At 34.9% G+C, this 72089-nt stretch overlaps 1 protein-coding gene and 1 non-coding gene across 5 annotated transcripts; one reads left to right on the forward strand and one right to left on the reverse strand.

Moving 5' to 3' along the window:
* The first annotated feature begins 17582 nt into the window (after positions 1–17582).
* LOC108456866 (nuclear pore complex protein GP210) lies at positions 17583–34547 on the forward strand. Of its 4 annotated transcripts, none has more exons than XR_008270790.1 (36): positions 17583–18267; positions 18353–18618; positions 19026–19192; positions 19279–19495; positions 19654–20000; positions 20254–20433; positions 20574–20712; positions 20796–20944; positions 21179–21290; positions 21373–21965; positions 22105–22228; positions 22335–22615; positions 23470–23583; positions 23810–23872; positions 24993–25184; positions 26020–26079; positions 26175–26243; positions 26626–26772; positions 26889–27008; positions 27161–27280; positions 27906–28065; positions 28142–28200; positions 28314–28414; positions 29201–29612; positions 29844–29946; positions 30025–30134; positions 30617–30688; positions 30980–31055; positions 31140–31247; positions 31374–31515; positions 32107–32187; positions 32279–32495; positions 32711–32777; positions 32880–33041; positions 33404–33495; positions 33792–33825. XR_008270790.1 is itself a non-coding variant. In XM_017755589.2 (36 exons), the coding sequence occupies exons 1-36, from the start codon at positions 18086–18088 to the stop codon at positions 34287–34289; spliced, it is 5862 nt and encodes a 1953-aa protein (XP_017611078.1). In that variant the 5' UTR covers positions 17592–18085; the 3' UTR covers positions 34290–34547. The 4 variants fall into 4 exon arrangements, 3 of the variants coding, with proteins under 3 accessions (XP_052874871.1, XP_017611078.1, XP_052874870.1); XM_017755589.2 differs by lacking the exon at positions 32880–33041 and adding an exon at positions 33931–34547 and having other exon boundaries at positions 17592–18267; positions 27906–28061; positions 28138–28200; positions 33792–33852; XM_053018910.1 differs by lacking the exon at positions 32880–33041 and adding an exon at positions 33931–34547 and having other exon boundaries at positions 17593–18267; positions 33792–33852.
* Positions 34548–46355: 11808 nt separating this feature from the next.
* On the reverse strand, positions 46356–46462 carry LOC128281265 (small nucleolar RNA R71). The gene has a single exon (XR_008271478.1). It is a non-coding gene; the product is annotated as a small nucleolar RNA R71 (small nucleolar RNA).
* Positions 46463–72089: the final 25627 nt, after the last annotated feature.

A 72089-nucleotide genomic window follows, 5' to 3' on the forward strand; every position in this document is an offset into this window, starting at 1 on the left:
AATAAATTTTACATGGAAGGTTCCAATCAAAGGGTTGAGGAACTTATTACCTTTGTCCAAGGGTATTATGCTGAGTTGTGTGTTATAATGTCGCAAATGAAGCATCCAAATCCACAGGCTAAGGTCCTCTAGTCTCCACCGATATCATCGTATGTCAAAGTTAATGTAGATGCAAGCTTTCCCTTGGTAACAAACATTCATGCTCAAAAGTGATTTATCTGAAATAATAAGGGCCAAATTTTAGGCTTTTGCTAGAGAAACAACTATTATATTTGTTCTACCTTTGCGGCAGAAGCGTTAGCGGTGGTGCATGGGATATAATTTGCTATTGATTTAGGCTTCCGACATGTGATAATAGAAAGTGACTCATTATTAGATATTTCAAAGCTAAACTCACAAGAACTAACTTATCAAAGATAAAATCGTTTACCTAATATGCGAAAAGACTTTTGGAAAGCTTCATTTCTTGTCGATTTGCATTCATTGCCAGAAATGGTAACCAAACTGCACATGCAATAGCATCCAAGGGGATGCTCACGCAAGAGGAGGCTTTTTGGGTAGAAAATACACTGTCATCAGCCTAGAATCGTACTGTGACTGGTCGTCGATGTATGGACCCACATTGATAATCATCTGTGCATGTGAAGGTTGTAGGGAGTCTTCTTTAATCTATTTTCCCTATTTCTTCTCTGGATTTCTTCAACGTTTTATAATGCTGGCCAAGGAGATTGGTTCCGATTGAACTCATGTTTTGTTGAAGAGAGGCGATGGTCGATTCATTTCTCAATAATTTTTCTTTTGTTCTTGAATTCTATTTTACTTTTTCAGTCTTTTAAGGTTTTGTTTCTAAAGACTTTAATAAATTCAATCAACTACTATTATTCAAAAAATATTTTATATTTATCACATCAATTAATAAGATTTTAGTTAATAATAATTAATATTAAAATAGTTCATTAAATGCAATATTATATTATGTAAAAAAGTAAAATGAAAATTATTTTTAATGTCAACTTAGTATTATAATATATAAAAAGGTGTTTTCATAAGTTCAATAGTTTTTCTAAACTTGTGCTTTTATCTATAATTTATAATATATATATATATATAAGCACGAGTTTGGAAAAACTTTTGAATTGATGAGAATACCCTCTATTGTTAATTATATTATTAAAATGACATTAAAATAATAATTTATTAGTATTATGTGATAGTAATGAAAGTAATAATACCTAAATATTAATTAATAAGATAGTAGATTAATTTGAAATTAATTAATTTAGTCATCTTAAAAATAATATAATATATTATTAATTAATAAAATTATACATCTACAAAATCATTAAATATAATAGGATAAATTCAAAATAATAAAAATCTATTTTTAATTAAATAAGTATAAATTTTATATATAAATGTACTTTTATATATAAATATGCTTTTATTTTAAATATGATAATAATTAATAACGTTAAAATTGTTATTAATATCTTATTAAGTGGATATCTATCGGTTTTGATGTACTTTAAATTCTAATGGTGATTAGAAGTAGATCTTTACTTCATTTATATTTCTTATGCCTATAAATAAAGCCTCATCCATAATACAAAAATTCAGCCTCCAACCACTAAAATTAATCTTATTTTTTTTTGTTTTGTTGGCTCTTTTGCTTCTTCAAATGGCTATTTATTACTTCTGGCTACTATTCAAATTGAGTGCTTTCTTCCCTGATTCTCCATTACTTGTTGCCTTTTACCTGCTGTTGTTTGCAACTCTTTGCAGGAAGTTTTTATCTATTTAGTGTTTTATATTTAGATTAATTTTCAATTAAGTTAAATTAATTTGAGATTATTTTAATTAACTTGTTTTACTTCTTATTAAAGTTGGTAAAAGAATATGACTCTGAATGGAAAATTTGAGTATACACTAAGAGGCTCAACATCAAGATGGACACTACAGTTCGTTGCTTTGTATGTTGAAAAAAAATTTTGATCTCAGCATGGATTTTGGATTTATAGAGCACAATTTAAATTGGTAAGGAGCTTCAAAATTTTTTTGAGGTATGATTATTATTTGTTCATTTTAAGTCCGATCAAATTATTAAGTTATATTATTGAATACCAATGGGTTCATAAGGTTTACTAATAAAACTTTATAATATGTTGTTTTTAAATGATTGTTTAAATATATATTAATTGTCGATGTAAAATATAAGTTTTATGATATTGGTCCCTTTAAAGAGGATTTTTTTTTGTTATTGATAAATGATTGGATTATACCTTTTAGATTGAATTATAAAGTACAAATAATTTATTAGAGCATTATAAAATTCTATAAGTTATATGTAGTATGTGCTTATGAAAGCATAGTTATTTTAGTCCTTGTAATAGTGCTCGTGATAATAGCCAAGGTGATGACAATGGTGTTAAAGATCTTGGTATATTTTCTTATGATTTATTTATTATATCATGTTTCTTATAATTGGAGACTAATTACAATAAACATGAATATATAGATTCTGATTTGAAATCCACCGTATGTTTGCGATAGTAATTATGAAATAAAGAATCAATAGAGGTATTTAGAAGTCTGTCCTACTAGATTTGTTACATTGCCTGAAGTGATTACAAACATAAAGAAAATAAAATATATAATCATGAACCACAAAAAGTGGGAACATAGTAATAAATAAGAGAACAATGAAAAATCTTAAGATAACTCTTCAAAGGATAAAGATAACTTATGTTATCAATGTGATATAAAGATTATTGGCCACATAGGTGGCGTGTGCCCAAATATTTTGTTTCTATTAATATTCTTTGAGGAAGGATATGAGAATGTAGTAATGAATTCTATCATTATAGATAGAAAATATTTATCTTATTTGGTACTGAAATAAACAAATATTATTTTAATATTTGATAGTACAAAATTAGTTCAAAGCTCTAGAAGAGCTAATATATTAATATCTTGTGATGGTTAATCTATTGGTTTTAAAAGATATTTATAATGGATCTCATATTGAGATTATGAATGAAGAAAAGATTATATTTCATATGAATTAAAAATATTGAGTTATTGATTTATATTTATTACTCTTGTTATAAATTGAATGGATCATGACTATATTTGTGATTTATATTTCAACATGAGATTATGTTGATTTACATGTTGTATGCATAAAGTCAATGAGTTATAAATACTTCCAATTACAATTGATTTTTGGTCAAGAGTTAAATATTTTCATCTTTGAATTTTTGTATGTGTGTATATGTTCCAATTGCTCCACCACAACAAAGATGAGTTAATACTCAAAGAAAGTTGGGAATATATATTAATTACGAGTCTCATTGTATTATTATATGCTTTAAATGTATTGAAGATTCAATTATGACATGATTTATGATTACTATTTTGATTTGAGAATTTTCCTAACATTAGGGGGAGAGAAATAAGAACTTGTAATGAGTTAGGGGGGAGAGTAATTTGAACTAGAAGTTCAACAAGGATAACTCATTACTAGTTCCAAATCTGAAAATTCTTATAAAAGAAAATAATAAATGTAGATGGTCATATAACGAAGATAGGTACTTCAAAAGAGACCCAAGACATAACTAAAAAGTAAAACTCAGAAAGAGATTCAGGTACCTGAAATTGAAGATTAAAATATTGAAATTAAGAGATCTCGATAACTTATGCCAATTTGAGAAAATGTCGAATCGATAATAAAAAATGGTCGACAATGGTTTTGCATGCAATATTATTGTTGAAATAATGAAATAAAAGGAGGATATTAAATAAATCTATTGAGAAATATAGATATGAAATAAATTGGTCAAAATAGAAAGACGCAATCAAGTACAATTAAATTTGTGGACTTTTGGAACCAGTAGTCCAAATATCTAAAGGTATAAAGCCAGTGAGGGTACAAATAAGGTAGTTTTGCAAAACAGAATAAAATATGAAGTTTTTGCTAAGTCTTGGTATTGATTATGAAAAGATATAATATTCTTTTATGGTGGATGCAATAATCTTTAGATATATTATTAAATTAACAGTTTATAAAAGATTTAACTTACGTCTAATGGTTGTTGTTACAACCTTTTATGAATCACTATATAGTAAAGTTTATATTAAAATCCTTGAAGGATTTAGAATGCCAAAAGCATATTGAAATTATCGGAAATTGTTAATTTATATGAATTGAAATAATTAAATATATGTGGTAAATTTGACTTAGTCAATAGTAGTTGAAAAGGATTATGAAATGATCCAACATACTTATTTGTATTTTTATAGAGGATCATGATTAAAATTTATTATGATTATTGTTGAAATTCTTAAAGAGATCAAAATATATTTTCCCCAAAACTTTCCCTCACTCATGACTTTCAAAATAATGTTGATATAAATGCTTAGCAAATACGTACAAATGGTAATTTGAAAAGTTAGTATTCAAGATTGGATACAAAGAATATGAGATATTATGTGATGTTTTCAAGAGGGGTGTAAATACGCGCTGTACACTTTTCTCTTTAACCGAGGTTTTATTCTATTGTGGTAAGATTTTTAATAAGTAGCATATTATGTGTATTATAGATATGTGTCCTATTTTTCTTTCACTAGGATTTTTTTCCACAGGGTTTTTATTTTAGTAGAAAGTGCTATGAATATCTTATTAAGTGGATTTCCATCAAGATCAAGATAAGTTTTGATGTACTTCAAATTCTAATAGTGATAAGAAGTAGATCTCTACTTCATTTATACTTCTTATGCCTATAAATAGAGACATTGAAAAGTTTTGTAAATATCCCGATTGATAAATAAAAATACTGTAACACCCTGACTAATTTAATTTTGTTTTTGTGAATTCTAGCATAAATGGGTATCTGTTTCAGTGGTTAAATGATCTGAGGGTGTGTTTGAAGTCTTGGGTTCAAGTCCCACATTTGGAAATTTTTGCTATTTTGATTCTAGCCTATCCCTTGGCAGTTCGGCTTATATTATATTGTTAGTCAGATCATATCAAAATGAGCCTACTGGTTTAGTGGTAAGGTGTTAGCTTACTGTAGAACCCTGTGTTTGAATCCCTGATTGAGCAGTTAGCAATATTTTTGTTTCAGTGTGTGTCAGTTGTGAAGTAGAGGTTTGATGGAATTGAAATTCTGTGAGAGTTGGAAGAGGACTTTAAGGGATTAGGTGGTTAGTAAGGTTAGTGGATGTTGTGAGCATTATCCAGAAGAATAAATTATTTTTTCTAAAATTTTCCCCAAAAAATTACCCGCTATTCTTCACGTTTCATGTTTTTCTCTTTCTTCTTCTTTCTGGTTTTTTTAGCCTTTTGTTCTACTTCAAACGAAATTCAAGCTGTATTTGGGAATCTCGATCATCGAATTCGGTTGCTTTCGTTTGATAAGTGTATGGTTTGGCGTAAGTTTCTTTATGGAATTGATGACTGATTGGGGGTTTTTGATGGTGTTGAAGGGTTACTCTTTTTAACTATTGCCTTTGGTTTGTGTTTACTGAATATCTAAGAGAGAATCGTGTGTCAGTTGGTGCTCTTCTAGTAGAGTGATTGCGTGGATCGTTGTTTCGAGGGTAAGTGGTTCTATTGATTTAGCGTAGTTATGGTTATTGGGTTTTCGACATGTTAAGAATATTAAAGTCATTTGTTGAATTTTGTTGTTATAGGTGCTATGAATTTCATTGTTTACGTTGCTTCGAAAAACGAACCAAGTGTGTAATGAAAACACGAGAAAATAAAGTTCAGCAAAAGCCAAAAAGTGGCCTGTCGATGCCACACGGGCGTGTGTTAGACCGTGTGATGGGAGTATGTGTGGCCGCCCGTGTGGCCCACATGAGCATGTGAGCCCAAAATTCTAGAATTTTTCTAGGGTCACATACGTCGTTTCGATCGACTGTGGGCCTTCCGTATGGTCGTTAAGGGCAAAACAAACCCTAATGTATGATATCTGCTATTCTGATAGACTGATTTGAGCATTTAGAAATTGATATGTATGATTTGACTGGTTCGTAATAACATGTATGTTATCTATATATGAGTATGCGGGACATGTTAAATATGTTATCTGTTATTTGCGTCTGTGTATGGGGTGAGATTTGTATATGTAGAGGAAGTGTTCTGTGAGGCGACATTTCGCCGATATACTGACAGCTTGACTGCAAACTATTCTGATAAGTGTCGTAAAGACATTATGTTGTGTGTAGGGATGGGTGGATGTTTTATACCCCACATGGTGTGTTGAGATGGTCGGAGATGGTATGTAGAGGATGGGGTAGGACTTTGCATATCTGTATGTTGTGATAATTCGATTATGATATTATCTGATTCTGTTAAGGACCCATGTCCGTATTTGATCTACTACATGATAAATCTGAGTTTATATGCATGCATGTATCTGTTAAGTTACACATTGAGTTTTTGAAAACTCACTTCTTTGTTCTGTTTTGTTCAAATAATCCTTAGGTATAAGCAGGTCGGTGCGACAGAGGCTCAGCAGTGACCACTAGTCTGGAAACTATTTTTAACTGGTAAATTATTTAATTTTTGGGATTTTTTTAAAGAGTTTTGTAATTTTAGGACTCTCTGGACTGTTTGTTTATAATTTTGGTTTTGGATGTGTTTTGACTTTTAAACTGCAATGTTTGGCAAACAACAGTTTTACACAAACAAATGTTTTTAAACATAAGCTCAATTTTCAACTATAACGACATACAAACTCCTGCTACAAATTTACATTTTACTTAAAAGGGCAATAATGACGATTTCATTAAAGAGTATAACAATAAGTTTTCTGAAAATGTGGACTCTTTTAGTAACAATTAATACGATAAATTTTAGCATAATAAGATTGATTTCAAAACCCTTATTCGTAAAATTCTCAGATTCGGTCATAATGTCTAGGCTATGTTTAGGGTGTTACAAATACACTCTCTCTTTGCTCTCCCATCCTATTTGTTCTTTATCCTTTGTCTTTTATTTTATAACAAAAATCAATTTCTTATAATTAATAAAAATTAAATGTGTGAGATTAACATTATATATATAATAACATTAATATATTGGTAATCTAATCATTAATGTATAAATTATTAATAACAAATTATAATTATAATTTTATTATATAATTATTTTAAAATTATTATTATTTTATTAATAATATATTTTTTTGGTGAAAAAAGAGAAATACATCAACTACATAAACCACCCATTGTCTTTTTCTTCTTGTAGCAAAACACTTAATTCCTCTCGAGCCTCATTGAGGATTTGAAGGCTTGTTTTCCAGCTCAAACTGAGTTTGGCTAGTCGATCTGCAACCAAGTTTTGTGTTTTTGAAATGTGTTTAATCTTCCAAGTTCCTTCCGCTTTCATGATGCATTGAGTTCTTCGGAGAACCGCAATCCCAGAATCTTCTAAACTCAAATCCCTCAATGTTTGGGCAACTTCAAGATTGTCGGTTTGGATAAGAGCTCGTCTGTAACCTTTATTAAGTAGAATAAGGATACTATCAAGAATACTCCAAAATTCAGTCTCAAATGGAGAACAGACACCTAAGAAACGGGTATATCCCACTATCCAATTTCCTTTTTGATCTTTGACCACTCATTCGGTAGCAGCGTACCCCGAATTTCTGTCCACGGCTCCATCAGTGGATAAAAGGATCCATGTATCATCCGAGTTGTTAACTGAAGTCGAAATAGGATCAATCCTTTTACTGCCATGAAAATTTGATTCATATTGGCGAGCCCAGCAGCTAGAGACCTTGATCACTTCAGTAGCTGTCCAGGAGATATTCTGAAAAATAAAAAGATTTTTATTCTTCCATATGCGCCAAGCAATTAGTCCAAATAAAGAAAACCAAATGAGACCACTATCCTGCAATCTTTCATGAAAACAAAGGTTAAATGAAAGCCAATTTCAGAAAGAGGTAGAGAAGAACCTTTGTTTAAGATGTTGTGGGAGTGCAAGTAACCAAACATCCTTTACAGAAGGACAATCACGGAGAACATGAGTCAAGTCTTCAAATTCGTGTCCACACAAGGAACAAGAATTATTATGTCCCATTCCCCTTCTTACTCGCTCAGCATTGGTAAGGAGTTTATTCTTGAAAGCCAACCAGAGAAAAACCCTTACTCTCTGTGGTCTTGAATGCTTCCAAATAAGCTTCCAATGTTCATCTTTAGGATTTCAGGTGTCTTCTTTTAAGGTCCAATAAGCACTACGAACAGAAAAAGTTCTTGAGGAAGACCGAGTCCATATTACCCTATCCTGACCAGAATCAGGGTGTGGGGGAGGTATACTAGTAATACTAATAATCACGTCTTCAATTAGCCATACACGGAATAAATCCAAATTCCAGCTTCCATTTAAATTGACAAACTTCCTAACACAACAATCCAAGTTAAGATTATAACAGGATGGAATTTTAGAGATTAGAGAACCCATACCTGGAATCCATAGATCTTTCCAACAGCGAGCAGAAGCACCATCTCCAATAGACCAAATAAGATTCTCCCAGAGTGTAGGCCATATTTTAGAGAGAGGCCTCCATAAGTGAGAGCATTGAGTAATGCATATAGAATCTGGGAGATGGTCTTGCTATCCATACTTAGAGCGAAGAACACGAACCCAGAGCGCATTACTTTTAGAGACAAGATTAAACCCAATCTTCATAAGAAAAGAAGTGTTCTAGTCACTCAAATGACGAAAGCCTAGGCCACCCCGGCCCCGTGGCTGACAGATAGAATTCCATACAACTAAGGACATTTTAGTGTGGCTCTCTGTGCTCCCCCAAATAAAATGTCTCACCAACTTCTCAATATCAGAGCAGACACTTTTCGGGATCATCAAGGACTGCATAAAATAATTAGGGATAGATAAGAGAACTGACTGAGCCAGGGTAATCCTCCCTGTGATAGAAAGTTTCCTTGCATCCCAATTCTGCAATTTACGTTTTACATTCTCCACAATAAAGCTCATCGTACTCATAGTAATTCTTTCATGAAGGAGAGGGACACCTAAATAAGTGCCAAGATTTTGAACTTCCTGAAAACCAAACATTTGAGAAATTTGATTACGGACACCACCTTCAGTAGCCTTGGAAAAATAGATATTGCTCTTCCCAACACTTATTCTATGGCCCGATTTTGCACAAAATTGCTTAAGGATAGAATCCAACAGACAAGCTTGCTCCAGTTGCGCTTTGCAGAAGATCACCAAGTCGTCAGCAAAAAAATAAATGTTAATCTCAAGGCCCGACCAGGATAGATGAATTGAATTCCATTTTCCAACATCTTTATTAGCCCGAATGCTGTGGCCCAAACCCTCCATGCAAAGGACAAAGAGATAAGGAGATAAGGGACATCCTTAATGAATTCCTCTAGCCGGTTTAAACATCCAAATAAGCACTCCATTCCAAAGAATTTGCATAGAAGTTGAAGTTATAGCGGACACAATAACTCTTCTTAAAAAGATAGGTATACCCACTGCAGTCAAAGCATCATGAATATAATCCCAACTTACCCTGCCATAAGCTTTCTCCAAATCCAGCTTAATAGCCATCCACTTCCTCCCCATTCGTTTGCAACGCATAGAATGAATGACTTCTTGCGCAAGAATAATATTGTCTGAAATGTTGCGACCTGCTATAAAGCCAGCTTGTTCTTGAGAAATTAGATTCGGAAAAATGACCTTAAAGCGGTTAGCGATAACTTTCATCACTAACTTATAAAGAACAGAGCACAGACTGATGGGCCGAAACTGGCTGAAATCTTCTGGGCTTCCTTTTTTGGGAATTAGAACAATCAAAGTGTTATTTAACTCTTGTTCGATCGGACGCCCAGCAAAGACACCCTTAACCCACTGACATACATCCTCCTCAAGGATATTCCACTGTCTTTGAAAGAAATGTGCGTGAAAACCATCACTACCAGGCGCTTTCAAAGGTGCCATGTCGAATAAAGCTTTTTTGATTTCCTCATTTGTGACTGCCTCCTCCAAAAATTCAGCTCCATAGAAGTAAGGCTAGGAAAATCAAAATTAGAACTGTTTCTCAATATAGGAGGGGCCTCACCATAAAGCCGTTCAAAAAATTCTACCGCCTTCGATTGTAAAGTATCTTGATCACAACACCACTCCCCATTGTCGAGACGTAAGGCAATAATACGATTGAATTTCCTTCTTCTGATTGTACGACTATGATAAAACTTTGTGTTACGATCTCCCAATTGAAGCCAATCGAAGCGAGCTTTTTGCCTCCAAAGCAAATCCTCATGTTCCAGTACATTTTCTAACTCATCTCGAACATCCATATCTTTTTTTGCCATATAACTAGAGGGGAAATGATCAAAGGCCTTCTAAATGTTGTACAAATCCATCTTGAGATGCCACTTACGGGTCCCCAAAAATCTGTACACATTCCTATTCCAAACTTTAACAGAAGAGGTAAAATTACACAAAGAATCAGCCATATTACCTGAGAAATTCCACTTCTCTTTAACAAAGGTGGGAAAAGTGCTATGCAGCGTCCACCCTAGAAGAAATCTGAAGGGTCTTCCAATAGCCGAATCCGTATCAGGTTTAGTAGACAATAAGATGGGTCAATGGTCAAACTTAATGCGGGTGAGATGATAGACTAAGCATTGAGGAAACGACGCCATCCATTCATCATTAGCTAAGGCCCAATCTAATCTAACAAAAGTATCCCCTCGTTGCCAGGTGAAAGAGGGACCACAAAACCATAAATCCTGCAATTCACAAGAGTCAATAAAATTTCCAAAATAATCACATCTCTTACCTCTAGTATATGGACTTCTTTTATCTTCAGATGACGAGATAGCGTTGAAATCGCCCATAATTAGCTAAGGAAAAGATTGATCAGGGGAATTAGCTTTAAGCCCTTCCCAAAGTGATTTTCGTTTCAATCTGTTTGGACTACCATACGCAAAGTATATGAAGAAAGATTTATTAGGAATAAAATTATCAACACTTATAGAAATAAATTCTAGAAGATTTCTAACAACTTGAATCTTAATCGAATCCTTCCAGTCAATCCAGATACCACCTGAAAAATCAATAGATTCCACTCGATAAGAAAAATTAAAACCCAACTGTTCAATAATAAGATTAGCTTTTTTACCACTCACTCTAGGTTCAACCAAACATACTATATCTGGGTTATGCTCGGCTTGATATTCCCGAAAAGCTCGAATGAAATTCCTGCTCACACACCCTTAACAATTCCATGAGAAAATTTTAAGATTTAAATCCATAAAAATTAAAAATATATGAAAATTTAAAAACAAAAGATAAATCAAAAAAAAAAACCACACAAAAAACAACTTAAATAAAACCCAAGAAACCCTTTACTGTTCGAGATTGCTTACACCCCCCAAATTATTATCAGTTCTGGTTAAACCTCCAGAGTCTAAATTTTTATGCGAAAGTGCAGCAATGTTAACCGCGAGCTGCTCCATGGACTTTTTCAACGACACCCTTTGAGAACCGGAGTTCTTGAAACGAGTGTTGCTACCGTGAGAAAACTTATTCTGTTTGGTGAAGATTTTAGTTCCCTTCGTTTTGCCTTTTTTACCCAAGCCGATAAACCCCTCTTGAGCCAAGACTAAGGAATTATTTGTGGGAGGAGCACTGCTCCGGTTGATTTCACTTTCATTCCCTAAAAAAGTCACTGCCGAATATCTTCCTCAATCAAGGTGAGCCACTGGTACTGCCACTGCTTTAGGTTCACCTCCATTCAAAATGGCAGTAGGAAGATGAAGAGGGGAGGATTCACCTGCATCTTTAGAAGGATTCTCGACGGAGAAGGCGCTGGTTGTTGCTCCCGCTGTAAAAATTTGCCTGCAGTTTCCAGTAGCAGCGAGGCTTGACTTGACCACTCCTGCCGGGCCGTTTTGTTCCAGGTGATCACGGGCCGCTACATCAACAATGTCCAAGCCCGTATCTATTCCTTTAGAAAGCAGTAAGTGATCCTTAGATTTGTCTTGGACCAGACTAGGTCTTATTTCAGGCCCATTATTATTTTTATTGAGCAACCCAGATCCAATAATAGAACCCACCTCTACGAATTTGTCTGTATTAACCTTAGTTCCCGTTAGTTTGGGCTGACCATTAAAATTTGCCCCAATTTTATGATTATGTTGATTTCGAACAGCAATAGAAATCCCATTAATGATTTCTTTCCCTTTTGAACTATGTTATCTCCATCTATGATTTCTTTGTCGAAATTCCTATTACTTAACCCATTAGAACGGGAAACTTCCTTACCCTTCCCATGGAATCCAGCATCCTTCTGACCGTTATTCCTAACTTTCCTCCTTGATTTCCTTTCCACAATCATCCATGGCTCGTAATTCTCGTCTTTCTTCTCCGGTTCTTCCCTAACCAAATTTGAATTCTCCAATATCATTTCTGGTGACATATTGTCCTCTTCAGCCACTGATTCAGCAATTTTAAAGGAACAATTGTTTTCCACATGACCATATCTCCCACAATGAAACCAAATAGTAGATAAGGACTCATACTCCACCTTCTGCAATCGTCCATTGATTAGAATATGAGAAATCAATGGATTGTCAAGGTTGACATAAACCGCCAATCTGGCAAAACGACCCGTGCCCTATTGTCAGTATTCATATCAAGTTTAACCACCTTCCCGACCAACTTCTCAATTTCTGTAATGACCATGCGATTGTATAAATAGCTAGGAAGAGCAGGGAATCTGATCCACTCCATGACAACGCTTGGGTAGGCCTGGGCAGGGTCGAAAGCCAACGTCCAAGGCTAAACGGTCAAGTACTGACCAAAAATAATCCACAGCCCTTCAGAAAGAACCTTTTCATAGTCTAGTTTATTCTGAAATTTAATTAGGAAATATTCGTTTTCTATGTCCATTGTCGAAATCATTTTTTAAATGGATGTTTGAAAAATAGGGATCGACTTTTGAAAAACGAAAACGGGAGTCGCCACCAACCTTTTTAGGTGTAATTGGATCACCTTATAAAACGTTTTGGTCTACGAAATTATGAGAAAATAGGTTCGGGAGTCGGTTACGCAAGAGGAAGGATTAGCACCCTCGTAACGCCCAAAATTGGTACCAAATTAAATAATTTTGTCTTAATGCCAGAAATTTGAAAGAATTTAGAAATGAGATTTCCTTAAAACTGCAAAAAAATCGAGATTCATTCTTTTTAAAAGAGTACAAACATCACATCCAGCATGATTGGACACGATATTTTTAAGCTTTCGTAACTAAAATTATCTCATAATTTGTAAAACTCGTTTAAAAGGATGTTTTAGATATTTAGACAAACGGGAAATCGCAACCCAGGATGTTAGGGCACTATTTCTCGAATTCTTAAATATAAAAGACATTATCTTGTTTTTTAAGATTTCTTTAGGTTAAATGGAATTTAAAAATAATAAAAAAAACAATGATGCATTTAACCTATTACAAAAGGTCAATATTGGATTAATTAAGTTACGTATTTTAGTATTTCATACAAATGTAATGTAATAAATGATAATTACGACATACGTCACATAATACTTTGATATTTCATGAATATGTAATCACAAATAATATTAATAAATACATTATTATTTCATACAAGCCAAAATGGCAAAGATAATAATATCTTATGTAAGAATACGACATGATGAACAATGAGGATAAAATGTATAATCATACTTCATGACAATATACCTTACATAAATAAATAATTTTCATGTAAACTTATAAAATCAATGATAACAAGTGACTCGTGCAATGAATTTATATCAAAACAGTTAACACAAATATATTAGTATCATACGAACATATATAAAGAAAATAAAACTTAAAAAGAATCACATATTTAGTACAATAAACAAATACGGGGAATTTTAAAGTGTTTAATAAATACTAAAACGTAGTATAATAATAATAAAACTTTATGATAATATACATACTACATGCTTAGTACATATAAATATAATACTTAATAATAATTTATAAACTTCATAATAGTATAATATATATTAATAAAATAACATATAAAACATAAAAATAATAAATAATGTAATGATAAATGAATTTAAAATATTTAATAATATATATAAAAATAATGTTTAATAGTAGTTTATAAAATTTTAAAACCATACATGATGATATGTATTAAGATATAAATAAAATATAAAATAATATAATATATATATAATGTATATAAAATTATAGGAAGCATATAATAATATAATAACATAAATAAAAATAATTTATCATTTTATATAATTATTATTTTTTAAAATATAATACATATATTAAAAATACTTAATTAATAAAATATAAATAATACATATATCATATAAAATAATATAATAATATATAATATAATAAAATAAATGGATTTCCAGTATTTTTAATAATAATATAAAATATAAAATAATAATATACATCAAATAAATAATAAAATTTAAAATAAATACATTTATAAGTGTAATGGGGCTCAAATTAAAAGCAATTAAAAATTTCGGGCTAATTTTTAAAAAAATAAAAATCATTCAAACTTATTTGGAAAACGCATTAAAACCGAGGGACTCATTAGGCAATTTGCCCTAATCCCAAAACGACACCGTTTCTCGAATACGGTATTAAAGCCACTGTGTGGACCAAATTGAATCACAATTAAAATACTAGGGCTAAATTAAAAATAAGTAAAATGAAATTATAAAGATTAAAGAATGTGGGAGGACCAATTGAGCAATTAACCCAATCTTAAAAAACACGCGGATCCTCCCCAGGTAATCAGGTCAACATGTGGATCCTGGTCTAAAAACGATGCTGTTTTGAAGGTTACCGTTCAGGCCAAAACGACACCGTTTACATATGGCTATATAAGCCAATTTTTAAGCCTTTGAATCATTTTGCACCGCTCCTTTAAAAAAAAAAAGAAAGAAAATCCTCTGAAGAGGACTTAGGGTCGGCCTCAGAGCTCTGTCGAGCTACCGTCCTCAAGCATCCATGCGCCACCGCGAACGCCGCCACGCACGGTGGTCGGAGGGTTAAAAACCCTCGTCCTTCCACAGATAATTCCTTTTCTTTTAAATGTTACTAGTTTTTTTTAAAAAACGATTCGTATATTCGCTCAAGCAGAAAAAAAAAAACAAAATATAAGATTTAAATCACCTTCTAAAATGAACCCTGCTTCTTATTTCTTCTGTGAGTAATATATATGTATATTTTTTTGTATATCTGTAAAAATCGGGTCCTTTACATCGTATTTGATTCAGGCTTTTATAGCCACTGTTTACAATATATTTTGGGAAGAAATCTTTTATTTCTTTCCATATTTGTGTTGTTTGTTTGCTGTTGTTTCTTTCTCTTTTTTTTTTTTTTTGCAGGTGTTCGCGAGGACGGTAGACCATCGGCGTTGATTTGGCCGTAGACCACGGCCTGATTCGAAGCCTGCAATCTCGGTTCTGATGGTGGGTGGCTGGAACGATGGGACACGAATAGACGCGTTTGATTGCGGGGTGATTCGGGGCCAGAATCCCAGGGTGAGACGAAGAGGCGTTTCTGCTTGCGGCGCAAACCCTGGCTAGGGTTTCCTAAAGCTGAAAATAGGTTGGGCCAATTGGGCCAATTAAGTCATGGGTTATTGGGCTAGCTTAGTATGTAATGGGTCTGCTGGGTTTAGGCTAAAACCGGGTGTAGGACTTTTAGTATTTGGGTCAATTGGGCTTGTGAATGTAAATGGACTGTAATAAATAAACTTTTATTTATTTATTTCTGTTTTTGTTTTTATTTCATGGGCCCGGGCAGAAATGGGTTATTACATCCATCATATGTAAAGGTGCAGAAGGCTTCCACAAACTGTAAATTTTATTTTGCAACACCGAAAAACCAATGTTACAACCAAGTAATTTTAAAATCATAGTGTTTTCCATACCTTGAAAGAGAATTTGATGGATCCTATATGAAAAAGTAATAGAAGGTACGCCATTGACAACGGTCTTTTGAATGTCGCCGTCCATAAAAACAATGGCTTCCTTCTCTTTCGGTCCTTTAAAAGCATCATCCACTATAGGGCCGACGAGCATATCTTTCCAAGAGGTGGGATGAGCAGATGGCGGATCAACTTTCATGCCATCGTTTGAATCTTCGTCTTTGTCTCTGAACCTAACCTTCCTAGGGATCAACTCTTCCACAATGGATTTGTCAGAACCAAAATTTTCAGAGATAGAAACCTCCATAATATTAATAATATTTTTATTATCGATGAAATAGTTGTAATCACTTAATTAGACTTTGGACTCATATTAAATTACACTTATTATTTTAGATTAATTATTACTTAATTAGTGTTACGATTATATACCAATTAAAATCAATAGTTAACACTATAAATATGTATATTAGTAAGACATTTTCATTCAAAGTAACATCTAAAGAATTACTAAAAAATGATATTTTAGTACTATTTTATAGATTTTATTTTCGTTACAAAAATGTATGATTTTATTTATTATTTGGGATGTTTAGTTATTATTATTTGATATTTGATAGTTTTATTAATATATGATTTTAATAATATTTACATAATTGTGGATGTTGTTTATTATTGTATTGTAAAATATTATATTAAAGACAATGAAATATTATAATAATGGATATGTGTAAAATGACATTGTTTATTGATGATGCTATTTACTATTATGTTGTGAATTTAATAATATTATGTTGTTGGCCATTGGTTATTTTATCTAGTTATTTAATATTTTACTATCAATTGTTTCATTTTTTTATTTTCATTACTTTAAAATGTTATTTTATTATTTCAAATATTTTTTAAAATTAATAAAATTTTATTATAAATTAGATAAATTCTAATTTAATTATTAAATATATATTTATAAAAGTTTATAAAAACTATATTATTTAATAAAATTTAAATATAAACATGTAAAATCACCACCAATTTACGCGACAAGAAACTAGTATATATTATAGGAACGAGTATTTTGATAAATAAAAATAAAAATTGAAAAGCGTTATCATGATTAAAACAATATTTTTAATTTAAAGGGGTTAAAAGTTGGATTCTTGAAGTTAAAAGAAAAGGAAAATGAAAAGCAAGATTCTTGTATAAAGTTTGTATAAACTTGGTTCATGTTACATGCAGATTTATTAGTACTATTAAATTCTATGAAATGTGAATAAAATGTAAACTACAATTGTTAGTTTAAAATAGTATATAATAAATAATAAAATTATTTTAGCGTAAATGATTAAAATAATCAAATTATGTAATGTGAGTATTTAAATTATAAATTTTAGTTTTGAATATTTAAAATGAAAATTTTGATAATTGAATGATCATTTGTGCAGTTTACCTTAATAGTAACATATAAAATATGTATAAAATTAAACTGTAAATATTATACTAAAATAAAATATGAATAATGCAATTAAAATTTAAATATTATATTAAAATAAAATTTTAATTTAATAATAAAATTAATATTTTATTAATTTAAATAACACTATCCATACAAATTTTTTATTGGATTTTTTAGCAAGTCAGTCATAAGGAGCAAACAAAGATTTTAGTAACTTTTATATATTTGATTATCGGAAAACTGGGACGGAGTGAACTAAAAATCACCCAGCACCCCTCAAATTGATCATCTAAAACATTGGTAAGGTCGCAATATTTTTCAACAGTCAAACCCTAAAGAAGCATGGACGGCGACTCCTTAGCAAAACGACGAGTAGATAAAAGGTACTTTTACAATTTAAACGACGAACAAACTGATACCAAGTCGTAAACCACGTGACAAGCACCATCCCTATTGGTACCAAAATATAAAACTACCTCCTTTTCTCATTACCACCAATCATCTCCCGCCACGTACTCCCACCGCTCCCCCTTCCTCTAAACCCCCTCTTAAACTTCTCTGCTGTTTCTGCTTAGGGCTTCCTCCTCTTCCTCCTCCTTCAACGAGCTCAACTGTCACTAAATCTTTTACTATGCGCAAGCTTCCCTAGCTTTGGCTTTAGCAAAAACGTCGATGTCAAAGATGATTCGCTTCATATTTTGGCTTTTTTCCACTGTTTCGTTAATGGCGGTGATTGGAACGGCGTCGCATTCGAGCTCTGGTCCTCACATAGCTGACGTCAACATACTTTTACCTCCGAAAATGACGAACCCCGTCGAATATCGGCTTCAAGGAAGCGACGGTTGTTTCAAATGGTGCTTTCTCCGTACATTTCAAAACAATACGTATATTTCTTCGAATTCGAAAACGTCTGACTTTTTTTTATCACGGTTTTTTCAGGTCGTGGGATCATCATGAGATTTTATCAGTTCTGCCGGAGTATAACGTGACCAATCATTGCTCGACAAGTGCACGGCTGAGATCGATTGCGCCTTACTCCGGTAGAAAAGAAACTGCGGTTTACGCTAGGGACGTGCACACTGGAATCGTGATTCGGTGCAAGGTTTTCATTGATAATTTTGATAGAATTCAAATATTTCATAATTCTATTAAGCTTGATCTTGATGGACTCGCTACTCTCCGAGTTCGTGCCTTTGATACTGAAGGTAATTTCGAAAATTAGGAACACACACACACACACACACACACGAATAGACTAACATTCACTTCGTTTGATTATTGCTTTTCTTACTTAAAGAAAAGAATGATACCGAAGAATTAGTAATTTAAAAAAAAAATTATTCGAATAACTATGTGCATGATTTTAGTTTTATATGGAAAGAGATCGTAATTTTTTTATTTTGGTCATTTGTTAGTTAATTATGATTTTTTTTTTATTGCAACATTTTATTAAGTTTGTAACGAAGCATTTCAGCCAGTAGTGAAGACTAAGTTAGCATTATGTTACTTTTAGCTTATATCGAAGAACATTCACTCTTATTATTTATTTTTTGGTTTTTGTGTGTGTATATATATTATGGTTTATTATCTTCACTTTTTACTTGTATTCCAGACAATGTGTTTTCGTCATTGGTGGGTTTACAATTCATGTGGAAGCTGATGCCAAAAACTAGTGGGTTGAGTCATCACCTTGCCCATGTTCCTTTGAAGGATTCTCCCTTAAGTGACTGTGGTGGACTGTGTGGTGACTTAGATGTCCAGATAAAACTTGAAGAAAAGGTAATTGTCTGGTACAGTTTCTGTAGCAATGAGTTGACTTTTAATGTTGCATTAAATCGAAACTTATTCTGTAATATATGCTGCAGGGTGTATTTTCAGATTTATTTGTTGTAAAAGGCATTCATATTGGCCATGAGAATGTTTCAGTACAATTGCTTGAGCCACCGTTAAAGGGCATGGGTGATAAGATTGTTCTAACTGTTGCAGAAGCTATGTCACTATATCCACCGTCACCTGTTTTCGTTCTCATTAAGGCTACTCTCCATTATAGTCTTAAGGTTATCCGTGAGAATGTTCCTCAAGGTTTTCTTTTCTGAATCCCTTCATTAACATGTTCTAGTAATTGAATTGATGGGTGTTTCTTTATGCTGTCAAGTCCATTTGGAGTAAACGGGCTATTTTTGTTGCATTGATTGATATTCTTAGGAAAAGACTAAGTATCTTTCAACTGGTATTTGCAGAGGTATCTCTTCCATCGCCACATCATCGATGGTCTGTCTCAAACAGTTCAGTTGCTGAAATGGACTTTACGATGGGTGTCATTCATGCGCTAACATTGGGTGAAACAACTGTCATTGTTGAAGATACTAGAGTTGATGGCCATAGTCAGATGTCATCTCTTAAGGTGGTCTTGCCAGATACCTTGTCTATGTACATATCACTATTATCTGCTTCTGGTGATCCAATAGAAGGAATGGAACCCATTCCCCCTATGGCACGTTGGTATGTTGTTTCTGGAAAACAATACGTCATTCAACTTAAGGTTTTTTCTCGGGGACCATATGCACAGGAAATCTACATTACTGAGGTACCTTATGGGTTATTTCTGTTATCCATTGATATAGTTGAGCTATGTTAACATCAAGAACTTTTTGGTTTGATTCGCTTGATGATTGGGTTCTTGTTCTTTTTTTGACAATACTTAAAGGGTCAATAAATTTTTAGGTTAAAGATTTTGTTGTCGCTCAGTTGTTAGCTCACTTGTCTAATTTGATACGCTAGTATGTTTCTCATTATTTTCTTGGTCATTTTCAAATCAGACTTCCTTTTTTCCATTGCAGAATGATGATATTGAGTTTTATGACAACCAATCTGGCTATTGGAAAATTGTCCCTGTGTTAGAGCCTACTGCATCTAGATACGGCTGGAGGAGTGCTAGAATTTTGGAAGCTACTTCAGAGGGACTGGGGAAACTAACAACCTCTTTAGTTTACTATAATGGACATCATGATAGTAAGGAGGTGAAATGTCATTTACTTACCTTTTTTCTTTTCTTCCTATGCTTTTAAGAGACAAGATTATAGAAGCATCATTATTTTTTTCCTTCTAATTTTATTGTTTGCAATTGATTACTTTTATCTCTCTTGGACTTGTCATTTAGGTTCTCAAGGTTATGCAAGAGGTTATTGTATGTGATCAAGTAAAGTTTAGCTTGGGAAAAGTAACTGGTGAATCTCAAACTATTCTCCTTCCTTGGGCACCTGCAGTACATCAGGAGATGGAGTTAAAGGCTGCTGGAGGTTGGTAGCATTTTACTCATTCAATTCATAAAATAAAATTTACAAGTTCTAACACCTATTTATGGGTTTCAATGCTATTTTAGGTTGTGCAAAAGCCTCAAGTGACTATAAATGGTTTTCTTCAGACATTACTGTTATTTCGGTCACTGCATATGGAGTTGTCCAGGCGAAAAAGCCTGGTAAAGCTACAGTGAAGGTGGTGTCAAGTTTTGATTCATTCAATTACGACGAGGTAATAAATTTGTTTCTTCTACTGCGTTTTTCATTCTTTTGGTTGCAAAGGATCCTAGTGTAGCATAAAATTTATAAAAATTCTATGATAGCTCTCTGTTGCTTCCTTTTTCATTGATGTTTAAAATTCTAAAATATAGACTTGCTTGTTTTTGTACCCTATTAAAGCTTCCAGTTTCACTTGTTCATTGTTTATATTTTCTTTTGAAGTTACTTTCTGTAATGTTTTTGACAGGTTATGATTGAAGTTTCAATTCCATCCTCTATGGTTATGTTACAAAACTTCCCTGTTGAGACTGTTGTGGGATCACATCTCCCAGCTGCTGTTTCAATGAAAGCATCAAACGGTTACACCACATTCCAGAATCATTTGGAAACTTCTTTTCTTCCTTGCAAACTTTCTTGTTGAAGTTGACTTGCCATTTGCAGATGCCTACTTTTCTAGATGTGATGCATTTCATTCCTTTATAAAGTGGAAAGCTGGAAGCGAGTCTTTCATTGTTACCAATGCTACAGGAGAGGCACCAGTCCTTCAAAAGGAAGATAATTTGGAACTCCATGTACCAGTAGATGGTCCTCCATGTTCATGGACTTACATATATGCTTCTGCATCTGGTCAAGCTATGCTGCATGCAACATTTTCAAAGGAATATCATCATATTGATCCCTCTTTAAGTGGGCCTATTGTTTTAAGGGCAACTTCCAGAATTGCATCATACATGCCTCTTACTCTGCACCAGGCAGGTGACGGGAACCAGTTTGGTGGTTACTGGGTTAATACAGCTCGAATAGAAGCTACTAATAAACTAGAAGATCGAGATAAGGTATATCTTGTCCCTGGAACACAAGTAGATGTCATTCTTCATGGAGGGCCAGAAAGGTGGGACAAAGGTGTTGAGTTTGTGCAGAGAGTGGAGATTTTTGATGAAGAACATACACATGACAATGGGGTTGATGTTCATCTGATTTCTAGCAGCGATGGTAGTTTGTACAGACTTTTATGCCAAACACTGGGGACCTATGTAAGCTTCTGTGCTGTTTCCTGGTTGGCCTTTTACGAGTTTCAATTGAAGTCCATATTGTTGCTATTTGTTTCTTACAAATATGGTTTATCAATCAAGAGTCATGATATGTTGCTTTCTATGGTTCCTAACTGTTCAGAGACTTGTTTTTAAACGTGGAAATTTGGTTGGAGATGATCATCCTCTTCCCGCATTAGTGGAAGCTTCATTGTCTCTTGCTTGCAGCCTTCCTTCCTCAATTGTGGTAATAGTGGATGAACCTGGTAAATGTTGTTTATATTGGGTGGATGTGAAATATGACATTTGATTTTTCTACTCCTCTCTTTTTCTGCTGTTTAACCAGTTGTGTGGTTTTGGTTGATGTTATAGTTAATAATCGAGATGTTATTCGGACTGCAATTCAAGCTGACCGTAGCCCGGGGCAAATTCAAGTCACCCCAGTTACTGTGGCTAATGGGCGAACTATTAGAGTGGCTGCTGTCAGTATTAGTACCACTGGGGAGTCTTTTGCAAACTCTTCTTCCCTGTGCTTAAAGTGGGAGTTAGGCAGTTGTGACAGTCTGGCTTATTGGAACCATGCTTATGATTCAGAGAACTATCATCCATCTAGTTGGGAGAGGTTCCTGGTCTTGCGAAACGAATCGGGATCGGTACTGCTGTTGATTCATTACTTTCTAGTTCTGGTTTTTAGTTATATTTAGCAATATCTTTGCCATGAGGTAAGTAGATAAACCATCATTCAATTGAATGCTAAGGGAAGGAGTGAGAGGTCTTTCTAAAAATTGGAAGGGGAGGTTGAGTGAAGACCAAGTGCACTCAAATACAGTGAGGATAACTGTGATGATAATCTTTAAATTAAATGAAGATATCACAGCAAAAAAACTATTAGTAGTATCTCCTTGAAATAATATCTTAAGAGTTGTAAGCATGAAAAAGTGCATTTGGGTTTAAATTGGCTTCAAATGTAAGTTGGCGATATAGATAAATAATTTTTTGCCGCATTTAAGTATCTAATATTGGTTTCAATTGATTAAAAAGCAGGTTAGAGGCATCATTCTTGCGTGTTAGGTTATAAGTAACTAGAGAAGTATAAGAAAACCTAACTGGGGAGCTTGCATCTGCTTCATTCAGTTTTTCCCCATCCTATGTGTTTTATCCTCACTTTTGTAGTAATTATGTACTCTTGGGGCATAATGAGTGTAAGGTCAACATTCCTAAAGAACAATATCACCTCTTCTGTTTAGAGGTTGTACAAGTTTGACTATTTGGATTATTCGCACCCTAGCATCTAGTCTTCTCATTTTTTAGTTGTAATATATCAGTAGACACTTTTTGCCTCTGAATACTGTTATTTAATATTCTTGATACTTTAGAGCTATAATATCTAGATGGTTGGCCTTCCATTTGCTTTTATTCCTTAAGTATTGAATAATTAATGCAACTTTTTTCTTCTCAGATGTGTTAAGTTGGGATAAAAATGAGATTTAAATTGCTTTTGTCTCAGTGTATTGTTCGTGCCACCATTACTGGATTCTTTGGTAGTTCCGCAGCTGACCGTTATTCTGCTAAATTGCTAGAAGGTTCAGATAATTTTCTTACAGATGCTGTAAGGTTACAGGTAGGCTGTTTTGGCATGTTTATATTTCTGTTTTTACTGCATAAAATTGAAGTGTCTTCTCTGCTATTTTTCTTGCTGTGAATAATCTACTCAAACAAGCTTTGTTTGCCCTCTATGGTTCTTTCTTTAGAAAAAATAATATTGTTATTAATGTGTTTTTCTTTCTTTGGGGCACTAACATAGTATAAAATTTTATTCTAATATTTTGATATGTTAATCTTTGCAGCTTGTTTCTACTCTAAAAGTGAGTCCGGAGTTCAATCTGTTATATTTCAACCCTAATGCTAAGGTAGAAATCCAGTACCATCGCTGCTTTAATCATTTGGTAATTTCAGTTGAATATGTTTTATAATTTTGAACCATGTTAGATGAAGTTGATGTGATACATTGCTTTTGAAGCTGATTTGATCATTTTCTTTGTAATATTCATTGCCAGAGAAACATTTAATACATCTTTTGCTGGTGGCTTATATATATGTTATGAAGTTTGATGAACTTGCCAATGAATTTATGTTTTTGCCTTCAATAAACTTGTTTGCTTTATACTTTTATTCTCTAACAAACTGGTGACAGTGGCTATTTGGTTTCCCATTTTCTGAGCAATTGCATTTTCACAGATCTAATTATTAGATTAAATAATCTGTTGCTATGGTTCCCTTGCTAGTAGCTACATGAGGATTATGGGTTTGCATATCTAATGAAAAATAACAGTTTGGATTGGAGTGTTACCGTGGTTCCCTTGCTAATTGCTACATTTGGAATTTAAGGAATTCTCTTGGGCAGTGCTTGCTGTTAAGTTCTTCAATAAAGGAGTAAACGAATGGATAACTGAAGCTTCAAACTGCCAATAATTTTTGTTCAAAATAACTTTCATCTTTGCATGTCTTTATGATAATGGAAAAGGTGAATGGTAAAATCTGGGGGAGCTATTGTAATAGCATTACTGTATATACAAGCAATTTTAACAATTTCATCCTGCCTGAGTCCCAGTATATCATCATCTTTTTTGATTTATCATTCTAATCAGTCAAAAAGATAGTGTGCTACTAACAACATATATGTAGTTGTCATGATTCCACATTCTACAGCTCTTAACCGGATGGATGTCTTTTTCATGGTTCTTTTTATTTGTTAATTATGCTGTTGCTCCTTAGTTTTGAATATTGAGCAAATTAGATTTTAGATTAAAGGACTATAACTATGTTTAGTTAGTGTGATGTTTGATGGTACCTCAATGTGTAGAGGCTTTTGAGCCGGACATCTTCAATCCTTTTGAGCATAATTTTTTTTCAAACCAACCCTATTGGTTTGATTTTGTTTTCAGGCATAAAATACTCCTAATTGTCTTTTTTCTGGAATTTTGGCCGTTTATGATTTTCATACAATATACTCAATCATTATCCATTTAGGTAAATTTGTCAATAACTGGAGGGAGCTGTTTCTTGGAAGCTGTTGTGAATGATTCTCGAGTTGTTGAAGTTACTCAGTCACCACCTGGTTTACAATGCTTACAACTGATTTTATCACCGAAAGGCCTTGGAACTGCAGTTGTGACAGTTTATGATATTGGGCTTACTCCTAATCTTGTGGCTTCTGTCGTGGTAATCTCTCCATTTTGAAAATGAATATACTTGTTATTTGCTTAAAGTGCGTTTCTGTTTGACAAAGTTGAAGGGAAGTTTGTAGGAAACCCCTTTAAGTGGATATTGATTCTATATGCATTTTATTCATGCAATATGATTAGGTAATTTATGAGAATCTTGCATGAAATCCTTTTGATTTTCCAAACATATCATGCTTCAATGTCTATATATTTTCAAGAGAGCTTCATTTTAAGTACTTAAAAGAAGTACTGCTTGTGAAAGTTGGTGCTTTACCTTAAGTCCCTAACTAATTTGAAATACATGAAATATTTGGACTTATATTGTTTAAGGTTCAACCATGCTACAGTAAATAATGCTTTTTATTTACTTGAAGTAAATCCTGGGCCCTCTTGGCAAATTTGAAGGAAATGAAAGTCTGGAAGTAATCCCTTTCTGGGGATGTTGATGCTGTTCACATTTGAAAAATTATCTAAAAGCAACTTGCTCAAACACATTTCTTTATTGTCTAGAAAAGAGATGTCTTTTATGTTTGTTCAGGCCAACAAATTCAGTTATAAATGAATCCCTGTTTTAATTAGAGGAAGGTGTGGTACTATGTTTTTTTGAATCTTTATCATGTCATGCACGTATAAAGTGATAGCTGAGATCAACATGAAGTTTTCTTTCATTGCTTCAAAATGAAATGTTGGGTTAAGTTGAAATTACAACATGCTATGTATTCAGAAGCTCTTATTTACTATTCATACCAGCGTTATGCGTTCTCCCACTGATGATACCTTCATGTTTTATATCTCTTTGCTCATAATTTATTATTCTGATGACATTTTTACAGGTCCAAGTTGCAGATATAGACTGGATTGAGATTATGTCTGGAGAAGAGATAAGCCTTATGGTGGGTTCTTCACTGGACCTTATACTTAATTGATACTTTCTTTTCCACTTCCAATCCGGATTAGCACTTATTGACTGGTAATTTTTTATCTGAAGGAAGGAAGTTCAAAGTCAATTGGTTTGATGGCTGGGGTTGATGATGGAAGCACTTTTGACATTCCTCAGGTTTGAAATGATTGCCATTTACATTCTCCTGAAGCTATATGTACCAGATAATCTTTTGTGGAGATATGTTTTAGACTAAATGCTGTGGGAAGTGTGTTAGGTATTTAGCCAAGTTGAGTCCAGAATCTTGGCACACAGTTCCTTATGCATATCTGTCCTCTCATGCCAGAGATCCTTTTATAGTAACCTAATGGCTATCTTAGAAGTAAAAGATATATACACAAACTATTTTGACAATATATCTCATAATATACGGTCTTGCATTGAAAATATATCTTTGTACATGTCAGTTTATCCTGATTTTGAAAGGTTCTGATGTGTCTACGCCAATGCTTCCATGTACGAACCATGTTTTCACATTCTTTGTGTTCCTATTGTGCAGTATGCGTACATGAATATCCGTGTGCATATTGAAGATGATATAGTGGAACTTGCGGACAAGGATGATTTCTCAAGCCCTAGCGGTCGATATATAGGTGCACAGACTTTCAAAATCAGGGCAAAACATCTTGGTGTCACAACTCTTTACGTAAGTCATTTAGCACTCCTGAAAATTTCTTTGATGTTATCATTTCCTTGGGGCTTGTTGAGGTTTCTCAATCAAGAGTTTGTTTGCATAAATTTCAAGATAGATCTTGATAACAGGTCAGTGCTAGACGACATTCTGGACATGAACTATTGAGTCAAGCTATAAAGGTTGAGGTTTATGCTCCACCAACAATTCACCCACCAAATATTTTCCTAGTACCAGGCGCTTCTTACTTGGTGTGGCTCTGCATTCCATTACTTTCTGTGAACAGTTCTTGTATCATATGGAGCTTCATATCCTTTTCCCCTCAAATCCTTGTGCTCCCTTTTCCCTTTTCCTCCATGTTTCTAACTATATCAAATATCACATGTATTTTTCATGCTTTTAGCTCACTATTAAAGGAGGTCCAACCCTTGGTGCCTTTGTGGAATATACAACTACAGATGATGCCATTGCAACAGTGGACAAAACTTTAGGGCGATTGACTGCAACTTCACCTGGAAACACTGTAAGATTTGAGATATGATAAATAACAATTGTGTTGTTTATCTATACATAAAAAACAATTGCTTATGACTTCTCAATTTTACGTTCATGGAGATTAGTGTCAATGAAGCTGTAGTTTGTTGAGCACTTTGTATTTTCAAGTTGTAAATAAACTAGACAGGCCTCTTGAACAGATTTGGTTTGTGATGAATGGAGACATTTTCTTGTGGGTGGACACTGTTGAGTGTTTATTCTTTGCCGTCATTTCTTGTCACTCTCTATTTCACCAGCCATACATAGAAGTGGGAAAATCTCATTTGTACTCAGCAGCCTTACTAAATGAACTGAATGCTTCTATGCTGCTCTTATAAGAGCATACATGTGGATATCTAATATGTCTTTGTCAGCTGTTCATGGTCATATTAATACGTTTAGCCCAAATGTACTTGCTGGCTATGCAAAGTGATTTAACATTAGTTCTTCTGGTAAATTTCATCATTTAAAATTCTATCAAGGTTAAATCTTTATCCCCAGCTTGCTTCATCACCAAAACAGTGAAATGCCAGTGCTTGATTTTCCCTTAACAAACAAGTTTTAACTATATGTTAAGTTTTTAATTTGGATTTACTTTTTGGTTTTTCCACCAGACACTGCTTGCCACAGTTTATGGGAATGGCGGTGATGTGATTTGTCAAGCAGATAGCAGTGTTAAAGTGGGAGTACCGTCTTCAGCGATATTGAATGTACAAAGTGAACAACTTGCTGTTGGCCGTGAGACACCAATTTATCCTTTATTTTCTGAGGCAAGTATGGCTAGCCTAAAGAAATATCTCACTATCTATTTCAATCTGAATTTTGACTGAGATTTTGTATTTTCAGGGAGACTTATTTTCTTTCTATGGGCTATGCAAAGACTACAAGTGGAACATAGAAGATGAAGAGGTTGAATCAAATGTTGTTTCCAGTAGTATTTGTCTTTGATTTATTAATTTGTCATATGCTTCAATTTTGTTGATTTTTTTGGTAGAAAAGATTCATTTCCTTTTCCTTTATAGGTGTTAACATTTGGGGTTCCACTGGTTGGTTCGGAAGCAGTTCAACGCGTTAGTTATGTGGATAACAAAGAACTTAGTTTTATCAATGTTCTGTATGGAAGGTATACTTGTGTTAATGAAAATTATATTGTTTTTCTTTTGAAATACAAATTGTTATTGTTATTCATCTGCTGCTTCATGTAGTAAATAAATATTGGCTGTGCACTTGAAATTTCATTTATTTATTTTAAAATTTCTGGAAGTGATGGGGTGGAAACCACGTTAATGATTGTGGTTGTTGTTTTCCCTTCTCACAAAATTGTTCATTTTCAGGCATCCTTCATTAAAACTTGCTGGAGTTTGAATGCTTGGGATTGAATAACTTATACTGCATCTTATTCATATGATAAATGATTTATAAATGTCTTATTCCACAAAATTTGTTTGGTTTTAGAAGTTATTAGAAAAATTTTAAGTCGATGTCTTTCAGTGAAGGACTTTGATTTAAGTTGAAGGTTTATCTGCAAGGTTAAAGTGGCAAACACTTAACAAATTTTCTTTCTGCCTCTTTGTAGTAATGAAACTTGGTCTTAGGTATTGGACATCAGTCTGTAGAATGATGATATCTAGATAATTTTTCTGACTGAATTTGCTCAGTTGAACCACAATGCTCATGACATAGATGATCTAGTCTTATAGCTAAATTCAGGAAAAATAAGCTTAGGGCTTATTTGGATTTTGACATGATTTAACTTATATATCCACTGAACTTCAGTGACCCATTCTTTCATATTCTTAATCTTGAAGTGATTATATATCAATCCTGGCAAGCTGAATCTCCTTTCTGATCTGACCCAACTATCCAATTATACTAGCTTTTCAAATGAATAATTATCTCTCTTCTTCAGGGCCCCAGGGAGGACAAATATTGCAGTTTCATTCTCATGTGACTTTATTTCTTCTGGTTCACACATGGAGGCAAGGACTTACAATGCTTCTCTCTCACTATTGGTAGTGTCTGATCTTCCCCTGGCACTTGGAGCTCCTGTCACATGGCTTCTTCCTCCCCATTATACCACATCTAGCATCTTACCTTCATCAGTAGAGTCACATGGGCAAAAAGATGGTCAGAATCGCAAAGGAAGCATAATCTATTCTTTGTTAAGAAATTGTAAGGAAGCAACAGAAGCTTCACAGCGTGCTGTTTCTATTGATGGGGACAAAATAAAAACAGAAGAGAGCAATAATCTTGCTTGCATTCAAGCCAAAGATCGCATCACTGGGAGAACTGAGATTGCTTCTTGTGTCCGGGTTGCTGAGGTATTGTACAACCTTTTGTATTTCCCGCTCAATGACTTAACATATGTAGCAAGTAGCTAATACTCCTTTTCCATTCTCGCTGACTATCAAACTTTGTTACTGTCTAGATATTTGTTACCTAGTCAAGTTGCATATTATTTGGTGTCCTATCATTCCAATGGCAGAATGTTAAAAAATGTGTTTTGAAATTTTCGTAATATCTTTTGGAAAGATGATTTATATTCCTTTTAGGTGGAGCAAATAAGAATAACAAACAAGGAGCTTCCAGTCCATTCAATTGATCTCGCTGTTGGTGCAGAAATTGAACTTTCAATAAGTTACCATGATGCTATAGGTAAACTTATGTTAATTATTTTCACTCTGTTATTTTGTATCCTAATTGATTACCTCTTATGATTTTGTACTTTCTCAGGAAATCCCTTTTACGAGGCTTCTAATGTTATTCTTCACCATGCTGAAACTAATTATCCCGATGTGGTCTCTGTTAACAATACCCGTGGCACCAATATGATTCATCTAAAGGTCTGTTGATCTTTGAAATTAATTGAAAATTTAGGGTGACCAATCAAGCAGTTTTCGTTCTCTTTTTACTTCTATTGCTTTACGATTTATCATATAGACTGCACTGCATAAAAGATCTCATTCAAGCGCACAACAAATTTACCTCAAGCTATATCATTTAATCAAATGTTCTGCTTGAAGGCAATGCGACATGGTAGAGCTCTTCTCCATGTTTATGCAGTGCAGTCTATATGCTGAAACTAATTACCCTGATGTGGTCTCTGTTAACAATACCCGTGACACCAATATGATTCATCTAAAGGTCTGTTGATCTCTTGAAATTAATTGAAAACTTAGGTTGACCAATCAAGCAGTTTTCTTTCTCTTTTTACTTCTATTGCTTTACAATTTATCATATAGACTGCACTGCTTACAAGATCTCATTCAAGCGCACAACAAATTTACCTCAAGCTATATCATTTAATCAAATGTTCTGCTTGAAGGCAATGCGACATGGTAGAGCTCTTCTCCGAGTATCAATTGACAATCGTCCACAGAAGTCTGACTATATGCTGGTACGTATTTCCTCGTCTCTAAATCACTAACTATATCTTAGATTTATCACTGCACAACATGTATCTGCATACGTGCACGAACAAGATTCAGCTCATAAATGCTAAACTTTCTTAAGCTCAAATTGCTTGTGCTTTTTTCTAAGGATGTAAGGCCTTGTTCTGACATGCATTTGATTCCAATTCATTACTTCTATTGCAATAAGAAAAGTTTTATGCTTTGACCAAAATCTGTTAATTTGTGTTGATTGATAGTTTCTCTCCAGCTTATAAGCCTTATCCTTCATTGTTCAGATTTCAGTTGGTGCCTATGTGCATCCCCAAAATCCAGTTCTCCACCAGGGGAGTTCTATTAACTTCAGCGTAGTAGGTGGGTTTATGGTGGAATATTATTTCTAAGAAGGAATTTATCATTTTTCCTCTAATACTCTGTTTTTTGTCCATTCTGTGTTAGGCTCTGATGATCAAGCTTCAGGTCACTGGCATAGTGTCAATGAAAGTGTTATAGTTTTACACACTCAATCTGGACAGGCAGAAGCAGTTGGAGAGGGATCAACCCAAGGTACTAAATAATCATTAATAATATCCTTTACTGTGTTAAATCTGCTGGATTTTAGAAAATTGATGTGAAATATGTCATTGTATTGAGATGCCATTCAGTGATTTAATTTTTGTTATTTCTAAATAGTTTCTTTTGAAAGTTCAAATGTCAAGCTGCGAACAACAGTCACAGTTCTACCTGGAAGTACCCTTCTTGTGGATGCCCCCAAGGAGATGCTGACAAATGTTCCTTTTCCCTCCCAAGGATTTAGCTTTTCCGTGAAGTTCAGGTTTGTACATTAATTAGTGCTTTTAATTGTGTTATGCCAACTTACAACTTGACTCTGGTCATTTATTGGGAGGTCAACAGTTATTCTAAAATTTTAAGTGGGTTAGAAGACTTATGGCAAATCAACCTTATAAACATTATTTGAAGCATACTAATCATCTGCTTTTGGAGAATGTTAGCATTACTTCATTGTTCAAATGAATGTAAAATAATTTTGGTCTGGAATAAGCTTTCCACAAGATGTGTTAAAATATTCTAATTTTCTTTGGTCTGAACACTGATGTACTATGTAGTCTCGATATGGTCCTTATAGTTTATTTATAATTTAGTACTATACACTAATTCAGTGGGTTTCTTAAACATATATGTATGACTGATGCTTAGGTTTCCTTTTCTGAATTTTGATATTTGTTAATTTTAAGAAATTGTATATGACAATATTTTGGTGGCAGATCATCTTTGGTATTAAGTGTACTGTCTATAAATTGTGACTTGTTCTTTTTTGTGAAAGACTAATGGTTATTTATCCAGTTGTGTTTTGCGCAAAATAACCAATGAATAAGCAAAATTTTTAACTGTTGCCATATACTAGTGATACAAATGACAAGATCAACACTGTTGGAAGCAGTAAAGGAGCCCCATATGACTGTAGGGTAGACCCTCCTTTTGTCGGGTATCTCTCTCTCATTCAAGTTTGAATGTTGATCTAGCATATAAATTGTACTATTTGTAATGAATTTTTTTTTTTTTTTTAATCTCTGCAGCTATGCGAAGCCATGGATAGACCTTGATACTGGCAACTCGTTTTGCCTTTTCTTCCCTTACTCCCCAGAGCATTTGGTCCGCACCATACCCAAGTTGAAGGACATGAAACCATATATTTATGTTTCCATTAATGCTTCAATGAAAGAGCACAGCCATGTTTCTGGATCTGCATCTGCACTTTTTGTCGGGGGATTTTCCGTAATGCAAATGGGAAAGGTAATTGATTGATGATTTATATTAAATTTTCATTTAATATAGAAGACTTACTTTGATTTACTGTTCTCTCTGTCACATAAGGTTATTGAACTATTATTATTGGGTTTATATTTTAACTGTTTCAGTTCTTATCTTGGTGCCCCTTTGTACAGTTCTTGACTTAAACATGAATAGGGGGATCATGGATGATTTTCTAAATGTTTTGCTTGTTTCAGGATATAGCACAGTTAAATCTGACACCAGACTTTAACAAGACTATCATAACCATCTTGGGAAACACAGGTAAAATGACTCAGGCACACACTCTTTCTTTTCATCTCCTCGCCTCCTATGCCACCACCTTCCTAATTTATTTTTAAGTTTTTTTTTTTTTATATGGACTAGAGTGCACATGATGCAAGATTCCTTATACACCCCCTGAGACTAAGTAGCCAGTGGCTGTAGAACAAAAATGATTGTACTAGGGCTATTAAGGTATCTGAATGAAGAAAAAAGGGTAACGGTGGTTGGGAAGAGGATGCAAGTTACCAGAGTTCTAAGCTTTAGGTAATGATTATGTATGTGTGTGGTTGGCCTTTTGTATTCTATGTAAGCATAAAAGGATTCATGGAACATTTCTAGTTAGGCAATATATGCTGTGACTCACTTTTGCCAAGTGAAACCCCCATAGCTCATTGATGGACGATTGCAAGTGTGAAGCATTCATGTCTGACATTTTTCCATTTTGATAATTAACCTTTTAGAAGTTCTGCTTTATAGCTTTTAGAAAAGCTCCTATAGTTTCTGTTTGACCTTATAAACACTTCCCTACTCCCAGACTTATGTCTACTGCTTCCGTGCCTCTGATGCATTCCATAGTTCCATTTATCAGTCAAATCTTATTCTTATCTTTCATTTGGTCTTTGTAGATGTTGAAATCCACTGGCATGGCCAAGATTTGTTAGCAATCAATCCCATCCAGAAAGAAGGATTTGGTCTCAGTCGCCGCATAGATTATGAGGTGAGATTGCGAATATTTTCTTAATCTAAGAACAAATTTGTTCAGTCGCATGGGTTAGCCAAGTGGTAAGGGTCGGTTGGGGTTGTACAAAAGAAAATGCTCTGCTAGCTTAAATACTCAAAAGCACAGTGCATCTTTTGAATTGATCTAATTATAGAATGAAAAGCTCCTGTGATGGAAAATATTCAAAACCGTAACAAGCTTCAAAATTATGATATTTGCAATGAAATATTTGGAGGCAATGTTCAAAATTTCAATCTTTTCATTTCTTGATATTATTCTATTTGTGATTTCAGGTAAAAGCACTTAGTGCCAAGCGATTTGCAGATAAAATCATTGTCAAACTCCCATCCACTGGTCAGCCTAGTCTTGAATCTGGATTTTTTTATTATTATGGTGACAACAATGAAGCTTCTCATCTTTCTTTTTTTTCAGGTCAAAGAGTGGAAGTGGATGTCAACTATGAACCAGATGAAAAATCTGAAGCTACTATTAACTTTTCCTTTTGGGCGAAGGTTATGGGAAGTATTGCCCTAACAGTAATCACACTGATCATTGGCTTCATATGTTTCCTCGACCGACCTCTTGGATCATCCCAGCCACCATCCACTCCCCTGTGCAGTTCAAGCATATCAGCACCTGTCACGCCAGACCGGAGAAGTCCCCTTCGTTTGGATGAACAATCTCCACGAACACCGCAGCCATTTGTAGATTATGTGAGAAGAACAATAGACGAAACTCCATACTATCGGCGAGAAGGTAGGAGGAGGTTTAATCCTCAGAACACATACTAAAAATCTCTATAATCTGGCTGCCCTTTAACTTCATTTTTGTTGTATTGCTTAGAAGTTAGAATCTGGCAAAATGTATGCCAAATTTTGTTGTATCTTGTATGTGTATATACAGGCGAAACATACAACCGCGAATTTCATTGACAGACTTGATGATTGGATCATATCAGTGATTTAGTTTTGTTGGTATGATTTCTTATTATAATCTGTGTTTAAGGTGTTTCATAAATTTTGTTATGGTAATAATTTGTTTTATATGAATTGTCTCGTTCATATATTTGTGTTGTGTTATGCTGGATCTCAGTCAAGGTTGTTAGTACTGTACCGGTATTGGTACCTACTGTAAATCAGTACCAAGTAGTTAAGTTTAGGCTAATTCGGTTTATATAGGTGCATTTTGTCGAGGGGTGAGTGTTCAATTAAATCAATTAAATTTAGTAGAATTGACTTCAAAAGAAAATTATTTTCGTAACTTAATTTGAAATTTTTAATTTGAGTCGAGTGAAATATAATTTAAAGTAGAGTTAAATGAATTTGTTTAGAGTCAAATTAGAAAAAGTAAATATGTGAAGATGAAATTTTGTTGTCAATAATCTAAATTTTAAGTTGAACATAAAACTGAGGTTGTATATATTTCAAAGTAAATAAAAATGATAAATTTGATTTTACAATTTATTTATTTATTCAAGATTTTGAATTAACTATCTAAAAAATTAAAAACTCTTGCAATTTAACATTTAAAAACTAAATTTTTAATTTTTATAATTTGTATAAAATTTAGGATTTTTGAAGATTATTTTAAAATTTATTTTTAGGATTAATCTATTTATTTTCAAAATTGAAGGGACACAAGTAGATACATTAATTTGTTATTTGAGAATATTTAATTCTAACTAAAACTCAAAAATAAAATTAGTTATTTGAATTGATTTGAAAAAAACATGAGTACTTAATTTGATTAACTTAAAATCTAAAGTTTTGTTCTATTTCTTTTAAATCAAATTTTTTTGATATAAATCAATTTTAAATTGTTTTATAATTATATTTAAAAATATATATTCATTAAAATAAGTTACAAGCCCAGTTAATAATTTTATACGCTAAAAAACTTAATTAATAATTTTATGTTGTTACCTTGAAAGAAAGGATAATAGCAAAAAATCTTTGTACTTAAGTACTGACATGTGTCACTTTTGTCAGTGTTTTTATTTGTTGAAAATGTACTAAGGACCTAATATTAATTAACCCTTAATGTTTTTAATGAAAAAAATGAACTAAAGAAAAAAGTGATTCACGTAGTTGAATTCCATAATCCATACGTAGTTCTCACTTATGAATCCAAATGCACACTGATTTTTAGCTTTAAAACAACATTAAATCTTGAATCTTTAACCTTCAGACCTTTCTTTTCATTGGAAAACAAATCGAAAGTTTACAAATTAGATGATTAATTCTTCAATGGAAGACGAAGTATTTGACTTAGCAATCTTGAATTAATTCTAAGACAAAAAAAAAAAAAATTAACAACTTGAAAATTTGAACATATAAAGAACTCTAAATTGAAAGTTTCAACTTAAAAAAATCCTAAATTTTCTTAAAATATGGACACCAATAGCATACAGTAGGGAACACATAGCTTCAGCCAGTGAACCCAAATTTCAGATTTAGGAAAAGATCATTGAAGAATTAAAAATACAACCTTACTACCAAATTAATTGAATATAAATACTCACACCTTCTTTCCTTAGGAAATCCAAAATAAATAAAAAATCATATTTAACAACTCCAAAACAGATTAGATTTAAGAAAACAGAACTCCAGAACACGAAACATATCGGATTTAAGAAAACCCATTTGAATCAAAACCAGAGAGAAAAAGAGGGAAAAGATAGAATCAAAAAAGAAAAAGAATCTCTGTAGTTCGAAACAGGAGAGAAATGCAAAAAAGAAAAAGTGAGAGAACTCAAAACTTAATAAACCCAAACTTTCAATCAAGAAAAGGGACATGAAAAAAAAGCTCTTGAATTTCTACGCTTCAAACTGACGATCTCAATAGTGAAGAGCCGTGACTGGCCATGAGGAAGCTACATCCGGAATGGTGCGACGATCATATGACAGAATCGACTATTATGGATCGAAATATAAAGACAGAAGAAAAGCAGAAAAGAGAAAGGCGGACAGAAGCAGAAGCCGAGAATTCAGAAGAAAACAGAGAAAACAAAGAAGCAGAATAGCAGGGAGAAGTAAAAAGAAAGGGGAAGGGAGACGAAACAGAATCAATTCATCAAATATTCAATATGTATTTCCCCGCATAACAACACTTCTTATGTAGCGAAAAAGAAAACTAGTAACAGCTTGGTTAGTTACTACAGCTGTCAATGCAAGTAAAACACACCATTTTTACCTTACACAGTCACTATCCTATTTAAAATAAAATGTACCCTTTCACTTCTATGTTTTATTTTCCTAATTTTAATTTTGTCCCGCCACATCGACCGATTGAGGTAGTTTTCCATGGATTTTGGGTTTCAATCTGGTGGCATTTGAGAGAGTTCCTCGAAATCTAGTCCGATAAAAAAACAAAAGGCAAAACCAAGCAACAGAAACAAGGAGACAAAGTTTTGTGAGTTTAGGGTCATGAATTTATTGATGCTTTTTAAAAAAATATTAATGCCCTTTATTAGCTTGCCTTTTAAAAAATGAAATGATATAACTGTTTTGGAGTCCCTTACTTTGACTAATTGAACTTTTTCTTTACATAGTGCCACATGATACTGGCCACATGTTAAATGATGTCAGTGTTTAACACTTTTAGGATCAGATACCAAATCGGTAAACGAAATAAAAGTTTATGTATTAAATTGGACAAATTAAAAATATGTGGGAAGATGGAGGCTTTGCATCATAGAAATAAGAAAGTCCTTTGAAAGCATCATTCCAAACTTGAACCGAGTTTCTTTCTTTTCCTTCGTAGATGGCGGTATTACAAGCTTTCCAAATTTCTCAACAAATGTGAGCAATGAGATCAAGACCATGAAATGAATTAAAAGAAAGCATTATATGCATTGGGATCACCATTGAGCAAAGGATGGACACCTGACTGAATTTGGGTCACAATGAAAGATAAAAGCATGCTAAGTAGCCCAGGCTGATGGGCAGAAGAAAATAATATGCTCCAAGGATTCTCAATGATCGTTATATCTAGGAAATAGGTTGTAAAACTTAGATGTCCTTTAACCAAAATTTCATTGGAATATGAAAATTTTGACTGTAAGGAGTATTTTACAATCCCAAATCAAGGCTCGTTCCTTTTTCTTGAACATAGTGTTGGAGCTAAAGCATCATTAGGAATGTTATCATGGGATTATCTGTTGGATAATACATGTAACGCCCCATACCCGAGACCGTCGCCGGAGTCGAAGACAAGGTGTTAACAGACTTAATTCATTACTTAAACAGCTCAAACAATTTATTTTTAAAATTTTCAGTCAAGCTAGCAATCTGCGTCACAGTCGCTTAAAAATTCATATCTCGAGTTCCAAAACTCGAAATTCAATTCCGTAAATTTTCCATGAAACTAGACTCATATATCTATTTATTAATTTTTTTATAGAATTTTTGGTCTAGCAAATTAGTACAGTTTATTAGTTAAATTCTCCCCTGTTTCAGGGTTCAACTGATCTGACCTCTGTGTATTACGAATCAGATATCTCCCTGTACAGAGTTTCAATGACTATGCCATTTATTTCTAATAAAACTAGACTCAATAAGAAATCTTTACATATAAATCATGACTTCTAATTATCTTTGAACAATTTATGGTGAATTTCCAAAGTCAGAACAGGGGATCCAGAAATCGCTCTGGCCCTGTTTCACAAAAATTTAAACATCTCATAAAATATAACTCATATACCTGTTTTGTTCCATCCATATGAAAATAGACTCATAATTCTTCAATTCCATATTTTATTCATCATCTAATTGTATCTCTACTATTTTTAATGATTTTTCAAACTCACGTCACTGCTGCTGTCTGAATCTATTTTATGGTAAATTTTACCTATTTCATGGTTTCCATGAATTAGCTAGCAATTTAGCATACATAACACCAAATATGATCATGATTAGCCATTCTAATGGCTAATCATTACCAAGCATTTCTATACCACTCAATAACCATATTATAAGACCATATATACAAAATGATTATAATGCTATACATGCCATACTCAAAATATGCAAGCCATTATGCCAAGATGGTATACGAATAGTGTGAGCATGCCTCCGACTGTTCCCGATTTCCGAGCTGGCTTGTCAACACTACAAGGAATGAAAAGGAGGAAGTAAGCATAAATGCTTAGTAAGCTCACATGCAAATAGCAAGTAACACAACTATATAAGCAAACATAAAACATCATTTGCATAATCATCACCGAGACATTCATATCACATTTTCATTTATCATCTTACCATATTGTTGTTATATCGAGTTTTCAACCCGAGGGTTAAGTACATACCTGTTCAAAGTATTCATTTCACAACACTTACCAATACGTCCCTTTCATCTCGAGTATTCCTCCATTTGAGTAGAATTTTACCCGTTGAACACATCGGAATATAATTCGGATACATGGAAAGTTTGCACATAAGTGCCACATATGTAGCCAAGCTACCATGTAACCCGCCCATAAGTGAACTCGGACTCAACTCAACGAGCTCAGGCGTTCGCATCCATAAGTGAACTCGGACTCAACTCAACGAGCTCGGATGCCTAGTTACATCTCTCGAACTCGGACTCAACTCAACGAGTTCGGACATTCGCATCCATAAGTGAACTCGGACTCAACTCAACGAGTTCGGATGCCCAAATATTCTAGTGACATGTCACTTGTATCCTAATCTATTCCTAAGGTTCAAACGGGATTTTCCTCGAACACATCTCCATGTCATCTTCCGTAAAATACCGAAACCAATATTCGGTAGCACTTTATATTTAACAAATAATTCACATAATTTGCATTTTATTCGAAAATAACCATAAAGCATATACTTCATGATAAAAATCAACATATCATATAATTAACATCAATAACTTAAAAATAACAATTATACTACATTATTTACACATAAACTTACCTCGTATGCGAAAATGGCTACTTTTACCATTTCGTCCACAACTTGGTACTTTCCCCATTTTAGCCCGAATTTTAGTTTTCCTTGCTAATCGAGCTTGGAAGCTTGAAAAACCCTAGCCATGGTTTCTCCTTGCTATATTCGGCCATGGGGTTGAAGATGAGCAAAATTGGCTTTTAGTTTTGTATTTTAATTCATTTTACCCCTAAATGACCAAAATGCCCTTACTACTAAACTTTCCAAAAATTCCATCTATGTCCAATTTTTGTCCATAGACTTAGAAATTGGTAAAATTGCTATTTAAGACCTCCTAATTAATATTTCAAAACAATTTCATACTAGAAACTTCTAGAATGCAAGTTTTGTAAATTATTCGATTTAGTCCCTAATTTCAATTTAAGCACTTTATGCATAAAATTTCTTCACGAATTTTTCACACAATCATGCAATCATATCATAGACCTCAAAATAATATAAAATAGTTATTTCTATCTCGAATTTTGTGGTCACGAAACCACTATTCCGACTAGGCCCAAAATCAGGATATTACAATACACACGTTAGCGAAACAAAATATATAAATATAAATAAATAAATATTTATATAACTAAAATATAAATATAACAATTTATAATTAAATTGTGAAATATGAAAATCAAACAAAATAGTAATAAAAAATTGAAATAAAGAAGAATAGAGATTTTACGAAACATTGAGGCTTGTGAAACACAGTTTCCCTAAGACAGATTAGGCCGCTCTTACGACACTTGGAGAAACATTGGTCAAATGTCTTCCAAGGTACAACAACAACAACAGTGATCAAAATAGTAGCACCTCTACAACGATCAACGAACGAATGTTTCCTTTTTCTATCATCGGAATGTTTGAAAAATTCGAAGAGGAAAAGGAAAAGTTCTGAAAGCAAATGAGTTTTAGTGTGAAAGAGTATGATTGTGTGTAAATTTCTATATAATACACAACCTTTTATAGGCATTTAGGATGGTTGAAAATTTAGAAATAACCACAAAATCTGTCATTAAAGAGTAAAAAAATCAATTTGATTTAAAAAATTGAATCAAATTGATTGGAATCAGACATTGTCCATATATAAGTAGATTATGTGTGCTGAGAAAAATAAATTCGTGTTGGGCTAAAATATCTGTAAGCTTATTTGGGCTCGACCAGTCCGGACATCTCGCGTTGCCCACATCGTGTGATTGCACCCCAACCCCATCGGGTTTGGACCTGCACCCCTTACGTGCAAGGCAAGTTTTCAAGCTTACTTATTCAATTACCCTTCAAGAGGGTTTATATATATATACATATCTCACATCTGGTATTTAACTAATGTGGGATCTAAGCTTTTACTTTTCCTCAACAAATATTTCCAAGTAGCTTACTTTGAGCATCAATTTCTCATTCATCACTCAACCATTTTGAGCATATGATATACCATTGTAAATGTCTCATGGATTAGAATAAGAAACCATAATTTTATGATTCAACTCTCCACCTTTACCTATTGAGAATATGCCTCAAAGTTTCATAAAAATCTAATTTTTCCAATAATCCCCCACATGAATGAAAATTGATAGTTTTATCAAAAAAAAAATTGACTCGATGTGGTGATAGAATCTACGATCGATAGTTGCATAGGATAGGTAGGTATCCACCCTTGTGAAAGTATATTTACTTTACTAGCTGATCAGTAGACGTGATGTCCTTGAACTGTTCTACCTTTTTGTGTAAACGATGATATACCTCACACAACTACCCCCTAGCAAGGTTTTAGTTCTCATGGGTATGTTCATATAGCCATGAACGTATCCTGGTTCTGCAAGAGTTTGAGAGACCTATGCCCCAGTAGTCTCCTTGAAACAGCCCAACTTCACTCTTACATAGGTGACTTATGTTGTTTAGCTCATTGAAACATACAATGGTCATTAAAAGCATTGCTTAACCTATCCGATTTTTAGTCACTGTTTACATCATAGGAACGGACTCGGGATAAGTACCCCCACAGTGACCTCACAAGGTCTATGCAATTAGGTTGTCCTTTTGAACCTAGATATTGGGATTTCCAATCAGCTAGGTAGGGTTTTCCTTCACATAACGCCTTTTATTTTCATGGGCTTTAGTCACATTCGATGTTTTATCAACATGATCTCATTTAAGCCTTTAGTTAGCGGATTTGCAATGTTATCTTTTTATTTTTCAAAATCAATAGAGATAACTCCATTTAAGATTAGTTGTTTAACAGTATTGTGTCGATGACACATATGTCTCGACTTGCCATTATACGTTATGCTAGCAAGACCCTCCACACTTTCAAGTGGTTGTAGGATAGTTGTGTCCTTTTTTTTGTGGGTACCTTATTTAAAAAGGTAATTAACTCATAGAAACACTCCCCCCACATTTTCTGTGACAACTGTAAGCTTTTTAGCAATGCGTTCATCTTTTCCTTTAGAGTTTGATTTTTCTGTTCGACTATTTTATTTGAGGAAAGTATGGTGGTGTTATTAAGTTGTGTACATTATTCAAATGATTCAACATATCCACTACCACTATTACGATCACTTAATCTTTTTATTAAGTTGGTTTTCAACTTCTTGCTTATAGAGTAAAATTCTTTTCGTCTTTTCTCTTAAGCAAATATACATAGCAATGAAGGTAATAAACATTTTTATTCCTTCCTATTGTTTGAACAAGCTTTACAAGCATTGCTATGTATTTTGTCTCAACACATGTTTCACATTTATAATTATAATTATTGTAAAACGAAGGAATGTTCTTTAAGTTAATTAATGTATATAAAATTTAATAATTAACATATCCGAGCCTACTATGCCATAAATTAAATGACTCAAGCATATAAACAGAAAAAGAAGCAACATTCTTATTCATAGTTTTGCTTTTACAGAGATTGCATTTAGATTAATACATATACCCTTCCCACAAACATTCCCCCTTTAGAAAGAATATTCTTATTCATAGTTCTTCGTATGTTAGGCACATAAGTCCATATCGGACACTTCCTTGGAAATTTCTTCCACAGCATTGACCTCGTTAGCTTTAACTTTCTTTGAGATCCTACAGTTGGATGATTTGTGCCCTATCTTGTTGCAATTCAATCATATTTCTTGAAATTTTTACTTTAAAAACACCACATTTTGGTCCCAGTTTAGACCCATTTTGTGGTTGTTTTCCCTTCTTGAAGTCTTTATTGACTTCTATGATGTTTGCCCTAGCAACATTTTCATTTGCTACTTTGTTGAGCCTTTTTTCTTTGTACCTTTATTGTCTTCTTCAATCTGAAGTCTAACAATTAGGTCTTCCACTGACATTTCCTTTCTTTTGTGCTTTAGGTAATTCTTGAAGTCATTCCAAGTAGGAGGCAGCTTCTCAATAATGGCTGCAACTTAGAAGGATTCACTTATTATCATCCCTTCAGTAATAATTTTGTGAATGACCAGTTGAAGTTCCTGCACTTGGTTCAAAACTAATTTAGAATCAACCATTACAAAATTCAAGAATTTAGCAACTAAAAACTTTTTAATTCCAACATATTCAGCTTTGTATTTATGGTCCAACGATGTCCATAATTCCTTAGTTGTTTTCTTAACACTATACACTTCGTATAGTGCATTCGACAATCCATTCAAGATGTAGTTTTGACATAGGAAATCTAAACGTTTCCAAGCTTCAACAGTAGTGAAAGTAGCAACTTCATCTACCTCGCCCTTTTTAACAGTAGGAGGGTCATATTTGAAAATTTTGGCCAAGTTCAACATGGTTAAATAAAACAACATTTTCTGTTGCGAAGTCTTGAAATTCTGTCCCGAGAATTTTGCAGGTTTCTTGTTGTGGTTTACAGTAGTCGCCACAGGAAATACTGAGTTTTGGATTGAATATTGCGTTTGAACCAAAGCTTTAGATTGCGAATTGATTGACTTGGTAGGAGTTTATTTTTCTGTTAAGAAACAAAATCAAAATTAGAAAACTTATCAACTTTTGTTAGATGACAGGAATTTAATAAAACCCAAAACAAAATTTTATACGGTCTAATAAAAAATACAATAAAATAATGCACCAGGTAGGTAACCCTAAAAGAGAGGTGGTGCACTTGGCATGCTTAAATACCAAGTCTTTCAAAGAACCAATCCTAGACATGCATTCTCATATTGTCTTTTTAATTCACCATTGATAATTTTATTTTAATTCAATTTAAAGCCACAATTAAGGCCACCATAAATAGAAAAATTTCCCTTTGATTTGTTAAACGACAGAATAAAAATCCTGAAACAAAATAAAAAACTGTAACAGTTCGGTTTAGACCCTAGTCGGAATAGTGGTTTTGGGACCACAAATCTGAATCAAAAAAATATTTTAATATTATTTTCAGTGCTTATGATATGTGAATTAGAATGTGTGAAAGTTTCGTATGAAAATTTAATCGTTTGTGTGTTCAATTTGATAAAAAGACCTAATCGTGTAAAAAGTAAAAGTGGCCTTTTAATTGTTAAAGTGCCTATTTGTTATGTCTTTGTAAATGAAATGTCCTTATGTTGATATTTGACCATTAGAACTATGAGTGGACATTAATAACCTTTTATGTTAGTGATTTAAATGTTTATTAATTAAGGGTATAATGGTAATCTATGTATAAATGATGAATTAAATAAAAGAAATGCTAAAATTTGTTAAAGTCTTCCTCAACTGAAAATCAAAGAAGAAAGAAAGAAAACCATCTAAGGCTCGCCTATGTTAAAGCTCAATTGAGGTATGAATTTTGTTCCGTTTTTGATCATTTATACATTTTTGTGAACGTTGCTTAGAGCTCTATCAAGCCCATGTTTGAATTTCTGAAATTGTTTGATAAACCGTAATATATACATATTTTTACCCCATTCTTGGCATATTTATGGATGAATTTTCCTTGATTTTATTAAATTCGATACTCCTAATCCTTTAAATTTATGTGCTATACTCAGGCAAGTTTAGGACAACAAAAAGAGCGAGAAATGAGCCAAAAAGTGACAAATTGGGCCTAAATCAATGTTTTACACGGCCTAGGTAGTTCCACACAGGTAATCCACACGCTCGTGTGTGACACACGGGTAGACCACACGCCTGTGTTTCATGGCCGTGTCGACATTAATCCAAGTCAGAATTGCACACGGCCTGAGCATCTTTACACGGGCGTGGCACACGGCCGTGTCCCTATTGAGCCCAAGTCTAGTTCTACTCGAAAAAGGCTTATTTCGGGCTAATTTGGGCATTCAAAAGTCTATATAAAGATTCTAGAAGAGGATGAGAGGGACACACAGAGAGTTGGAAGCAGAAAATACTCGTGATTAGCCATCAGAATCACCTTGGAGCCAGGATCTACATCAAGCTGAAGATTTCCATCCAATTTCCTAGAAGTTCTTGGGTTTTCTTTATGTTTTGTTGTTTTCCAAACTTTGAGATGTTTTCCATTATTATTATGAACTAAACTCCCTAAATACCTAAGGGAGATGAAACCTAGGACGGGTCTTATTACTCTTTGATTTATATGATAAATACTTATTCTTATTCTTAATTGTGAGTTCTAAATTCTTATTTTAATATTCCAAAATATTAATTCAGGTTTTGATGTGCTTATTCAGTGGAGCAAAAGTCCCTGTTTAAGAGTAGATCATTCATAATTAAGCGGAGTTGAATGAAATCCTAGAAATAGGACGATATAAATCTGCCGGATTAGAGTCAAATCTAATAAGGGAATCCATAGATCGAGTTAATGTGACAATAATGGTTTTAATTAGAAAGAGATTTCGATTAATCAACCTAGAGTCAGTTGTTTTTAGTCTCGAAAGGGATAATAACATAAATCAGGGATTTTTACAGAATAAGTCAAGTGAATAAATCGTCTAAGTCAAAGGTAAAAAGTGAAATCTAGGTGGATTCTTTCTTGGGTATTGTCTTCTCAATTGGTTTTCCTAAAGTATTTTCCAACTTTCGCCTCTGTAGTGATCTTAGGTAAATTAGAAATTTAGGTTAGTTTAAAAACACCCTTAAAGTTTTAGGTTAGATAATAAAAAGAGAGTAACTACTAGTACTTTTAGTCCTATTGGATACGATATTTTTAGTCTCACCAGAACTGTACTACTATTCGATAGGTGCTCTTGCCTTAGTCAAATTTATAGTTAGTTTCACGACCACCAAGTTTTTGGTGTCATTGCCGGGGACTAAGATATTAGGAACGCTTAATTTTTATTACTATATCCATTTATTTTATTGTAATTTAAATTTTATTTAAATTTTGTTTATATTACTAAATTTTCTTTTATTTACTTCTGGCAGGTTTTTATAGTTTATGACTAGAAGAAACCCGTCAGGACCTCTACTTTTTGATAGTGAGATCGAAAGCACAGCTCGCAGAAACCGAAGAGAGATAAAGCGAAGCCAACGATACATAGAGGAAGGGCAAGAGGACGATATTCAAACCACAACCGAAGAGATGACTGATAATCATAATAATCCGCTACCTCTTGTGGCTATTACGAACCTAGTAAATCAGGATCCTGCTCCTCATACTATGTATGATTATGCTAAACCTAGTTTAACAGGAGCTGAATCGAGTATAGTTAGACCTGCTATTGCTGCAAATAATTTTGAACTGAAACTAACACGATTCAAATGATACAATAGTTTGTTTAGTTTGATGGTTTGAAGGACGAGGATCCAAACACTCATTTAGCAAAATTTCTGGAATTCTGCGACACCTTTAAAATCAATGGCATTTCTGATGATGCCATTCGCCTTCGGTTATTTCCCTTTTCATTGAGAAATAAGGCTAAATAGTGGTTGAAATTGTTACCACGAGGATCAATCACCACTTGGGAACAAATTACCGAAAAGTTTTTGCTTAAATATTTTTCACTGGCTAAAACAGCTAAATTACGGAATGATATTTCTTCTTTTGTACAGATGGATTTAGAAACACTCTACGATGCATGGGAGAGATACAATGATCTATTGAGAAGGCGCCTTCATCATGGGCTACCACTTTGGCTATAGGTTCAAACTTTTCACAACGGCCTAAATCCTTCGACTAGACAGATGATTGGCGCAGTTGCTGATGGGACTATTAATAATAAAACACCTAAAGAGGACTATGAATTTATAGAAGAGATGTCATTGAATAATTATCAGTGGCAAATCATGAGGACAAAGCCGACGAAAGCAGCCAACGTTTTTAACGTCGATTCGGTTATTATGCTCTCTAATCAGGTAGAACTTTTGAATAGCAAAATTGATGGTTTACTTGGTTCTTCACAAGTTCATCCAGTAATACAGTGCGATGCAAGTGGAGGTGGAACGAGTAATTCAGAATACCCATTCTATGGCCACAACATGGAGACTGAACAAATGAATTATATGGGTAATAACTCTTGAACTCAAAATAATCCTTATAGTAATACTTACAATGCATGTTGGAGGAACCACCCAAATTTCTTATGGGGAGGTTAAGGGAATCAGAGACCACCACCCCCTCCAGGCTTCCAACAACAACGTTACCAGCAAAAGAAAAAGCCAAACCTTGAGGAGATGATGACAAAATTTATTTTAGTAGTGGAAACCCGTTTTCAGAACACTGAAACTGTATTTAAAAATCAGCAAACATTGATCCAAGGGCACAAGAATCAAACTGGACAGTTGGCTAAGATGATTTTTAAGAGACCACCAGGAAGTCTACCTAGTAACATCGAATTGAATCCAAAAGAACATGTGAAAGCAGTTACACTAAGGAGTGGGAAGTGTTAGCTGAATCTGAAAAGAAGCCACCACCAGAAGCTGACAGAGCAGAAGGAGATGAGGAAAAACCCAAAAACAATGACAATCCGATGCCAAAGGAATACAAACCACCAATCTCATATCCAGCAAAGTTGAAGAAAGACTGCATGGATGCACAATTCGGTAAATTTCTTGAACTTTTTAAACAACTTCATATTAACTTACCTTTTGTTGAAGCTATATCGCAGATGCCTACATATACAAAATTTTTAAAGGAGCTTCTAACGAATAAAAGGAAGTTATCTACAGTGGAACTTAACGAGGAGTGCTCGGCCATACTCCAAAATAAACTGCCAACCAAATTGAAAGATCCATGAAGTTTTACTATTCCCTGCTTAATTGGTAGTTTGAATGTTGATAAGGCACTAGCTGATTTAGGCGCTAGCATTAATCTGATGCCATATAAAATGTTTAAACAACTTGGTCTTGGGGAACCTAAACCCACTAGGATGAGTATTCAACTAACTGATAGATCTGTTAAATATCCTAGGGGTATTATAGATGACGTACTTGTAAAAGTAGATAAATTTATATTCCCTGTTGATTTCGTTGTGCTTGACATGGATTGTACCACCCCTTACTTGTGTTTGACGCCGGAACAAGGTACGAGGCATTACCGGACTTAATAACTAATCATCATATAAAAACCAATTTATAATTAATAACATAATCAAGACTATCTACATTAAATGACATCATACAATAGAGACCTTCAAATAACATAGGTCAGTATTTTAAGCCAATTCCTAGCAACTTAATAACAATTAAACGAGTCTCCATACATGCCAAAGACTTAAAATACTTTAAAACCTTTATATATCGATCAATATTTTGATAGTGTGATTTAACCTCCAGCGACCTCCAACTCGAGTTAACATCTGCGACACATCACAAACACACATACTTTCACTATTACAATCATAAACAGGTTAAAAAATAAGCTGTCTAGCAGAGTACTAGAAACTAAATTATTTATTTCTGGAGCTACAGAACTCCAAATTACAAAGCATTAATTTTCCTTGAAACTAGATTCACATATATTCTTACCATAAAATTTTCAAAATTTTTAGTCTAGCCAATTAGTACAGTATATTCATTGAATTTACCCCTATTTCACTGCTCAAGTGTTCTGACCACTCTTCACTACGAATCAATTTTCTCCTCGTACAAAATTCAAAGGATGTTATTGTTTATTTAATTTGAAACTAGACTCATTAAGGATTTCAAGCATATAAATTATATCCCATAATTATTTTTGTAAAATTTTTAATGATTTTTCCAATTCAGAACAGGGGATTACATAGTCATTCTGAACCAGTCTCTCAAAAACTTAAATATCTCATAATATAGAATTCCTTTACTTGATCTGTTTCTGTTATATGAAAATAGACTCATTAATCTATAATTTGATATCTTATTCAATCTCTGATTCAATTTTTACTATTTTTGGTAAATTTTTAGATACGTCACTGCAACTATCCAGGACAGTTTTATTGTCAATTTTGATCTTTCACACTTCAATTGTATTCATCACTTTCCCATAACAATCTTTCCAATTTCCAATCACATATCGAGCATATAGCTCATAAGTTACACACGTATATACTTACACTTATCATCACAAAGTCATACACAATTTCATTTAATCAATTTCCAGTTGAACACTTGAATAATAACGAGATCTGCGATGGTATCGCACACATCCACCTTTAAAATCGAAGCTCTCTTGTACACATAGTGGCCTTCACTTAGCACCACTCATGTGACCTAGCTCGATTATACGCATAATTTGGCTCTCTTGTACACATGGTGAACACTTAGTACCACCCATGTGACCTAGCCATTTATCTCGTAGCTCTCTTGTCTACATGGTGTCCTTCACCTGGAACCACGCATGCGACCTAGCTACATATATCCCGTAGCTCTCTTGTCTACATGGTGTACACATAGTATCACCCATGCGACCTAGCTACATCATAATGTCTCGTAGCTCTCTTGTACACATGATGTGCACTCAGCACCATACATGTGACCTAGCTACATACCATCTGTATCATCCAATCTTTCCGAAGGTTCAATCGGGATTTCTCTCTCTTTCTAATACTTGATTCCATACTTCCAATAGTCAATTATGATTCAAAAATCAGCTACAATACATAAAATATGCTGAAATACAAAAACATAATAAAGATAATGTATTATTTACATACAAACTTACATACTTTCTTATTTCCATGTCGAATTAATATTGAACATTTAAATCATCATAATTATACTTAATTTCAACACCTCGGCAATCATAGTAAATATATCAATTTTACATTAAAACATGCATAAATTAATGCTTATTATACATATGAACTTACCTCGATACTAAAACGGTCATTTTACCAACTTTCTCGATTTTTGATTTTTCTCCCATTATAGATTCAAATCTCGTTTTTCGGGATCTAAAACATCATATTTTAATTATTAATTAATGTACTATTCAAAACAGTCCTTAACTCAAACTTTGGCAAAAATACAATTTTGCCCCTAAACTTTTGCATATTTACACTTTTGACCCTAGGCTCGGGAATTAAACTTCATCCCTTATTCTTATGTTTTATGACATGCTGATCATTTTTCCCTTCTATGGAAACATCAAATTCTCACTCTAACACATAGTTATGAACAATAACAACTTTTACTGATTAAGCCGTTTTACTCATTTTTGCTTAAAACCGCTTAGCAAAAGTTGTTTAACGTAATTTCAGCCTTCATATTCTACCATAAAACATCAAAATAAACACATTTCACCTATGGGTATTTTTCCAAATATGAACCTTAGCTTAAATTATTGCTAGAATAAGCTTAATCAAGTTACTAGGATTCCAAAATCGTAAAGAACTTGAAAAACGGGGCTAGAACGGACTTACTATTGAGCTTGGAAACCTTGAAAACCCTAGCCATGGCTTCCCCCATGCTAATTTCGGCCTTCATGAAAAAGATGAGTCAATTTTGGCTTTATTTTCCCTTTTTATTTCTTTTAATTACCAAATGACTAAAATGCCCTTAAGACCTTTCTTTAAAATTTTGTCCTATTCATGCCCATTTTTGTCCAAACGAAATATAATGGTCTAATTACCATTTAAGGAAATCCTCTTCAAACCTCCATTTCAATCAAGTACTTATGAATTAGAGCACATATTTTGCAACTTTTGCAATTTAGTCCTAAAAGTCCAATTAAGCACTTTATCAGTAAAATTACTTAACGATATTTTTACACAATATTTTAATCAATAAATAAACCTTAAAACTTAACCGGAATAAATTTTTTGACTTCAAATTCGTGGTTCTAAAACCATCGTTCCGTTTAGGCCCTAATCGGGCTGTTACAACAACTTCTGCAAATAAACCCTAAAGGCAAATTAAACATGCAATCTATAAAATTTCTTATCAATACTCTAACACATGCATCTAATCACTCGGTAAATCATAAAAATTAATTGAAATAAACTTTTCTATCTCAGATTTGTGGTTTCATAACCATTATTCCATTTAGGCCCTATTTTGAGATGTTACATGGATGAAGATGTTGAAGTACCTCTAATCTTAGGTCGTCTATTTTTAGCCACTGCTAGGGTTGTTATTGATGTGGGTGATTTTAAACTGGTACTTAGAGTAGATGCCAAGGAGATTATTTTTAAAATTTATGATGCCATGAGATTTTCTAGGGCACAGGACGACTCATGTTATTCTATTGACTCTATTGATCATGCTACTCAAGATTCTTTTCAGGAAATCGTACATAAGGACACGTTGGAACTGTGTCTTGCCCAAGGAGAGGAGGTGGACGATGATGATTCTGAGATAGGTAAGATAAAAAATAAACTAAATTTCAATGAACTCTTCCCAAGACAAGCAAAACATGAGGGTATTAAGGTAAACGATGAACTTAAGCAAAAACCCTCTATTGAAGAACCTCTTAAATTGGAACTTAAACAATTGCCAAATCACTTGGAATACGCATTCCTTGGAAATAATTCTACATTACCAGTGATTATTGCTTCTAACTTACAACCCAAGGAGAAAGAGAAGTTACTCCAAGTATTAAGAGAGCATAAAAGGGTCATAGCTTGGAAAATTTCTAACATTAAAGGGATCAGCCCTTTTTTTTGCACCCACAAAATTTTAATGGAAGATGAATATAAGCCATGTATGCAAGCTCAAAGACGACTGAACCCCAACATGAAAGAAGTTCTTAAAGCTGAGGTAATTAAACTCCTAGATGCTGGAATTATTTATCCTATTTCTGATAGTTCTTGGGTAAGTCCAATGCAGGTTGTCCCTAAGAAAGGAGGCATGACTGTTGTAGCCAATGAGAAAAATGAACTAATCCCAACAAGGACAGTCACAAGTTGGAGAGTTTGCATTGACTATAGAAAGCTGAATGATGCCACGAGAAAAGATCACTTTCCCCTGTCATTCATTGACCAAATGTTGGAAAGATTATTAGGGCACATGTACTACTACTTTTTAGACGGACTCTCTAGTTATTTTCAAATCCCAATAGCTCTTGAAGATCAACAAAATATGACATTTACATGTCCATACGGTACGTTTGCTTATCATAGAATGCCTTTTGGATTATGTAATGCTCCTTCTACTTTTCAGCGTTGCATGATGGCCATTTTTGACGAACACGTAGAAGACATCATGGAGGTATTTATGGATGACTTTTCAGTATTCGGTAACTCTTTCCATCTTTGCCTTAAAAATTTAGAACGAGTTCTAATAAGATGTGAGGAAACGAACCTTGTACTTAACTGGGAAAAATGTCACTTTATGGTTCAAGAAGGTATTGTGTTAGGACATAAAATTTCTAGTAAAGGGATTGAGGTTGATAAATCTAAAATTGAAACCATTGAAAAACTACCTCCCCCTAGTTCGGTCAAGGCTATTAGAAGCTTTTTAAGACATGTTGGGTTTTATAGAAGATTTATTAAAGAATTTTCTAAAATAGCTAAGCCTTTGACTAAATTTCTAGAAAAAGATGTGCCCTTTAATTTCGATCAGGAATGTTTAGAAGCATTTAATACTTTAAAGGATAAATTGTTTAATGCTCCAATTATAATCGCACCTGATTGGAATTTACCTTTCGAACTAATGTGCAATGCGAGTGATTCTACAGTAGGTGCAATTTTGAGACAACGAAGAGACAAGCATTTTCGACCAATCTATTATGCCAGCAAAACTTTGACAGCTGCACAAGAAAACTACACCACCATGGAGAAAGAGCTGCTAGCTGTGGTTTTTGCATTCGATAAATTTAGGCCATATCTAATATTGTCTAAAGTTGTCGTTTACACTGACCATTCTGCTCTTCGCTACCTTTTGACTAAAACTGATGCAAAACCTCGACTGATCTGATGGATTCTGTTATTGCAGGAATTTGACTTGGAGATTCAGGATAAGAAAGGAGTTGAAAATCTCACGGCTGATCATTTTTCCAGGCTTGAAAGTTCAAGTACCAAAGAGCTAGATGAAGTTGAAATAAATAATTTGTTCCCTGAAGAATAATTTTTTGCTATATCTGATTCTGAGGTACCTTGGTTTGCAGACATTGCGAATTTTTTAGCCGCTAACATTATCCCAAAAGCGTTGACACATCAGCAAAAGAAATGATTCTTTACTGATGTGAAAAACTACTTTTGGGAAGACCCTTTCCTTTTTCGTATATGTGTAGATCAAGTCATTAGAAGATGCGTTACAATGTTAGAAGTAATTAAAATATTGGAACATTGCCACTCAGGACCGGCTGGAGGACATTACAGTGGAAATAAGACCGCACATAAAACACTCGAATTAGGTTTTTATTGGCCTACACTATTCAAAGACGCCAACATGTATGTTGCTACTTGTGATAAATGCCAACGAACATGTAATATCTCCAAACGTGATGAAATGTCCCAAATGTGCATACTCTCATGTGAAATATTTGATATATGGGGTATCGACTTTATGGGTCCATTCCCTAGTTCATTTGGGAATAAATACATCTTAGTACCCGTCGATTATATGTCCAAATGGGTGAAAGCCCAAGCTCTACCTACTAATGATGCTCGAGTGGTAGTACGATTCCTTAAGAAACTCTTCACTCGATTTGGAACACCTAGAGCAATTATCAATGATAAGGGTACTCATTTTTGTAACACCCAATTTGATAAGACCTTTAAGAAATACGGAGTTCACCACAGAACAGCTACCCCTTACCATCCTCAAACTAGTGGACAAGTCGAAGTAGCAAACCGAGAGCTTAAACGTATCCTAGAAAAGACAGTAGAATCAAACAGGAAGGATTGGGTGATGAAAGTAGATGATGCTTTATGGGCTTATAAAACTGCTTTTAAGACCCCCATAGGGACATCACCTTACAGACTTGTTTATGGAAAAAGTTTTCATCTACCATTTGAGCTAGAACACAAGGCATTCTGGGCTATAAAGTTTCTAAACCTTAATCTCAAACTTGTAGGTGAAAATAGGTTGATGCAGTTAAACGAGTTAGATGAGTGGCGAACCAATGCATATGAAAATTCACGCCTATACAAGGAAGCAATGAAGCGCTGCCACGACGCTCGTTTAAGGCAACGTAAGCAATTTGAAGTTGGAGATCTTATCTTGTTATATAACTCGAGGCTCAAATTATTTCCTGGGAAGCTTAAATTACGATGGTTAGGTCCTTTCATAGTCGAAACTATCTTTCCATACGGCACAGTAGAGGTAAGTCACCCATCAGAAGGCACTTTCAAGGTAAATGGACATCGTCTCAAACTTTATAACGGTGAGAATTTTAAAGACGGTAGAGAGGAGCTACGACTCCACAAACTTCCCTAAATATACCCACAAGGTAAAGTCGAGCTTAGACTTAAGCGTTTCTTGGGAGGCAACCCAAGCACTAACCTCACTAAATAGGGTTTAATTTTTCTTTAACTGTTCATAGTTTAATTGCGGAAAATTTTGACATTTGACAGGGGCGAACACGGCCTGGCCCATGGGCGTGGCCAAGGCCGTGCTGAAATAGGACTCTCATTTTTTTCCTAAACAGAGGCACACGGGCTGCGACAAAGGAGCTACGATCATGCGATATGGCCGTGTGAATCCCACGGTTAAGGGACACAGACGTGTCCTAGACCGTGGTAAAACTGCACCTTAATTTTCACAAAAATTCAACAGAGACACGGCCTCCGATAAAACACCACAGCTGTGCGAGGCGACTGTGGGAGACACACGGCCTGAGACATGGGCATGCATGAGGCCGTGTGAGGACTTGTCCAAAAATTGAATCAATAAACAAAGTCAGGATAGAACACGGGTGAAAGCCACGGTCGTACTTAAGGGCAGTGCACAATCCTGACTAATGGACACGAGCGTGTTGGATGAGACATGGGCGTAGGAGAAACGAAGGGAGCACCACATGGCCATGTGATGTGGCCATGTGTGACACTGACTTAGACATCAACCCATAAGCTTAATCCTGAGACACGGGCATGGAGGATCTAACACAAGAGTGGGAGAAGCGAACGAACGTGCGCACGAGCGCGCGATTCAACTATGTGTACCACACGACTTGGGCACACGGGCGTGTCCAGTGGCCCGTGTGCGAACCTGACTACAAGAACACAAAAAACACGGGCTGAGAGACTATCACACGGGCGTGGGCCACGGCCATGTGGCCCAATATGGGGCTCACACAACCATGGCCCCCTTTTAAATTACCCCTAACCCTAATTCCTTCCCTATTCCCTTTACTATTCATCATCTTCTTCCTCCAGCCATCCTTCTTCCTCTTTTCTTTTTCTTCCCCTTCTCGTTATTCAAACCCTTTCCCTTCATCCACAACTCCCTTTTTCCTTTCTTTTCCCTTCATCACTCACTTCTCCCTCCGAAATCCTCTTCCTCAAACAAACCCAACCACTCACCCCACACCCCATCATTGCACAACCACCACACGTCACCGGCCACTTCTTCATCCACTCCTCGGATGACCAACCTCCTCCCTTAACCAAGCACTATTGCATTTGTCTATTCTTTCCTTTCTATTATCTTCATTTCTCTTACTAATTTTATGTTATCTCATGTTTTATTTGACTGTTTTTGATTAATCTTCACACTTCTAATGATATTCTTGTTTATGCTCTTTGTTCTTATTTAGTATTTTACCATTTTAGTCAAACTTACCCTATGCATTATAATACATTCAGTCATTCTTATGTTTCCATGGATTTCATGCCTTCATGCTTTACCCACACCATATTCCATATTATCATCCACATATGCATTGTTTCCTCACCAATTTACTGGTTTGATGTCCAATATAAGTTGTCTATATTATTCACTAGGTATTTCGTTTGGCACTATTCTCCTATTCCTATTGCTAAAAATGATTTGATATGTCTGCCAATTGTGATGTGGTTATGAAGTATTTCTATTTAGTTTCAACCTATTTGCATACTTATCCATGCTATTCTTGGGGATTATTTCTATTAATAACTTCATTTTTCATTCGTAGGCACACTATCACAAACACTAGAGGCAAGAAGACATTTGTCCCTGCCTCGAAGAAGCGAAAAGGAGCAGCGTCCTCTTGGGGTCCTACTAACAAGATATGGCACCCATTCTTCCAATTTCCACCGGGACCCCAGGAGGAACTATTCCAGATACTACAGGCCTAACCCCTAGGTGTGGGCCGTTGCATTGATTGAACCACACTAGAGTAGGTCTATCTAGCCGATTCGGTTCGAGCCCTCTTAGCCACTACTCCGTAGAACCGGTTCTTTGGCATCATCGAGCTGACATATCTAGAATTTACCTTGAAAATAGGCTCGACTCTCCAGTTACAGACGGTGATGGCAGAACATGATGACCCAGGGACAGTTCAATTCTGCCTTGGCGGTCAAGTACGTCAGTTGAGTGTCCCCGAATTTGGAGCTGCCTTGGGACTCTATATGGACAAGTTCCTGGACACCGACATCTTTCCCAGCCTCCACCGTCACATTCATCATCCACCTTCGGTGTGCTGGAACGACCTCCAACCTGCTACAGGTGTTTATGATCCTTGTCGTTCAAAGGCATCGGTATTACCTCCAGCTCTGCGCTATCTCTATGCCCTTTTAGCACACACATTAATGGGGAGGTGAGAGAGCACTGGAGTTGTCAACACTCACGATGCCTACTTCTTGTGGAGTATGAGGAGAGGGCATATCTTTGATCTTGTGTACTTCATCGCCCTTGCTATTCGCAATCAGATAGAATGACACCGAAAAGGAGTCATCAGTATCGGCCCATATGTGACTCGTCTAGCGTACTATTTTAGGCTTCTGAATATGATAGCACAGTCTTTATCTCTCAACTCATTGGCTAGATGTCCCCACAGGGCATCCAAAGTATGCTTCATATGCGAATGATTGAGCGTCGGCATGGGTTCAACCCTCCTCAGTATCGACTTGCATGAGCCGCTAATGAAGATGACGACGATGATATTCTTGATGATATCCCTCCAGTTCAAGACGAGCCACCTTTTCAGCCACCACCGAGACACCAGCCAGTTCATGCAGCTGCTTCACTGTTTGAAGTTTCAGACCACCTTCATCGCTTTGAGCAATATTGCACTCAGCGATTCAACAGCATTGAGGCTACTTTACAACAAATTTGCCAACATTTTCACATATCGCTTCCAAAACCACCACCACAGGATCCAGCTATCGGCAAGGACTTTTAAGTCCATTTAATTTTTAAATTGTTTATCGTTTTAGTGTATTTTTATTTTTGCATTTCTTTTGGACTTCATTTATCATTTTCTTCCAAGACTTTTATTAGTTTAATTTGAATTTTATTTTATCTAGTTAATTCATTATTACTAACCCTAACAACCCTATAAATATAAATCCCTTAAACATTACTGATGGCATCGCAGTTTCAAAAGGTTCAGTTGATGGGAGCTACTCAGGAATAAACAAACACCCCTTCACGACTGCCATGTCCTGCTTGACCATGACCATAGCCACCATAACACCGACCACCACGATAACCTCTTCGTTGGACACTGTGGTTGTGTAACCCCACCTCTACCACCACCTTCACCTCTGTCTACATACATATCACTTTCAATGCCTCTAAACCTATTTCCGCTCTTTCAAGGAGTACATGCAAATTCAGGACAATTTCACTTCTCTCCCTCTTTTTTGATAAACTGCTTATATTGCTATTACCTATCTTTGTACATTGAGGACAATGTACATCTTAAGTGTGGGGAGGATATTTATGTGATTATCATAAAATCCCTGAATTTTTATCTGTTCTTAAATGATTTTCTCATATCATTATTAGAGTAAATTCTAATTGATCTATGGTTTTTATTGATATGTTTTAATTAAATCATAGGTAAGTGTGCATTAATTGTTTAAACTTTAAGACATTAGGAAATCAAGCATGATGAGTTGGCTTTTGAGAAATAAAATTGCTAGGTTGTTTCCCTGAATTGAGGTATTATCTTGAAGTTTTGAATTTACAGGATTGACATCAAATACACATAATTTTCGTGAGATTTTGAGCCTTTTAGAACATTTATCTTTCTTGCTCACTGATTTTATTGGTTATGAGTGTGTCAACATTGATTTGTTATTCTAGAACTTGCATTGATTATACATGTCGTGTAACACCCCTTACCCGTTACCGTCGCCGGAACAGGATACAAGGTATTACCAGAACATAACATATACCAAGATAGAAATATGTCATCCCATTTGATAATGCATCGTATAACATATATCTTGAACAATATTAGCCAACTTTTATGGCTTGTACAAAGTAATCGATCGAATCTTGTAACTAATATTTTAAACCTAGACAAATATGACACATAACAAAATAATTTTTGCCTACTATACATGCCATAATTCAAAACATTTAGTTCAAATACCCCAAAGTATGATAGTGCGGGTAGATCTTCACGATCCTTGACTCTGAGCAAGTGGAGAACACTATAAGACAAAAGAGAGAAAGCGAAGTAAGCTTATAGCTTAGTAAGTAGTATGTAAATACTAATTTAAGAATCTAACATGTTTACACAACAATTCAAGTATGTCTACTTTAACTTCACTACTTATTCCACTTCGATTAAGCTGTCTCTGCTGTGTCATATTCACTAAATAAATCATAACTCGAGTTACAAAACTCGAAATTCATATCCGTAAAATTTCCCTGAATCTAGACTCATAAAGCTTCTTGCTAAATTTTTTTATAATTTTGGTTCAGCAGATTAGTACAGTTTATTAGTTAAAGTTTCCCCTGTTACACAGCTCGACTGGCCTGACCTCTGTCCACTACGAATTGAATTTCTCTCAGTACATAACTCAAACAACCCTGAAGTCTGTTGTATTTAAAACTAGTCTCAATAAGGAATTTAGGCATGTAAACTATATTTCTTAGTTTGCTTTGTACAATTTTAATGATTTTTCAAAGTGGAAACAGGGATCACGTATTCATCCTGAGCAAGTCAGTTACAATTGTAAATATCTCAAAATATAGAATTCCTTTGCTTGCCCTGCTTCTTTTATATGAAAGTACACTCATTAAGCTTTAATTTCACATCTCATTCAACCTCTAATTATATTCCTCCTATTTTTGGTGATTTTCAAAATCACGTCACTGCTGCCATCTAAAAACAGTTTTAATACTAATTTCACTCTTTCACACATTCTTTATGCTAACCTCATTTTATCGTATATATGTATATGCCACAATTCATTTTCACCACATTTCATTCACTATAAGTGTAGGTCCAAACCACAATGTCACCACAAAACCATCCCGTTGAACAATTCGGATCAATCCTCGATATTTAACGGTTTGAGACTGACCCCACCATCATACTTCATTTAGTTCGGCTCTCTTGTACACATGGGGAACACTTAGTACCACTCATGCGACCTAGCCGATTTGTCTCGTAGCTCTCTTGTCTACATGGTGTCCTTCACTTGGAATCACGCATGCGACCTAGCTACATTTATCTTTCACGTAGCTCTCTTGTCTACATGGTGTCCTTCACTTGGAATCACGCATGCGACCTAGCTACATTTATCTTTCACGTAGCTCTCTTGTCTACATGGGATACATCTCGTATCACGCATGTGACCTAGCTACTACAGGTGTCTCGTAGCTTTCTTGTACACATGATGTGCACTCAGCATCATACATGTGACCTAGCTACGCCCTCTATTTCATTCGATCTCTCAGAATGTTCAACCGGATCTCTCTCTCTGTATTTATTTCCATTCTTCCCATAGTCAATTTATATTTTAACATCAGCTAGTATATTTATATAATAGGCTGAAATATAAGAATGTACATGAAATTATTGTAATATTTACATACAACTTACCTTGGTGCAAAATATGGAAATTTTGCAATTTAGTCCAAAACTTTTTCTTTCCCGTTCGAGGTCGGTTCAGCGCCTTTCTTGATCTATAATAACACATTTAGCTCATTTAATACTCATACTATTTATTTCAATCCAAAAATCACATTGTAGAAAAATTACATTTTGCCCCTAACTTTTACAAAATTACAATTTTGCCCCTAGGCTCGGAATTTAATTTCAGCCCTTATTCTTATGTTTTATGATATGCTGAACATTTTCTCTTCTACAACAACATCAAATTCCCACTCTATTATATAGTTATGAACATTAGGTATTTTACCGATTATGCTGCTTTTACTCGTTTTCACTTAAAACCGAGTAGCACAAATTATTTAACACAATTTAAAACCTCATATTCTATCATAAAACATCAAAATACACAAATTTCACCTATGGGTATTTTTCCAAATATGAACCCTAGGTTAAATTATTACTAGCATAAGCTTAATCGAGCTTCCGGATTCCAAAAGCGTAAAGAACATTAAAAGCGGGCTTAGAATCACTTACTATGGAGCTTGAAAGTTGAAGAATCCTAGCTATGGAGAGAGTGAAGTTTGGCAGCAACTAAATGGGGAAGATGACTATTTTGTGTTATTTTTCCCATTTTATTTCATTTAATATCAAAATGACTAAAATACCCTTACTACTAAACTTTCCAAAATTCCTTCCATGTCCTAAATTTGTCCATGAACTTAAAATTGGTAGAATTGCTATTTAAGACCTCCTAATAAATATTTCAAAACAATTTCATACTAAAAATTTCTAGTATGCAAATTTTGCAACTTATTCGATTTAGTCCCTACTTTCAATTTAAACACTTTAGGCATAGAATTTCATCACGAAATTTTCACACAATCATGCAATCATATCATAAACCCCAAAATATTTATAAAACAATTATTTCTATCTCGGATTTGTGGTCACGAAACCACTATTCCGATTAGGCCCTAATTCGGGTTGTCACATGTCGAGACCACACCTTTGATTTGATATACGAAAATGATAAAGGCACCTAGGTTCTAACCAATTTCCCCCACAAAAAGCCTACCCACATAATTGACCCCTAGTGAACCTTTGAGCCTTAACTATTATTTCTTGAATTTTTCCCTTAATATTAACCCATAACTTAACCCTTTTTGATTCGTTAAGAATTTCTCCCTTTTATTGACTCCCTTTTTAGTCGAGATTTAATTTGATTAGTTATCTATTTATGATCGTTCATTCTAGTTGTTGAATTTATCCTTATGATGTATTCTCCATTATGTGTTCTTATTCTTAAAAAAAACATATATTTATATTCATACAGTTACATATTGAGCCTGGATGAGTTAACGTTGTTATGTTATGAAAAAGAAGCTCACATTATTTATTTTAGATTGTCCAATTTCTTGCACTTTCTTGTAATTCAGCACTTAGAATCACTCTTCTAGGTTTGGTAATTTAGTTAAATTAATCTCGATTCTAACCTCTTTTTTCAGCCTTCAACCACACCTTTAACCCAAGCCCCATTACAACCCTGTTAAAGGCCTTTTGATTTGTGTATCATTTCATTATAGTGGTGGAGATTTGATTTTCATGCAAGCTTATGGTAATAACTTTTCATGTTTGACAATTGAGTGCTTGATTGTTAAACCTTAAACACTTTGAATGATTTGAGTGAACCTTTAATGAGGACGTCAACCCTTGTCAATTTGAAATTAAAGATAATTACTTAGATAAAGGGAGATACCTATGATTTTAGGATTAAAATGCTCAATTTGGATTGTTTGAAACTTTGATGTTCTTATGATTAAACTTTTAATGTATGATTACTTATGGATTATTTTGAACATTATTGATGAGAATTATAAGTTGAGAAGGATTTAGTTTAATTGTGAGTTGAGGATTTTGCTTGAGGACAAGCAAATGCTTAAGTGTGGGGATATTTGATAAACCATAATATATACATATTTTTACCCCATGCTTGGTATATTTATGGATGAATTTTTCCTTGATTTTATTGAATTTGACACTCCTAATCCTTTAAATTTATGTGTTATACTCAAGCAAGCTTAGGATAACAAAAATAGCGAGAAACGGGCCAAAAAGGGACAAATTGGGCCTAAATCAATGTTTCACACGGCCTAAGCAGTTCTACACGGGTAATCCACACGCCCGTGTGTGACACACGGGTAGACCACACACCCGTGTGTCATGGCCATGTCGACATAAATCCAAGTCAGAATTACACACGGCCTAAACATCTTTACATGGGCGTGGCACACGGCCGTGTCCCTATCGAGCCCAATTCTAGTTCTACTCGGAAAAGGCTTATTTTGGGCTAATTTGGGCATTCAAAAGTCTATATAAAGACCCTAGAAGAGGATGAGAGGGACACACAGAGACTTGGAAGAAGAAAATACTCGCGATTAGCCATTGGAATCACCTCGGAGCCAAGATCTACATCAAGACTGAAGATTTCCATCCAATTTCCTAGAAGTTCTTCGGTTTTCTTTATGTTTTATTGTTTTTCAAAATTTGAGATGTTTTCCATTATTATTATGAACTAAACTCCCTAAATACCTAAGGGAGATCAAACCTAGGATGAATTTTATTACTCTTTGCTTTATATGATAAATACTTGTTCTTATTCTTAATTGTGAGTTCTAAATTCTTGTTTTAATATTCCAGGATATTAATTCAGGTTTTGATGTGCTTATTCAGTGGAGTAAAAGTCCCTATTTAAGAGTAGATCATTCATAATTAAGCAGAGTTGAATGCAATCCTAGAAATAGGACGACACAAATCTGTCAGATTAGAGTCAAATCTAATAAGGGAATCCATAGATCGAGTTAATGTGACAATAGGGGTTTTAATTAGAAAGAGATTTTGATTAATCAACCTAGATTCAGTTGTTTTTAGTCTCGAAAGGGATAATAACATAAATCAGGGATTTCTACGGAATAAGTCAAGTGAATAAATCGTCTAAGTCAAAGGTAAAAAGTGAAGTCTAGGTGGATTCTTTCTTGGGTATTGTCTTCTCAATTGGTTTTCCTAAAGTATTTTCCAAATTTCGCCTCTGTCGTGATCCTAGGAAAATTAGAAAATTAGGTCAGTTTAAAAACACCCTTAAATTTTTAGGTTAGATAATAAAAAGAGAGTAACTACTAGTACTTTTAGTCCTCGTGGATACGATATTTTCGGTCTCACCAGAACTATACTACTATTCGATAGCTGCGCTTGCCTTAGTCAAATTTATAGTTAGTTTCATGACCATCATTGTTGATGATTTTGAGGTGAGCCATTGATGAAATTATGAGTTTTATGAAGTTTGATGTTAGTAAATGAAAGATATGTATTGGGTTAGTATATTTTATCTTTGAATTTTTGATGAATTTCAGTAAAATGGGCTAAATTGTGAAATATATAAATAGAGGGACTAAAATATGAAATAAATGTAATATATGGACTTGTATGAACTCCATATAAATTCAGCTAAGCATGTGTATAAAGAAATTGTGTGTATTTTATGATTTTGTGAAATAGGGACTAAAGTGTCAAAATGTGAAAATGTGAGGGCTAGTTTGTAAAGTACCAAAAATATGTGTTTTTTGGATTTATTTGAATGAATGTGAAAGTGAATAAGTTAACTTTGAATTGATATAAATCAAGAATCAAAGAAAACAGAATTAGATCGGGGAAAGTCGAAAGTTGTCGAGTAGCCGATTCTGTTTATTAGAATTCGTACGAGGTAAGTCGATATACAAATAAATGTATTTTGAATTGAATTATTATTGACTATATGCTTTTGAACAATGTTGAATGATTATGTGTGTTGAGAATTAAATATCTGAGAAAGTATCGACAAAGTTTCAACGTCTGAAAAGCCCCGAACCTTAGGAATAGTTAGGATACATATGTCATGACATAGGATCTGATATGTGTTATCGTGTAAGACCACGTCTAGGATGTTAGAATCGAATTATTGTTATGTGTAAGACCACATATGGGACGTTGGCATCGTATTTGATTTCGTGTAAGACCTTGTCTGGAACAATGGCATCGATATTTGATTACATGTAAGACCACGTCTGGGATGTTGGCATTGTACGAGCTTTCCGAGATATCTGTGTATCCTTATGATTCTGAATGGTTCAATGGGCATTCTGAGAAAAGAATGAATATATGAGATGTGTATTTGATTTAGGTACATTCGAAATGTATACTATGTTTGAGAATTAAAAGGTAAGTATATGTATTAATGATGATATGTGATATAAGTGTGAGAAAGTTTGCCACATGTGCAAATGAATTGAGTATATGAGAAATGTATATGAATTATGTGGTTTGTGATAGTATTTGACTATGGATTATATGTAATTATATGATGTTTCTATGCTTTAATTGATAAGTTTATTTGTATATAGCTTACTAAGCTTTTGAAAGCTTACTTTGTGTGTGTTTGCATTGTTTTATAGATATCGTAGCTATCGGGAGCTCGGGGATCATCGAGGATTGTCAGTACACTATTGAACTATATTTTGGTACCTTTTGAAAATGTATATATTGAAGTATGACATGTATAGGCTAGAGGTAGTTGAATATGTTTTGTGAAGTGTATATTTAGCAATGTGATATGGCTTAATTATGGTTGAACTTATGGTTTGATTTTGGTATATGATATGTGATGCAATATTGGTCTGCTTGATGTGTTCATGAATGGCCAAAGAAATTGGTTAATTTGGTAAGTTTTTGAATTGTGCTTATTTGGAGAAAAGGTAAGATTATGGCATGAGATTGAATGATAGATATTATGGTTATAAATCATATGTTTTGGTATGTATTTGGCTTATGGAATGATATGATTTGGTATATCTTTCAAGCATGAAATTGGTTGATAATGTTATGGCATGAATGGTATATGTTTTGGTTGAGAATTTGGCATAAAATGTTGTGGTTTTGATAATTGTAGGGAGGACCCCTAATAGGTGGCAAATTAGCCTTGTAAATGACCTCTTTTTTTCCCACACGGGCAGAGATGCAGGTGTGTGTCTTAGCCGTGTTGCTCGAGGGCCATTTCGAAATAAGCCTGGGCAGACCACATGGTCGTACACACGGGCGTGTGTGCTAGGCTGTGTGGCCAAGTCAGTTTCGACCAAAGGCTAGACACACGGGCGTGTGACCCAAGTCAGTAGCCTCCTTAATTTTCACACGGCCTGGCACACGAGCGTGTCATGTGGCCGTGTGGACAAGTCAGTATGTATGCCCTGTTTTGACACGGCCTAGACACACGGGCGTGTCTAAAGCCGTGTGAGGCACATGGCCTGTTCACATGGGCGTGTGACCTGTTTAGTCTCGACCCCTTTTTAATGCATGTTTTAGGTCTTGTTGACCTATATAAGGGACTCTATAATAATGTTTGACTATGTTGTGGATGATGTTATTGAATTGTTTGTAAAATGTTCCGATTTGTCCGGTAATGCCTTTACAAAATAAATTTTGTTAAACGACAGGATTAAATCCTGAAACAAAATTATATTAAAATAAAATCTGTTAAACGGTGGGAATAAATCCCCCCAAAAAATTATTTGAATACGTAATTTGTTTAGAAACAAAAGAATATCGAATAAAATCTTATTAGATGCTGGGAAAAAATCCCAAAACAAATTTTATTTACTTTTAATTCTAATTTGGAAACAAAATAAAATCAGATAAAATTTTGGTAAACGGCAGGAATAAATCCTGAAACAAATTTTATTTTATTTAATTTTGATTTGGAAATAAAATAAAATAAAATAAAATCTTGTTAAACGGCAGGAATAAATCCCGAAACAGATTTTATTTAATTTTAATTTCTTGTTTTTGAAAACAAAATTAAAATGTAATAAATTCGTTGAATAGTGGGAACAAATCCCAAAACCGATTTTATTTTACTCGTTTTTGGAAATAAAACAAAATTTGGAATAAAATCGTTGCATGACGGGAATCAATCCCGAAACAGATTTTATTTTACTCGTTTTTGTAAATAAAACAAAATTTGGAATAAAATTTGTAACACCCCAAACTCGGCCCAGACGTTATGGCCGAATCTGGCGATGTCACATGATAGGGAGTTTGAAATCGGATTTGAAGAGTTAAAACCATTCCAATTACTTAATTTTTGTTTCACCACGGAGTAGAAATACATGGTCTTTGTTGTGATTAAAACGTATCTCCTATACGCGGAAGCTTTAGAAACATTCTATTTTAGGAAAAATCATTTTTATTTACGAAAACCTTAGTTTTTAGGAAAACCGAGTTTTGATGAGTTGCAGTTTAAATGATCATAAAACCATATAAAGTCCCGAATTAAAACCAAACATTATAAGTTCAAAATTACATCAAAAACCCCAAATAAGTAATAAAAACTGGAAGTAAATGGAAAGTCAGTCTAAAATTTTACGTGTGGCCACCATCGAGTCCTCCGCTACACCGGTCCGTCAAGACTAGGGATTACCTGTACAGATTAAACAAAAAAGGGTGAGTTTTCGCAAACTCAGTGTGTAATCCCCACAGAAAACATATAGAGTAATCATCAGAAGTAAAAAATAAACAGTCTGGGCTGGAGCCTGTTACAGAATCAATTCGGGTCTTAGCCCATTCAAATGAAGAATCAGATATAAATTAGGGCTTAAACCCAATCAGATACAGATGCAGAACGGAGTATCAGAGTCCCGCCTACCAGCCTCTACACACCATCTCCATCCAACCCTACACACCATGTGGGGATAAAATCGATCCACCCATCCTTACACACCATGTTGTATCGAAGCGCAGCACATAAACAGATATTTGCAGCTGAGCAGCCAGATAATAGGCTTAAGAGCCTTTTGGACACTTGCTCCAATAAATCTTCAACCTACCCCGATGCAATGCAACATACAATGAATGACATGCTAATATGTAATAATCATTCACACAATCAGTTCAGTATTATCAGACACAATACAGATACCATACAATAGGTCATATGTTTAGGGGTCCAGATAATGCTTATTGACCCTACAGTAGGTCACAGTCGACTTGGGCAATCCGTGCAACTTTACAGAACTATTTCAAAAAAATGGGCTCATACGCCCGTGTGGCCCACACGGCACAAAATGGCCTTGGCCGTGTGGATCACACAGCCTATCCCAGAATCCCACACGCCCATGTGGTTTACCCGTGTGGGCCCACATGCCTGTGTGGCCTACACGGCCCAATAGGTGAAGCTCGTGTGTCGTACACGGCCTAACTGGCAATCACACAACTGTGTCATGTGCCCGTGTCTTGCTCGCACAGCCTGGCTCATCGATCACACGCCCGTGTACTATCACAGGGCCTACCACACGGGTGACCACACGCTCATGTGGCATCGACATGCTCATTTTTCAACTTTCACTGTTTCTGGTTTTTTGTGTTTTCGGGTACACACCTGGTATATTTTGATGTTAAAACTACACCCGAGACGATTAGTACCTAAAATTTACCAATCCAACACCAACTTTGTCTTCATACTAGAATTAATCCGAAAAAACCACTCCCACAACAACTCAAAACATCCACTTAGTGCTTACCTCGAAACCCCGAACGATCTAACTACCAAACGACACTCATGCAGCCCTTTTTACACCGGATTCTCTGCTGTCAAAACATCATATACAAACCTCCGATCAGAACTTAAAAATCGAACTCCAAAGCATAAATATTACTTACCAATTAGGGCTGAAAGCCGAAGATAGCTTCTTAAGGAACAAAAATGAACGAACAATAAAGGGAAAGGGATCGATAGATATCAAAAGCAACAAGAAGAGAGGAAAAATGAGAGTTGCCATCAGTTTTAGGGGAAAGAGGTAGAGGGAGCAAAAAATTTGGAAAAAAATAATCAGAATAGACAATATTCTGATAACTTCCCCCACAATCTCCTCAAACTTCTCACCACTATCCCACTAACAGCCCATTTCTCAGAATCCCCTTTCAACACAACTCTAGCCTAAATTAGGAGAAAAAAAAGTACTATCCCTTGCCTACTTAGAGATTCGAACACAGCACCTCTAGCACATCAACACTCCACTTATCCACCAGACCAGCAGGCCCTTTTTGACATGTTTTCACAAATAATTAAATAAAAGTCTACTGATCAGACATAGGGCTTTATTCATAAAAATACCAAAATTCACCCAAGTTGTGGCTTGAACTTGGGACCTCTCACACACACCTTGAACACTTAACCACTGAAGCAGATACACACTTGTGTAATACTTTATTAGAACATAAATTTAAAACTTGGGGTGTTACAATTCTACCCCCAAAAATAAAATTTCGGCCTCGAAATTTTACCTGATTAGAAAAGGTGAGCATACTGCTGCCGCATTGAATCTTCTAGCTCCCACATGGCCTCCTCAGTGCTATGATTTCGCCACAACACTTTTACTAAAGGAATAGATTTCCTCCTCAGAACCTTAACGTCGCTATCCAGAATTTGAACCGACTCCTCCTCGAAGGTCAGATCTGGTCGAACCTCATTCTCTTCAACTGGAACAATATGCGTGGGATCAGAGCGATAGTGCCTCAGCATTGAGACATGAAATACATTATGAATGTGGTCCAACTCTGAAGGTAGCTCCAACTGATAAGCAACCGGTCCTACTCGCTTCAAAATCTGGCACGGCACAATAAACCTATGGCTCAACTTGCCCTTGCGACAGAACCTCAAAACCTTCTTCCATGGCGAGACCTCCAGAAATAAGAAATCCCCCACAAAGTACTCGATCTCAGTCTTTTCAAGTAAGCATAAGACTTTTTCCTGTCAGGAGCTGCCTTCAGTCGATCCCTAATTAGTCGAACTTTATCTTCAATCTCAGAAATCAACTCAGGGCCCAGAACACGTCACTCGCCCAACTCAGTCCAACATATAGGAGTACAAAACTTACGACCATACAGAGCCTCGTAAGGCGTCATCTGGATGCTAGACTGAAAGCTATTATTATAGGCGAACTCTGCCAACGGCAAGTACTCCTCCCAACTGCCTCGGAAGACAATCACACAGCTTCTTAACATATCCTCCAATATCTGAATCACCCTCTCAGATTGGCCGTCTGTCTGAAGATGGAAAGCATACTGAAATCCAACCTTGAACCCAAAACCTCATGAAACTTTTTCCAAAACCGAGACGTGAAATGAGGATCTTTATCAGAAATGATTGAGATGGGTACCCCATGCAATCTCGTTATTTCCGATATGTAGAGCTTAACCAATTGCTGAAGAGAAAAGTCTGTCCTAATCGGGATGAAGTGAGCAGACTTGGTCAATCGATCCACGATGACCTAGACAGAATCCTTCTTAGTGGGTGTTAGAGACAATCCACTAACAAAGTCCGTCATTACTCGCTCTCATTTTCACAACGGAATCTTAACCGGCTACAGCAAACCCGAAGGTAATTGATGCTCAGCCTTAACCTACTAGCAAGTCAAACAGCGAGCAACGAAGTCAGTAACCTCACGCTTCAACCTTGGGCACCAGTATAGCTCTCGGAGATCTCGGTACATCTTATTCCCACCGGGATGCATAGCATAAGGGCTACTATGCGCTTCCCTCAGAATCGACTGTCTCAAGTCCTCATCATTCGGTACACAAATTCGACTGCAGAAACACAATACCCCATCCTTATTAATCCAAAAATCCGTAATAATACCACTTTTAACCTAACAGAAACACAACTCAAGAGACTTATCCCTCATCTGTCTACCTCTGATCTAAACCATCCATGTCGATTTTACCTGAAGTTCTGCCAACAGACTCCCATCGTCGAATAAACTAAGTCGAGCGAACATCGCTCTCAGATCAGTCATAGCCCTACGGCTTAACGCGTCGGCCACCATATTGGCCTTGCCTAGATGGTACTCAATGGTACACTCGTAATCTTTAAGCGGCTCCACCCATCTACGTTGCCTAAGATTCAACTCCTTTTGGGTGAGGAGATACTTGAGGCTCTTATGATCAGTATAGATAATACACTTCTCACCGTATAGGTAGCGCTTCTAGATTTTCAAAGCGAAGACTACCGTAGCCAATTCTAAATCATGCATAGGATAGTTTACTTCGTGAGTTTTGAGCTGAAGAGATGCATACGCTACCACCTTACCATCCTGCATCAATACACACCCTAAACTGACATGCAAGCATTACTGTAAGCCACGAAGTCTTTACCGGGGTCAGGCTGTATCAGAACAGGAATTGGAGTTAAAACGGTTTTGAGCTTATCAAAGCTCTCTTGTTGTGCATCATTCTAAGCGAAAGGAACTCTCTTATGCAGAAGCTTAGTCAACGGAGCTGGGATCAAGGAGAACCCCAATATGAAACATCGATAATATCCTGCCAGCCCCGGAAAGCTGCAAATTTTAGACACATTCTTAAGCTACCTCCAACTCAACACAGCTTCAATCTTACGAGGATCAACACGAATCCCTTCAACCGAAACCACATGACTCAAAAAGGCTACTTCTCAGAGCTAGAACTCGCATTTACTGAACTTCACATACAACTATTTCTCCCTAAGAGTCTGTAGAACCAATCTGAGATGCTCATCATACTTGTCCTTAGACTTAGAATATACCAAGATGTCGTCAATGAATACCACCACGAATTGGTCCAAATGGGGCTGGAACACTCAATTCATCAAGTCCATAAATGTCGTTGGTGCATTAGTCAACTCGAATGGCATAACTAGGAACTCGTAATGTCCATAACGAGTCCTAAATGCCATCTTATGCACATCGACTTCTTTAACTCTCAATTGATGGTAACCTGATCGTAGATCGATCTTAGAAAATACAGAAACTCCTTTGAACTTGTTGAATAAATCATTTATTCTCAGAAGTCGGTACTTATTCTTGATTGTTAACTTGTTCAATTGACAGTAGTCGATACATATCCTCATTGTCCCATCATTTTTTTTCACAAATAGAACAGGTGCTCCCCACAGAGACACATTAGACGAATAAATCCATGGCCTAATAGTGCTTGAATCTGAGCCTTAAGCTCTGTAAGCTCCTTCGGTGCCATTCGATAAGGGGCGATAGACACCGGAGCTATACCTGAAATCAACTCAATCCCAAACTCCACCTTCTGACTTGGAGACAACCCCGGTAGTTCCTCAAGAAATACATTTGAAAAGTCACTCACGGTTCTGATGTCCTTAACCGAAGAGTTCTTAGAATTAGAAATACTGACGTAGGCCAAGAATGCCTCGCGCATAACGACTCAACCTCAGGAACTCGGCCTTATACTTGGCCACTGAACGATCACCCTGAGTGAGATTAGGGAACTTTCACCTCCTAATGTCGATATAACTAGCCTCCATGTACTTGCCCTGGAAGGCCGTCTTAAAAAGATCCCATGTCAGTCGTTTGGGCTGAGTGCCCTCCTTAACCGTCAACCACTACAGGTACGCCTCATCACGAAGCAGAGATACAGCTTCCTTAAGCTTCTGCTCAGCAGTAAAATCCAGGTCGTCTATAATTCTTTCCGTGGTCTCCATCCAATATTCGACCACGTTAGGGGCGACTCCAACGACACCTCTGAATAACTCAGCCCTATTAGACCGAAATCATTCCGTAACTGACCCTCGGCCTCCAGTTCCGGTGTTGGGCCTAACAACCCTCACCAAAGTCCGTAGCATGGCTTGGGACAGTACGCTATCCCCAACCACACGATTTCGAGATTCAGTTTCTGTCATAGGTGATACCGATGTCTCACTAGTATCCAAGTTAGACAGATTCCCAGATGACAAGTACCTCACTTGAGCCCCTCTACGGCCTCTGCCACGGCCTCTAGTACCCCGTCTACGAGTACCACGTGTGCTCATCTTAAATTTCAGAATTTATTTGTATTAGTAGTTTTATGCATTAGTTAACCATTCCGATATTTTATTAACAGATATTTTATGTACTACAGTATAAGAAGTTCAAAGTTCATTATCGCGAGTCTTAGTCTCACCACAGTTTTTCAGTTTACACTACCTAGAGTGTTTTCAGTACAGTATACTACCTATGGGCTGTTTCAGGCATGCTAGTAGTATTTTCAGACAAATCTAAATAGAATCCCAGAACACTTACAGGATCGGCGCCAGAGACTCACTCGGTATACCACATTCTCAGTCAAGAATATTTCAACCCATTGAAAATTTTTATAAACCAAATTTAAAATCCAATCCACAGCCGAGTTTTGCAACTTGACTGTGATACCACTAAATGTAACACCTCAAACCCGGCTCAGACGTTATGGCCGAATTCGGTGATGTCACATGATATGGAGTTTGAAATCAGATTTGACGAGTTAAAACCATTCCAGTTACTTAATCTTTGTTTTACCACGGA

This window comes from Gossypium arboreum, chromosome 9 (genome assembly GCF_025698485.1).
Source record: "Gossypium arboreum isolate Shixiya-1 chromosome 9, ASM2569848v2, whole genome shotgun sequence".
In the NCBI taxonomy this organism is placed as follows: Eukaryota; Viridiplantae; Streptophyta; class Magnoliopsida; order Malvales; family Malvaceae; genus Gossypium; species Gossypium arboreum.

Bases quoted from the DNA above. Each gene is read 5' to 3' on its own strand.
- LOC108456866 (XM_017755589.2), top strand. From the start codon at position 18,086: ATGTCAAAGATGATTCGCTTCATATTTTGGCTTTTTTCCACTGTTTCG. The intron at 26,773-26,888 runs GTAAGTCATTTA...TCTTGATAACAG, and splicing joins TTGGTGTCACAACTCTTTAC to GTCAGTGCTAGACGACATTC. The intron at 32,778-33,403 runs GTAAAATGACTC...TGGTCTTTGTAG, and splicing joins AACCATCTTGGGAAACACAG to ATGTTGAAATCCACTGGCAT.